This window comes from Crocodylus siamensis, chromosome 11 (assembly GCF_052110815.1).
Source record: "Crocodylus siamensis isolate JL-2025a chromosome 11, ASM5211081v1, whole genome shotgun sequence".
Taxonomy (NCBI): domain Eukaryota; kingdom Metazoa; phylum Chordata; order Crocodylia; family Crocodylidae; genus Crocodylus; species Crocodylus siamensis.
The window spans coordinates 49,558,494-49,619,767 of record NC_143405.1 but is presented as its reverse complement, the minus strand read 5'-3'; the positions used below and the strand labels follow the sequence as shown (position 1 = coordinate 49,619,767).

Here is a 61,274-nt window from a genome sequence, read left to right as displayed (position 1 = left end):
TTACAAGCATTAATCCTGTCCTGGGCTCCTAATGCCATTACTCAATCCACATTCTGCTCACCAACATTCAAGGATTATGGCCATGTTTGCAATAAGGCTAACTCTGTGCCAGCAACTGTGTACAAACATTTCACAAACATTTCTAGTAATGCTGCAGATAGATTTTCTTCTAAAAAGCATGTTATAACCCTCTAGAAAAAGCCATAGTACTTCCTACAGACCACAGTCCTTTTTACCATGTAGCTATTCTTTCTTTTTTTGTTTCCTCACAGTAAACCCCTGAAGCAGGAAGGTGCATTGGTTTATAGAGCATAGTGTCCAACATTGTTCTAAGCATGATTTTGAATTGCTCCACAACCCTGCTGAAGTCCATAATTACAGCATGGCTTAGGCATATACCTGAGACAGTTCTGTCATAACTGTGTTGCAAGATCAAACAATATTTTAGCTGTGCTAGGGGATTGCTGTATGGTAACTGGGGCCCACAGCAAGTATACACAGGAACTGATGGAAACAGTTGGACTCTGATCCTCTCTCATAGGAGCTTAATACATAGGAGCTCTTGGATAGCAGCAGGTAAAACATTAGAAGCTTACCCAAGTGTTAAGAAAAAAATCTTGCTGGTCTGTTCACCATTGTGTGTAGTTAGCTGGTATAAGAAGTCTGACATTGTTAAGAAACAGGAGCTAGGGACACAATTTACAGAGAAAACCACAATGAAACATTTGACATTTTCTATTCCCCTCTTTTATTAATTTACAGAATTTATAGGAGTCTTGCTGACCTCTGGCTGAGGGAATTTCTGGCAAAGAATAGTAGTTGAACCGAGGGCTCGCACTGTTGGGCAGAATGATATGAACTGTGTTAGTTTTCAGGGGGGAAAAGACTCATGGCTGGGTTTCAGCTGATTTGCTTTGTAGCCTTCAGTGCTGGTTTCAGCCTGGAACTCAGCACTTAGATACCTGCAAGAAAATCTTCAAGGAGGGGACAAATCTCAGGTTTTATCTCTCTCTGCATGTGATATTTGGCCCACTCTTTCGGACTCAGGATTATGAGAGCTATGTCCAGTAGTGGAGGGCCAACTGACTTGCCTCAGGTCTCAGATGGAGTTTCTTTGCACTGGGAAGTACAGCAGGCATCGTTGCTACCTGCCTAGTTAAGGATAACTGGATAAGCATTGGTCAGGGATAATCTAGGTGTAGCTATGCCTATGCTACTCTATGGGTACATCTACATATGTGCTTTACTGTGGAGTTGACTAATTAGCTCTGCAGTAAATTGTCACTGTCTACACGGGTGCTGGTATTATGGTGCAGTAAATTAACTAACTCCACCACAGGATAGTACTGTATGTCCTATGGCAGAGTAATTATATGCATTGAAATGCACGTGTAGGCAGTGACAGGGGCTGGCTGGGCACAAGGGTGCTAAAGAGCGGGGTCTATGTGCTGCTTAACCCCACACTTTAGCACCATTGTGACACCTGGAGCCTGGGGCTGACCCTCCAACCCCCATGCCGGCCCAAGGGTACTCTGCCCCAGCTCAAACTGCTGTGGGCCTGGGTGCACATGCAGATAATGCACATGCAGGAGCTGCTGACTCTGGGTCAAATTGAACCAGAGTTTATCACACTGCCTTAATAGCACATGTAGATGCACCCTAGTTATTTTCCATGTTCCTGCTTTGCTGGTTGCTTCATAGGGCCAGAAAGGGATTTTTTTCCCCTCCTTCCTCAGTAGTATTAGGTATTAACTGCAGCCAAGGCTGGGGGTTTTGAGCGGGGTGTGCCAATTGTAGGTTCCTGGCTAGAGAGTCTTGCTTCTTCTCTCAGGGTCACACAGATTGCCACTTTTGGGGTCAGGAAGGAATTTTATTATGGTCAGATTGGTATGGGCTGTGGGGATTTTTGCCTTCCTCTGTAATGGGGTATGTGGCCTTCTTCATTGGATCTCCTGAGCGTATTTTAACAACCTTTGCAGCAGTGGGACATTGGCCATTGCTGTCCTCCTGCTATACTTGTGGCAAGTTAGAGCCATAAGCCTTGGATTGGGGTTTTGCATAGAAGTTTTCAAAGCCTAAATACCTGACCCATAGTCTAGTAGATATTTAACAGCTTAGAAATACCCTCCTTTCTTACCATTTTTTCAGTATTTATTTTGGTAATAACAAGTATCAACTGTAGTTTATTAATACACAATAAAGAAGAAAAAGCAGCTAATAACACAGCATGAAAATAAAATCATGTTATGAAATGTGATCTGCAGGGCTAGAAAAGTGGCCTTGTTCTCTTGTTACCCACTGTAAAGAAATCCCCCTCTCTCTGCCCCTCACTTGGGCCAAACCAGGTGACCCCTCTATCTCCTGATTTTTTTCTTGGTTCAGGCTGGTCAATCAGGTGACCTGGCCAGCTAAATTGCTAGAGGGGAGGGATGCACTCTCTTCCTTCCGAACACAGCAAGCAAATACTCCAGGCTCCTGTCTGGAGATTCACTGCAAGTAAAAAAAACAAAACAAAACCTGGGAACTACCCAGGAGTTAGGAATTATGTGGAGCCCAGTCACAGTTTAAAAGCATCACTCGCCAAGTCCAAGATTGTATAAGATTTACGCGCTTATGTTTGCTCAAAGTGTATTCTGACTTCGTCGTCTCAACCCCCACCCCTGCCCTGGAACAATAAAGGTATTGGGTTACAGGGTGCCTTGTTGAGCTACTGTGGGTACAGAGAGAGAAAGACTTTCACTCCCAAGTTGGCCAGCAAAGTTTGTCTTTTAATTTTCCCTCAGTTACCTGATGCTATTCTAGGGATGCTTTGGGCTGACAGAAGCACTGAGAAATAGTACTGTGGGCAAAGCACCCCCAAGGCTTGCAGAGTCTATATGCCCTGGGCTGCACAGAGCCCTACCAGAGACCAGTGCCCAGGTGGTGGCACCGTTACCCCAGGCTTGTGGGTGTTCTCCAGGAAGTGGGACAGCCAGCTGTAGGCTCCCCAGGGGAGCATACATATTGTGGGGTAGAGTTTGAAGGATCTTTGCTTTCTGTTTGGGCTGCTGATAGGAGGGGCAGAGGAGGCTGAGGAGGCTGGAAGGCTGAGGTCTGCTATGGTACATCTTCTGGAAAGGAAAACAGAAGACAGGGTCACCTCAAGGTGATGAATATTAAGGTATATAATGATATGGACAAACAAGCAAGCTCCAGGGAGTTAAAAAAGGGTGGCGACTCACCCACAAGATTAGTATTTAGGGTATGGACAAATGAACAAATTATAGTGACTTAAAATGGGGCACAACAACTGCTTCATGGTAACACTCAGTGTGCCTGCTCTTCCCCCACTATGAGGGCAAGCTAAGCCATGGTAATTACTATCCCTGTATAGTGTTCACTTACCATGAATTAGAAGCAGAGAATTATCATGCATGAGACTGTATTCCCCCTTTGAACTTGCTATAATTTGTTTGTTTGTTTATATCCTAAAAGCTAATCCTGTAGCAATTCTGTTTGCCCAGGAAGGAATCTTGCGTAACACAGGCAGTCTTAGCTAAATCAGACTAATAGCTGAACATGGTTATTAAACAATAGCTTCTTCCAACACAAAAGTGTAAGCTTCTCAAATACCTCTACACATTCAAGCCAAAAAAGCAGACCCTTTGTTTTATCCAGGTTGTCATACTACTGTTTTTTTACTCATTCAAGGCAAAGATTTGGATAAGACAGCACACAAACATGACCTACCACTACACACCTTGGCAATGTTTTGGAAGGCGTCTTCTTCATTCTGGACTTCTTAACCACCTTTGCTCTATTATTCTCTGCAACACCCCTACCCAACATACCTTTCCCTCAGCCCTCCCTGCATTTCCAACCAATCAGGATGACTCATAGTTACCCTAAAAGTCTGTTCTCTCTGGAGAAGCAGGCAGTTCAAGGGGGCAGTGGTTCCTTACTTGGGTTCTGAACATCACAACTTCCTATGCGTAGCGATAGATTAAATGACCACTTCTTCCATGAGTAAAGTGGTACTACTCTTCCTTGCCTTCTGTATGACTTTTGTCTTCATAAGCATCCCCATGAAACAACTGGTAAATTGGTAAATAACTGCTCTGTACAGTGTGCAAACATTTGTCATCCTTGCTGGCAGTTGCAGCTTTCTGTGCTGGTATTTTTCATAAACCAGCAAAATACCATTTTTTCCTTCCCTGGACTTTTACCTGCAGGGATAATGCTTTATAAAGCTTTACCAAGAGAATAAGGGGATTAGACTAAGGCCAGCAGCAGAGAAGGTTTGGGAATTGGGATGCAAAATTGGTGATGGGACTAGGAGGGACAAGGGTGATTATTCAGCATGGGGTAGCAAAGACAGAAAACTTCAACTTACCCATTGCTAAGTATCAGTCTTATTGGCTACACACTTGTCTCTTGGAGTTGGCTGCTTACTTTGCCTCCTTTAAGAAGGCTGGCATCACCCTTGGTAAAAGTGGCTTTATACCCAGGTCTGAATCAGCCATGAGGCCCCAAGCTAGTCTGTAACATCATGTGGCAAATCAAATCAATCTCAAATAAAAGGTGGGGGGGTGATTATAAACCAAGGAGAAAATGAGAGTCAAGATGATGCACTTGAGTCAAGAAGCCAAAAAACAACATTGAGGTAGAAATTTCCATTCAGGGGAAGCATAACTCCTATAAGAAACTGAACCCTAATTGAAAAGTATTGGTTATGGGATTTCAGTTTCCACCAAAAAGCAGAGCTTAACAGCGTGGGGTTGATACTACTGTGGTCTGTGCTATCAGCAGAGATGACGAGAGTTCGAATGGCATGTTCAGAACCATTGCAATGGTATGTTGAGATCTGAGGCTTTCCTTCCCTATTCCTTACTGCATATCCCTTGTCATTTCTCTGGACTGATGAGAAACTTCTTTTGGTGAGACCCCCACACTTATTCAGTTCTCCCGTTTGAAAATTGGGGGCGGGGGAGATAGTCTGAGGGGTTGGGTTTTTTTGTTTTTTTTTAAAGGGGTGTTGAACGCCTGGTGTGATTCCAGACATAAGTAAACAGCAGCAGGGTGCAACAATCCTTCCCAAAGGCCTCTCCTTTCCAGAAGGACTGGATTTCAGTCCTCAGTTTGCATTTGAGTTGAGGATCCTAGAATCCCCTCCCCTGTAGCATTACTCAATATACATTGTGGCACTGTCCCTGCTTTTGCCGTGCGTGGGAGGGAGGAGAGGGGCAGGAATGGCAAGGTATAAGCACCTTCCTCCTCGGAGGATGCAAATATCACTTTTTTTTTCCACATAGGGAAGATGACACACAGGACTTATCTGTAGAGCTGCCCTGATGAACCTAAACCACCCAACAAGGGAATAAACCCTGCTTACTCGTATGTAATTGGATGCACCCACACCTGGTAATGAGGCAAGCCATATTCATGACTATTGTGTTTACTCATACACCACATGCACCTTCCCCCCACCGCCCAAAAAGAAAATCAGCTCTCCAAAATTGGGATGCATGTCTTAAGCAGTGAAGCTGTCCTACCCCGCATTGCCAGAGCAGAAGCATGAAAATGCTGTTGCAAGATGGCTGCTGGCTTCTCTGAACTAGTAGGCAGGAGAGGTAGAGTCCAGTGTTAAACCTTTCACAGTCACTCTTAGCTCACTGGCCAAGGAGCTGGCAGCTATTTTGTAGCACAGCCTAGCCCCTCCATGAAAAAGCCAGCTTGAGGCCATGTCTCTGAAAAAAAGATCTTTTTTTTTTTTTACATTTTGCTTTCCAAAAAACAGACTATATTCCTTCTCATTCCAGTAATGCTATCCCTAGGAAGGGCTCTACAAGAGAACCTAATCAAAGGGCGCTTCCTCTCCAAAAACCAGCAACAAGTTGAAGAAGCTGCAGAAGCATGTAGTCCAGAGCAATTATTCATTAGGGCTGTGCAAGATGGCACTGTTCTGTTCCGACTTCAGTTTCGAGGTCTGGACAGAACAGTGTTTTGTATAGAATTTCATTTGAATTTCAGCTGGGCTGGTCCCTCACCCAATCTAACGCTGGGGATGGGAAGTCAGCCCAGGTGGACTGACTCCCCATCCCCAGCCCGATCTAGCACTGGGATGGGACCAGCACTATGGTCGAAAAGTTTTGACTAGCCTTGTTTTGTTTTGAGGCTGTTTTGAAACCTTTTGTTTCATTTTGATTTTTCCATTTTGATCTCGAAATGAGTCGAAACAGTGTCAAAATGAAACAGCCAGTGAAATTTCGCACAGTCCTATTATTCGTCTCTTGATTAAAGTGTAATACTATTGAGTTCCAGAGGGATTCCCAGCCAACCCCTAGCATCTTGGAAAATAGCAGCAGCATTTGAGGGTGGGGAGATGGCTTAAAACAGCCACTCATAAAAAGTGAGCTGTGAATGGAGCTTCTTTGAAGGTGGGACCTACAGAAACAACTCAAGTGCTTATATGGTAGCTCAGCTTGAATTCAGCGCTCATCCCATTGGTCTTCCTGATCCAAAAAAGTCACCAAATACCAAGAAGGTGGTGCTGCTGGCATCACTGCTCCCAAGAAAACCCCAGCTATTCATTCTTCTACAAAGATCATGAGACTTCAGAAATGTCTTCTGATATTTATGTACAGCCTGGGAAGCCAAGTAAATTGTGCATGAAGGAAGACTGAGCTACAATGGAACTGGGAGGTTTTCAAGTGCACTGAATAGCCAACATTTATGCAAGCGCACTCTCTGGAGAAGTCCATGTTGTCCTCTGGGCTGCATCAGGTTATGTGGACTAACTTGGATCGGGGACTGCATGGGAGGCTTCATGCAAGCAGGAAACATGACATTCAAGAAGTTCTCAGAAAATGGTAAGTTCGGATCTAGAGACCCAAGCCACAACAGCTCACCAAAATTCCTTAAGTGGCCCTCCAACCCAAATAAATGCCACCCCCTGAACAAGATCTACTTTCAGATGCAGTTTGTAAAGGAGAATATGTTACATACAGTATCTGGAAAAGGAACAACTGATTTTAAGGATACCCAAGTATGATCAAGAGTTCAGAAAATAGGAACATAGTAGGAAAAGTTTAATTACCACTTTTTTATGTCCTTGGAAAGCTAAGTAACCAACCCTGGTTTTTAACTTACAGCTTCTTATTAGGGCTGTGCAAGTAGGCAGATATTCAATCTGGCTTCAGATTCAGCCGCTTTGGATGCCAGTGATTCAATCCGGAGCTCCGGACAGGGTTTCCACTTCGATCTGGCCAGAGTGGCTCCAAAGCTTCAGAGCTGCCTCAGAGATCCGGCCATTGGGTATAATGGGAAAATCAATGACAAAATGAAATCAAACAAAAAACTACTAAGTTATAGATATTTCGTTGATTTCCCCATTATACCCTATGGCTGGATCTCCAAAGCGGCTCCAAAGCTTTTCCAAAGCACTTTGGAAGCTCTGAAGCGCTTCAGAAAGCCTAACGAAGCCAGTGTTTCGATCCAGATATGCTGCTTTGGACGCCAAAGTGTCCGAAGCTTCTCCAGATCCGAAGCAAGGTCCGAAACCTCGCACAGCTCTACTTTTTATATCTTCTTGTGACTCCTTGATATTTCTGTTTAATCAGTTTAGACTCCTTTCAACCCACTGCCTGTCATATACCTTAAACTTACTATTTCAGTTGCTCTACTGTGTTCTTTATCAGTAAGGGATCTAATCTCGCTTCCAAGGTTAAGGGTAGACTTTCAACATCACCTCTGAATTTAGCCCACTCTTTTGGGAAAAATGACATACAATGTGTATGGGAGTATAACTTACACAATTTTGACAGCGTTCTCTTTCAGGTGAACATAGATCCCTAACTACAGTAGTTCTCCATCATTTAATACTGTTGCTTCGCCTATCCTTATTAAGGAAGCATACTGATTGATTAATCTTCTTTTATCTGACGTTTATAATGATTGAAAATGGAAATCAGTCTACTCTTTTCTTTAAAGAGCAATAAAAAATACCTGGACTTATGGATGTTGCTTTCTTCAAATGAAAGAAGTCTACTTTCTTGCCCTGAGGGAGTAGGGCTGTGTAGGGTCAGTAAGGGGAAGGATCTTACAGAATGAGACTTGCATGAGCTTTCTATCATGAAGATTTGCCTGCACTACAGCTGTTCTTGGTATTCCCAAAAAGCAGAATGCTACCATGGATGCCAACACCGATGGGAAAACTAGGTTCAGCTGGGCTCAGGTGTTTTTACTGCTGAGTCAACCCCCACCTGGCTGAAAGCACTACCCAGTGCTGGTAGTGATTAAAGACATTGCTGGTATAGGTTGCAGCCAATATCAGAGACATGGATATATGACACTTACGTATATTAAGGAAAGCTACATTAATCAACACTGAATTATATACGCTATCCTCTTGGAGCCTGTGAAATAAGCCAGGAAGAGGCCAAGCAGTTACATATGAACATAAGAAGCAAAACCAACAAGAGAATCACCATCATCAGTTACAAACCAAGCCTAAAAGGAATCCCCAAATCCAAACTCCAGCATTTCATTGAAGCTTTCATTTCCCATGTCAAAGAACTGCCATACCACCCAGCATTAATGGTTTAGCCAAAAAATCTTTGTCTACTGACAACCCATAGTTATAATTATAATCCATCTAAATGGCCTGCTAATACAGATCAGCCAATCAGTCCATAGCCTGAGAAATGGCACCAAAAGATATATAACTAAATCAGTCAGAACAAAACCTTAAGTGCCGATATATTTTTCCACTGATAACATTAAGCTTCTGATTGGTTGGCTTACATTCAACGAGCCTTTATCATAGAGACAGTTGCATTGGCTAGAAAGGACCACTCTCAGTTGGCTTTTGGCCCAAAAAGGGATATGCAGGACTTCAATATTAGTAGTAGTTATTTCATGATTAATTTGTCAGCACCTTTCATTCTTCAGAGTAATTATTCCCTTCCCTTAGCTCCCTTCAGATAGAGCTAAATGAATGATTCCTTAGGAATAATTTATTTGGCACATTTAACCTCATTTAGAGTTTGAGGATAATTTACAAGCAGATCACGATTCTCCCAAATGTTATTTCTTACTCAAACTTACCCCAGGCATTTTGTGGTGAAGTGGGGGTGTTTATTTCTGTATGAACTGATGGCAAACAATGTACTGCAAATCTGGGGTGCTCGATGTGCCACTGGACTATGGCTAGTCACAAGAGTCCCACTGCAAAGTTTCTGTTCTTTGGTTATAACACTTGTACACAGGAGGAAGTTTCAGGAAGCCTTTGCAGCAGATAAATAGGACTGGGGGGGAGGGGGTGGTTGTAAACATTACACTCTCTGGAGCAGAGAGATCTTGCCTAAGGCAATCTTCCTACAAAAAATGAGGCTATTGTAAGATTTATTGATGGATTTGGACTTTAAATGATTTTTTTCTCATCACATCTAGACCAAGTAGTTGCATGTGTGATCGTATCTGTGACGGATGGAGTCAGCTTGTGGCATGGCTCATAAAACTGCCTCTATGCCAGGAAGCTGGGTAGGAGTTTGCAGAACTCTTAACTGCTGTGTCAAACAGTGACCCAGCTGAACAGAAATGTACCACACACATTGTGTTCATTGATTTGATATCGCCCTCGGGGTTGTTTCCACAAACTATTTGCAGACATTTGCATCATCCTACTTGTGAAGAGCTCAGTTAGACCTTTATCTAGTTGAATTGTCCCTGCATCAAGGTTCTTATGGGAGATTTTGCCAGTTGTCTGCAGTGTCCAAAGTTTAAATGCACTTGTCTTGAGTATTCATGAGTAACACTGCATCATGCGTATGCTGATGGAAAGCAAAGGCAAAAGGTGCAGAGTGGAAATGAAACTGCAGAGAATTCTTTACAAAGGTTGAGCACAAAAAGCACTGTACTGTTTTGCATAACAGCCAGAAAATGAAACTGAACTATTTATACTAGAAACGGAGTGCAATGAAAATGTTAAAAAAAAAGCATAAATGGTGCACAGCAAACCTGTTTTTAAATTTTTGTCAGTTATAACCCTCCAGGTGTATCGGAGTAAAAAAGGTAAGAAACGCCAATAAATGGAGATTGATGTTGGCTCCCTCTCTTTAATTATTACATTTTGGCATCGCAAAAAGGGTGCCTTTAGGCCAAAATATCAGCAGTAATGAAAGTCTGACTGCTTTTACCTTTGAGGAATGAAAGAGTTTTTTTGCTATTATTGTTAATATATAAGCTTATTAGGGATTTATTTATTTATTTATATTTGGAAATGCAGCAGATTAGCAAATCAATTATTAAGGGAGAATTTTGCATCACTGAAAGTCTGGGCCCATGAAGCCTCACTTAAGTGGGTAGTAAGGGTATGTGAAATGGGCCCTATTCAATTTGGATTCAGACTCAGCCGGAATCAGGGACAGTGATTCAATTCATTGATTCAGATCACTGTCCCCGATTCAATTTGGCCAAATCCAAATCTGAAGATTCGATGCTGATTCAGAGAATCAGCAGTTAGGATGTAGACGTGGCTTTAAATGTTTTTTCAACATACCTCAAAGTACCAGTAAAGCCTTGTGATCACTGCGATGCTGGGGTGCATAGAGCATCCCACAGGGGTGCGGGCGGAGGAACGGGGCCTCCACGTGCTTGGTGACGAACCTGTAAATGGACTGGAAGTACTTCCGGTCCACTTCCGGGTGCACCAGGGAGTGCGCAGGCCCCCCCCACCCTGTGTCCTCCCCCTGCATCCCCTCTGGTTTGGCGATTGGCCACAGGGGGACCGTGGGTGCCCCCCCAGACCCAGGAGGCACCAGTCAGCGAGCCAGGGGGAGGGCTCAGGGGGGCCCCTGTGCACTCCCCAGCAGATCCAGAAGTGGACTGGAAGTGTTTTGGTCCACTTCTAGGTCTGCTGCCAAGTGCACTGGGGAACCCCCCACGCCCCTGTGGGACGCTCCATGCGCCCCAGCATTGCAGTGTTCACAACCCGCCTGCTACTTAGAGGTATATAGAAAAACATTTAAAGCTGTGTTTTAGGTCCGCATGAGGTGGCTAGTATTCGTTTTGGATTCAGATTCGGCCAATTCAGGGGACAGCGATTCAACTCGGTGATTCAAATCACTGTCCCAAATCAATTTGGCCGAATCTGACTCGGAGATTTGGCTGCTGCTGAATCTCCGAATTACGTAGGCCTGTGCCCTGTCCACTCTCCCAGCCCCAACAGTGGCTGCCCTGCCAGCCCCAGCTCCTGGTACTTGAGGAAAAAAAAAGCCCCACTCACAGGGTGCTGCTGGGCAAAGGGGGGGTGATCCCCGCTGCCCCCACTGCCCAAAGCTGCGTGGGAGGCTCTGCATGAGCCCCACAATCCCCCCCACACTGTCCCAGCCCCCCATGGCTGTCCTGCCTGCCCCAGCTTCAGCCCTTTAAGACAAAAAACAATAAAAACACCCCTGGACACACTGCTTCCTGTCCAGCAGGGGGGCAATCCCTACTGCCCCCTCATTGTCCCATGCTGCATGGGGGGCTCTTCCTGAAGCCCTGAGGCTGCTGCAGGAGCTGGTGAGTTTGTGGATTTTTTTTTAAAGGGCTGAAGTTGGGGTGGGCAGGGCAGCCATGGGTGGGGCTCAGGCTGTGGGGGGGTGTCTGCGGCCTTGTGCAGAGCCCCCTGTGCAGTGTGGGGCAGCAGAGATCACCCCCCACCCATCAGCACCTGGTGAATCAGGGCTTTTTTTTAAACAACTAAGAGTTGGGGTGACAGGGGCAGCCATGGGGGGCAGAGTGGGGCTGGGGGAGCAGGCAGGGGATGGGGACTGCCTGAATCATCGAAGCTCTCGGAGAGCTTCGAATCAATTTGGACCTTTTTATTGGTTTCCTGATTCGATTCAGATACTAAAAATCAGGCCGAATCTCCTGCAAATTGAATCAGCACCTGAAGCTTCACACAGCCCTGCTGTATTAATGTCTGAGTCCTGACTCTTTTTGAATCGATTCAGAGAGATTAAAGGGTCCTCTGATTCAATTCGGATTCAGAGATTTGGCCACTGAATTGGGCCAAATCTCCACTGAATCAAATCAGGGACCAAAGCTTCACTCAGCCCTAGTAGGTCACCCTTACATGAAAAGTTTTATTCATTCAAAAGAGATTACAGGCTTCCAGGATGTGGCTTTTAGATTGTAAGCTAGTTGGAGCATGGAGCTGCTTCATTTTAATTGGAAAGTACAGTACATCATGATGGCAGAAATAAAACTTAATTATAAAAGAGCCAAACTGTGGAAATAACAGATGCTCATAAAAAGAATCACGGCTGGTTTTATTTTTTTTTGGTAGTTAATCTAGGAAACTTATTCTACCAATGCATCTGCCAGTGGTCATTTGAAAAGGACTGTGACACGCAAGCAATAAAAAACTCCAAATCCAAACTTTGTACCGTAATTACAGAACTGGAGACAGACCCTCAACTCTGCCGGGACTTACTCTATTCTAAAATCAGCCCTCATACGCAACCCACATGCTGAAGGCTATCTTTAGAACAGAAGCCCTTCCCACATATACCAACTCAATGACTTTTTTGGAGGTGGCAAAAAGTTCCTTCTCATGTTGCCTTTTGGCTTTCAAACAGCAAAAAATTAGGCAAGAGAATGGAGCAGAGAGGAGAGCTAGTAAATTTAGTAATGTCATTTTGTAGATGCTCAACATTTTTTGAGCCATGGGTTCTGAAAAAAGGCAAACGCTTAAAGTAAAACGCAGTTACAGATGGGAGATCTCCCTCTTTCCGTGTCCATACCATGCAAAATTGCAAAGTTCACCTGGGTTTGAAGAGAGAACATAAATCAAAGCAGGTTTTTTCCCTCACCCCCCACACCAAGATTTGAAAATGAGAGCAACCTTTTTTTTGCATAGTCCTGGCCCGCATTTTGTGCATACAAAAGACCCAGGCAAGTTTCAGAAGGCTTTGCATTCCATTTCAGTACATTTCCATTAGCGTGACTTCCCTGCCAAAACCACAAGGGATGAGGTAAGGGGGAAAAACCCAGGGACTGTTGCTGAAACTTGTCCTGAACAAGGTGAGATGAGCCTTGAATCCAGAAGATTTCATTTAATCTTTATAGAGGCAGCAGAAAGGGTAATACCCTTCAAATGAGAGCTACCAGCTGTGTTTTCATTGGCCAACTCGTTGCTCTCTGCTCTGTCTGTCACAAGCTGTCTTCACGCGACCGACAGATTATTAAAATACAGCTGCATTCAAGAGTCCTGTCCCTGCAACATTTGGCAAAACAGAATTCATCTGTATATTTCAATATGCTGATTGAACCAAATTAAGAAGCCGAGTGGAACGATAATGCTGTATGTCTGTGATCCAGCATCTTGGGATGGTAATTGTGTGTTGTTCCCATCTCAGGGCAACTGATGCTGTTTATAGGCTCAGAGTACAGCCGTGTTTTTATTTTTAAAGCAGCATTATGAAAGGGGAATTTGTCCCTAATGCTCACTATATTGCTGCTTTAACTGGCTTGTTTCAGGATATCATACACAAAGCAGGGATTGCTACAATGAATGGCTGAATCAAGAGCAGACCTCACATAAGTACTTCATAACTTACAATTCTCCACAGCAGAAGAGAAACCACTTATTTTCCTTAGTAATGGGCCAAACTGGCAGCCTGATGAATAGCTTAATATAGTTGATAATACTAAAAAAAGAAAGAGCCTGTTTCTGTATGCAACTAAGTTACCACCCCACCCAGTGCAATGGGAAAAAATGAACTGGGTGAACTGACAGTCCAGTGGTGACTGAGAATGACTGCAGCTTTATTTCTGTGCTTGGGTGTTGTACACGATCACAAGCAGCAAGGGAGAAGAGAGGCAGTTTGATAGGAGAAGCAAAGCCCAAAGGGGGAAAAAAAAATAAATGGAAATATTTTGTTCCATGAAGAAATTTACCTTCATGTCTTTCTAGGAAAGGTTTGACATGATTTTGAACTTGAGGGGCATAGTCCAACAGCAGAGATGGATCCAAACAGGAACATTATTCAGATCTGAGATGCGCAGTGTTCAGATCTGAGTATTTTAGTGGACGCTTCTGTCAAACCAAAACCTGAATGTGAACATTACTGAGATTGGGAGGTGTGTGAAACTGCAATATAGCTTTAATAATGGGGAGGGGGGGGAGGGGGGGGGAAGGGGACAGCAATATCTCAGTTCGGCAAGAGATTCTCCAGTGAAACCATTTTCTACCACTTGACAATGCTTCTGTTTCACCTCCAGTTCTTCTACAGCAGCTTCCCCTGCTCCCTTCCCAATTAAAATGAAACTTAGGACCCAGATGCCTCTGTGCTTGGACAAAACAGGATTTCTCCTTGTTAACATTTGCATGCACATATAACTCATTATTACCCATAATGAGCCTTACAGCATGGGGAAGTGGCTGGTCGGGTGCAGTGACTGGCTTGTTTGATACCAGAGATACTGCTGGTTTTGGAACTCCATCGCTGTTCACGTTTCCTTTGCGTTATTAGCCCTTTCGTTTTCTTTCTTCCTCCATGTCTCTAACCTGAACAGAAGACAAAGCAACAGCCTGTGTTAGGCTTTATTCATCATACCACTTCTTATCTTCTCCACTCTCCCAACTCTGAAGCAAGAATTGCTGCAAGATGAAGGTTAATGGTCTTCATGATAAAGGACTAAAATTGAACCGATAGACTCCAGAAATCTCCCTACAACCACTAAGAAGGGCCATTTCTGAGTTTGTTTCTACTAACACCTCCATCACAAGAACCAGGCATTATTACTTGAGTTTTCCATTCTCTTCAGAAGATGTTCAAAGGAAAATAGTTTTTTTGTTCAAGCATCAGGACTGGATGTTAAAAGATTCAAGGTCTATTTCTATTGCTACTCCCGATTCACTGTGGGCAAGTCACTTTGAGCAACGTTTTCAAAAGAGGGTGCTGGATATTCTGAACAACACAGGTACGGCTCTTACAGACTACATCTGGGTACTAGCACCTCTGAAAGTCAAGGTACAAGTGTCTAGATTTGGGCACTTCTGAACATCTGAACCCTAAATGATCTGTCCCTCAGGAAAAATAACGCTGATCTGGCTCTCAGGGGTGCTGAGAGATGTAACTTCACAGTTGTTTGCAAAGTGCTTTTGTAGTCTTAGAAGGAAGAACGTGGAAAAAGGCAAGGTGCTTCCTTTCATCCTACCTTATTATTTTGCATTTTGACTGGCCCAATATTTTGTAAAGAATGAACTTTGCACACGCTGAAAATAGACCATGATGGTGCACATTATTTTACTCAACTTCAGTGGTGACATCAGAGCTCGATGACAGTCAGCCAAGTTCGGTCTCTCTTAGTAGTAGCTTAAAGCAGAAGATTGGAGAGGAAAGGACTGAACGTTTTCATAAGCTTGGGCAGGAACTGCCGTATTCGGAGTACTACTAACAGCAACAGCATCAGATCCTGCTCTGTGGCCTAAAACCTCAACATGTTGTACCTCACTGGCGCGCTCTCAGTCCAGGTCTTGCCATTACCATTTTCTTCTTGGTAAACTTTCCTCCTCACAGAGGTCCTAAGGATAAATAGTTATTGAGACTCATTCAACAGTTATAATCAAGGAAAAGATTTTTCAAATATGGAAAATTAGAGAGTGAGAGAACGTTTGATTTGAAAAAAGAAAAAAAGGTGGAATCCGATGTAGTATGAGAAACGCTCTTTTTAAAAAAGCTTTTGTTTTGAAGTAAAAAAAAAAAAAGCAGGATTCTCTGTCACTTGGATGTTTTTAAATCTATGTTCCATTAGGGAATATGCACCCTTTATATTAATTAAAAAAAAAATGTAATGTCTTATAAAAACTCTAAAACTCCTCACTCACATTTTTGATGCATTCATTTCCAATGTACAATGGCTGTACAATGCCACCTGAGGCAATGCTATTTTAAGCTTATGAAGCGGGCTGACAGCAGTTACAAATAAACCAGTATAAGTGATCAAAAACATGTTCAAATCTGTAACAAAACAGAAGTTCAGTGCACATAAACCACTTTCATAATGGCTGAAACCAGTCTGCAATAAATCTGGATGGATGTAGTATCAGAATTAACTGATTTAAGTTAAATCTGTTTATTGAATTTCTGTCCTAGATCTCCTCCAGATTCGAGTCAACTCTCAGCCCCCCCGGCATGCCAGGATGCTTTGCACCTTCCCCACAAAGCCCCTTGCAGGGTGGGTGGATTAGCTTTGGCCCAAGCTGTCTACTCCAGCCCAGCAGGAGGTGCACTGTAGCGCCCTCCAGCTTCTGGCCTGGGCCACTTGGCTGCATTTCCAGAATTAAAAGTGAATGTCTGTGCACTTGCTTACTGGTTCAGTCTATACAGCTTAGACGGACGTGCAAAGATTGAATCGATTCAGCCTCAGGCTTTTTAACTGTCTGTACTTAGCCTTTAACTTTCTTTACACCTCTGGCCCTCCAAACTAAGGGAAAGCATCTTTGATGTTTAACTAGGTCATAGGTTCTCAGATAAACAGTCAGAGGATTCAGTGGAGACAGCATCACTTGGCAGGTTTCAAAGAGGAAAATTCCCAATGAGAATGATTTAAAAAAAACCCTGAACATCTACCTATGTCTGCTGAGTACAGGAGGAAGAGCGGTATCTGCATGCATCTGTTCAATGGTAGAATCGGCTGATCAGAGCTGCTTGCAAGAAGGTTCAGACAAAGCTGTTCAGATGTTTTAATTTCCAGCTCCCCTGCATTCAAGGGCAGGGTGGTGCTACTCTCTGTTATTTGTCAACTCTATATACACACCATCACTGCTGTTACTGTCTGATTCACACAGGAGGAACCTGGCATGAAGAACATAAATGCTCTGCACTCTTGTCCCTAGGGAGCTGTTTGGGTTCGTAGGTCTCACACAACAAAACGGGGTGAGCAGGCTCAAGAAAGGCACGAAAAAGTAACAGGAACTAGAAATTAGGGGGTTGTGCAAAACAGGCCCCATTCGATTCGGATTCAGCCTGAATCAGGGGCAGCGATTTAATCCATTCATTCAAATCACTGTCCCCAATTCGATTTGGCCAAATCTGAATCTGATGATTTGATGCATCAGTGATTTGGACACAGACACAGCTTTAAAAGTTTTTTCTACATACCTTGAGGTAGCAGCATGGCTCAAGATCGCTGCAGTGCTGGGGTGCATGGAGCATCCCACAGCAGTGCCGGGGGGGTCTCCAGCATGCTCGGCAGCAAGCCCAGAAGTAGACCAGATGGACTTAATTTAAAAGCTGTCTCAACGTCCAAATCACTGAATCTGTCCAAGTCAATTCAGAGAGATTAAAGAGTCATCTGATTCGATTTGGATTTGGAGATTCAGCCACCGAATGTCTGCCAAATCAAATCAGAGACCGAAGCTTTGCACAGTCCTACTGGAAATACCTCACAGCAGGTTCTTTAAAGTGGGATTAGCTGTATAGAGCCCACAAGCAGGTTTTTATCCTGCTTTACCAATCACCAAATGATCAACTATGTCTTAATTGTGAGATTTATTTACAGAGATGATGGAGGCAGCAAATAAAAGCATTCTTCTCAGACCCCCAGCCTGGAGTGCTGGCAGGCTGAAAAATCACCCTTTGACTTGTAAAAGAAGCACATTTCACATGGGGAGTCACGGACAGAGAAAAAGAAAATCAATATGGAACAACATAATCTGTTATTTACACTAAGTCAGTCTACTCTTTATTGCTAAAGGCCTTACAGCTCTTAATAATGAACATTTGTCAAACAGACCATTAAATGTTTTGCCTTGTTCCTTTGACTGGTGATAGAAATGCTAGGTTTAAATAAGGGCTGTACAAGCGAAAGGGAAGTTGTAAAACTCTACCTGGATGAGGTTTAACAGGGGAAACAGCACTTCACACATAAACCAGGTACTGGCTTCTGGTTGGGAGTGAGACTCCCACATGTAGTTTGCTCTCTCTCGGAAGGGAAAAAGCAGACTCTACATGAAAAATGACCCTTCAGATATTTCTATCTATGAAGATTTTTTCCCATAGCATCATTGCATCCCGTTCTTTAAAAGGACCCACATTAAATGCAGCAAAAGAGAATAACAGTCAGACTGAATTCAGCAGTAGCATTTTAAACTGGAGGGTGACTGGCATGATAATTTAATCTTGCTCATGTGGAAAGCGAAAAGTTGTTCTAATGTTCTGAATGCTGGGCTTGGAGATTGAATCTTCACTGCATTTGATCTTTTTTTTTTAATTTGTCAGCTGAGAAAATCCAGATCTAAAGTAAAGTTGACAAATTTATCTCACGAGGTGAATTCCAATGAAAACAACTGTCTATGCTGTATCTTGGCCCTACTGTTGAGTTTGATGATTGCTGTCTCTTGCTTTCCCATCTGCTTTCTGTTTGTAGCCACTCCTTTTTTCCCTTGTCTCCAGCATCACTGGCCTGAGATTTCATCCTTGGAGTGGATGCCTTATAGTTTCCTGTACAATTCTCTCTTTTTAAATGCCAGACCTTCGGAGTAGGGATGAACAGAATCTCTCCTTTGGATCATACGCAACCCAATGAGTTCTGCAAAGTTGGTGGTAGCCACCTTCATTGGTATTGCAGTCCATAGAGATGGCAAATCTTTGTTCTTGTGCTCTGTTTGGGTGCTTTCTGTTTAAGATGGAGAATTGTGTACTGGGAAGCAAAGCCTCTGTGCACAACCCCATCTCATGACAAATGAAGACTTGTAACTGGGTCCTTTATTAACAACTCAGGTATGCTCTATGTCCTTTGTCCAAGTCAAGTTCTCCTGCTCAGGCCAAGAGCAGACTGTTTGAAAAGCTGATTCTGACACTTCAAGTAGACTAAGGAATTTCTCTGCTGCCTTACAGTAGTTACGAAGTGCAATGTTGTTCCCCAATTTCATAAGCTTTAAGGGAAGGCAGTTGCTCTGAACTATTCTTTCTTCTCAGGCGGTATCCTGAAGCTGTAAAATCAGTCTGAAAGAGTATCCTATGGTACTGCAGTCCTGTAGTTTCCCTTTCCTCTGTGTAGATTTAGTCCTTTTCGCAACACGTGCACACTTGTTTTAATCAACTCACCGTCATTGTGCCATTTAATGATCATAAGTAGAAATACAGAGCTCCTCAAGGAATATTCCTGTATTTTCTACTAGAATAATTGCTCCCAAGTTACACAGCAGAGACAGCAATACAGACATGCATGCTCATGACCAAGACAAAAATCAGAACATTTAAGCTTAAGCCTAACCGTCTTGACAGGGACGGGGCAGCAATTTATGGACTCTGATAAAGACAGGGACCTTTCCAGACATTTTCTTTTTGCTATAGCTGCTAAATATTCATGCTGCTCACACTAAATATTCATGTTGCTAATATTAGCTGCTAAATATTCATGGTGTTCATCATGCTCAGTAGTATAACAGATGCATCTCTTTCCTCAGGTCTTCTAGTGGCCATCAGTCTAGCTCTATAAAGGGTTCTACTTACTCTTCAGAGGCATTAGGGTGAGTAGGTAACAGGTTTCCAGAAAAAAGTGAGAATATGTCCCATAATGGGCCCACTTGGAACTGTCCCAAATAGGTACACTGTGGCACAAGAGTACAAGGATGATTCCCCCCATTCCTGTGTCTTCTTTGCTTGGGGCAACATCTCTACAGCTACTCCTCACTTAAGACTGTAGTTACATTCTTGAGAAATGCAACTTTAAGCAAAACGATGTTAAGCAAATCCAATTATGTCACAGGAGTTACCTACTAGCAGGCAGTGGCCAAACAACATTAAAACCAAACATTGCACGGCTTTAAACAAGTACGTTCTTTAATAGATCAGTGGTGTAATAACAAAACGTTAACTGGGATGACGTTAAGTGAGGAGTACCTGTACTTGGGACAGGGAAAATGCTACCCGGACTTACGGTTCTCAGTTGAATCCCTGGGAAGGATGGTGGAGACATGCTATCTCCTGGAGATCCCCTGTAAATGTTGTGCTTTGGCACCATCCCAACATGGGCTAGTGCCAATCTACCCTTATTTCAGCAAAGCAATGAAGTGCATGTGTTTAACTGTAAGTACATGAACAGTCCAATTAGCTTTAGTTTTTGTGAGAACACAGTGGCCGGAGGAGGACACATCCCAAGCTGTAACCCCAACATTTGCAGTTAGGATGGCATGGTCAAGAAGAGATTGGTTTTGAGCAAAAATTGAAGAACTTATTCTTGTTCCCCACCTATGATATCACTAGTGCAGTAATAGACAGTGATACATACAGAATAAGGATGTTAGCTGGAAATACTTTGAAATGCTGTCACGATGTGAATGATTTTCTTTAGAGCATAAAATCAGGCTTCAAAGTGATTTTCCATCTGCTATAACACAAAAAGAATATGAATGCAATTACAGATGGCCTTGAGTATATGGAAGAGCAAAACTGGCTTTAACCGGATTCAGTTGTTCTTCAGAGTCTCTTAAGAAATTTAAAATCCCAAAGAAATCCTGAATCTGGCTAGATGGATGTAACAGGAACAGGATTTCTGCACAGCAGAAAGAACGTGCCTTTGATTATTTGAAAATGCATGATTTAATCATTCCACTGTGCATAACTTTCCTTAGCCAGTGCCGCAGCCTGAAAGAGACAGGGAGAAACTACATTAGATAAAACTTCCAAGAGATTGGAATCAAAAGATTCAATCCTAGGAGATCCAGAAGATCCTCATGTACTTTGTGACTTCACAGAGAGCTCTGCATGTACCTTCCAGGAGTTGACCAAAATGGAGTCTTCCCTTCAAATATACTCTTGTGTTGAATGACCAAAAAAAATCTTCACCCCCACATTGAGAAGCACCTTCTGCCCCAACAATTCACAGCATGGAAAAAAAGACAAAGGTTCAAAAAGGCTCATTCAAAAATGTTCACGGTTCACTCGCAGATCGACTCCAAGAGCCTCCAAGATCTACCGCAAGAGGCTTCAAGATCTACCGGTAGTTCAAGATCCACTGGCTGGTGACCACTGCTCTAGGCTATAGGATCCTCAGGGGCTGAAACTGGATTTGAAACCTACCTGGAAAGCACCTACTCCCTCCTTTACACTACACAGATACTAATACATTACAGAGTAATTCTCCTTTCTCTAGCCACTGGCTGCTTGTGGTAATCCACAACAGTGTTTTGATTAACAATAGACAGTTCATTAGGCACAATTAGCAGAGAGAGCTACTATTTTTCTTGCTTACACTATTCGGTGTGCTCCCTTCTTTACTGCCCAATCCTTTCCTTTGCTACCTTTAATACTAGAGCTGAGAAACAACCAGGGCGCAGTTGAGCTTATACCATGGGCAAAATTTGCTATACAAGTTTCCTTTACAACTGGGAACAGAGGAACCTTATTCTGTCTATAGAAATATGCTGTCGTGCATTTGTGACGCATATATTTAAAACATGATGCTATTGGGTGTATGGGGAACCAGCCACTGTAACAGCCTGGCTTGAACACAGAAGAGTAAGCATGGATTCAAATCCCAACTTCCCAGTTCTTCTTCTCTACACCATTATGCTCTGGCAGACACTTTCACAAAATGGCTTTGGTAGCTAATGAAAAGAAATAATACACACTTAGGGAGTGCATAAATCCATTAGGGAGCATCTATATGAATAAAAGCACGTGAAAGGTGCCAAATCGAGAGGAAACACAAGTCTTTTCTGCAAATTACTTGTACCTAAGCTTTCTCATGCTATTGTACCTCAAGCAGACAGGAAGAACTATATAAGAAAGAGAGGGAATTTCAGTCTTAGTGTTCATACAGACCTGCTCAGAAAGAAAAGTCTGGAGAGAGGCTGAGAGCAATGCATAAATCAGTCTTCTAGAAAGCAAACTGAGACCACAAACTATTTCACATGGACCAAACAGAATGACTTGGACTGGATTTGTTTTGGTGACTGAAAGAGGAAAAGTCTCATGCCTGAGCTCATAGTTCGGTCCCTTGCTTTATTAAATGGTTTTAAGGGTGAAAGTATATCAGAATTTAGTACCCTGAGATACCAGCCAAGTCCACCGTACACAGATGTCATGTACTCAGGTGTTTCTGCAACGATCATGAACAGCCCTTGCACATTACATAGTCAGGTTTCTTCCTGTGCCCTTTGAGAAAAGGAACAATAACTCCCATAGCACAGAGAAGAGGAATAATCCCTACCTCTTTAAATATCAGAGAGAATAAAGCTTCACAGTAGCAGTTTTGAAAATGAATGGAACGTCATACCTTGCCAGAACCATAGCTCTATATCTTTCATGCAACAGTTGAAGAAATCAATAGCACTCAAGGCAGAACAAGGTGCTGCCTTTGTGACACTGATTTAGATTTTTAGCAATATTACTAGCTCTTCTCCTTCAAATACAAAATCCTGAACTTGGATCTGGCAGGTAGGTAAAAGCGACACTGATTCCCTTTCTTCTTTAAAAAGAGTGTACTTATCGTTTGGGAGTCTACACATGCATCCACAGTTTTGGGTTGCAAATAGTCTTTGTATTATAAGTTGAAACTCTCCAATTAGGAAGTGGAAGCCCCTCAAAAGAGCACAGTCTCTGTTATCACTTCTGCAACACTTCACAGTGGAAAACCCCCAAGGAGTTTGAGATAAGGGAGGCAGACCTTCAGCTCTGGAATTCACTTTCCCTGTTGGGTTGACAGAATCCAATCCGCTGGTGTCTTGATTTGAGCAGACTGTCTGCCAGTGTAGGAGTAGGGCTGCTCTAGTCATGGTGGTCCAGGCAATAATGTTACAGTCAAGGAGGTTTTCAGTGACATCTTTTATTGGACCAGTTGTATGGTTGGGCAAGATTTCATGAGGTTCAATAAGAACAAGTGCAAGGTCCTGCACTTTGGATAGAACAATCCCATGCACCAGTACAGGGTGTGGACCGATTGCCTAAGCATCACCCGTGCAGAAAAGGCTGTAGGAGTTAGAGTGGACAATAAACTGAATAAGAGTTAACAGCATGCCTTACTGCCAAAAAGACTAATGGCATACTGGGATGCATTAGGAGGAGCATTGTCAGCAGATTGAGGGTAGTGATTATTTCCCTCTATTTGGCACTGGTGAAGCTATATCTGGAGTACTATGTCCAGTTTCAGGCTCCCCACTACAGAAAGGATGTAGACAAATTGCAGAATGTCCAGTGGAGGGTAACAGAAATGGTTAGAGGACTGAGGCACATGACTTCTGAGGAGAGGCTGAGGAAACTGGGCTTATTTAGTCTGAAGAAGAGAAAAATGAGGTGGGATTTAATAGCAGCCTTCAACTCCTTGAAAGTGGTGCCAAGGAGGATGGAGATGGACTGTTTTCAGTGTTAGCAGATAATAGAACAAAGATCAATGGCCTCAAGGTGCAGTAAGGGAAGTTTAGGCTGGATATTAGGGAAAAAACCCCTCTTACTAGGAGGGTAGTAAAGCACTGGAACAAACTACCCAGAGAGGTTGTGGAATCTCTATCCTTGGAAGTTGTAGGCTAGAGAAAACCTTGGCTGGGATAATATAGTTGGGGCTGGTCCTGCTTTGAGCAGGCAGTTGAACTAGATGACCTCCTGGAGTCGCTTCCAACCCTCATTCTCTATGATTCTCTAAGATGTCAGAGCATAAAGCACTTTCTGCCCAAAACCTTATCTAACTTCTTTCCTAATTACACAGTTCATCTAATGAAAGATATCACCAAAAATTCCTTGCCTTTTCTAAAATATGAATAGATCTTTTGGATATTTAAATCATCCCTATTACCATAATTTGAGCACTTCACAATCTCAAATATCTTTAACATTCCAGATAATGTCATTATCCCCACTTTGAGGGATATGAGGTAGAGACACTAAGGCTAGGAACAGATATTATACCTAAACCAGCTTAAGTGATCAGAATCTGGTATAAACCTTTAACAGAACATAAGTTCAGTGCACATAAACCAGCTTCAAAATGGCTGAAACTTGTTTAAGATAAACCTAGTTGAATGTAGTATCAGACTTAACTGATTTGGGTCAGACCGGTTTATGCAATGTCTTTCCCAAACCCCTTCCTGGTTTAACATAAACCAGAGTTCCCCAGATGCTTTGCAGCCTTGGGCTGTGCTGTCTGCTCAAGAGAGCAGAGCTGGCCGCACTCCTCTTCTCCCTAGCCAGAGCTCTGGAGACTGCAGGCACAGAAGGGTCTCCCTTGCTTCCCCCTGCCCCACCCTCCAGGGATTCCTCCCTCCCTCCCAGCTCCCACAGCATGGACACCAGCCCTACAGACCCTAGGCATGTGGTATGCTAGCTAATGCTGAGAGGTGTGTGTGTGTGTGTGTGTGTGTGTGTGTGCGCATCTCCAATTTCACTGGCACAGGCAGACAGAGCAGTGCCTGCTTAGGACTTTTTGGAGATAATCAACTGGTCAGCTGGTAATGCCCCTCAGGTCCTTCCTTGGAAAAAGCTGTTTAAGAAGAGCTTGAACTAATGAAAGAGGCTTTTGTTTTGTTGATGGGCTGATAAACACTGTGTTATCAGCTCCCTTCTGGCTCCCATACCCATCAGGTTTACAGACAATATGAAGAAGCAGAGAGAAGAAGATTGAAAAGCTCAGTATTGTCAATAGATACATACACTGCACATCCCCCTTTGCCTAAGAGTGCTAGCCAGGGGCTGGCAACCCTCCCAGCCCTTGAGCAGCAAGCAGGGAATCAGAGCATCCTGCTGGGGCCTAGCCACACGCCCCCTCAGCTCAGCATTGTGGAAGGGATGGGAGGGCTGCTCTAGCACCTGCCGGCTTCTAGCCTGAGCCACTGCAGGCATGTGCCTGCATTTCTTCAGCCCAGAGGGAATGTCTGTACAGTTGCAAACCACTTCAGACTAGACAGATTAGATTAACCTAAAAAGATTGAATCAATTCAGGCTCAGGCTTTTTGAATGTCTGTCCTTAGCCTAAGTAACTTGCCAGAGGCAAGTCTGAGGTGGAACTGAGCAGGGAAGTGAGTTCAGTTCTCTTCATCCCTAACCACTAGAGATCATTTCTTCCAACTGGGCAGGTTTGTTATTTTTAGCATCTGACAGAGATTGAAATTGGATTTTGCATTGTGTGTCCTAGTTATTACACATAAAAAAGTAAGAGTGCTGTTAAACAAATTAACTATCGAACCCAAACAAGATCATCTGACTGGGAAGAGTGGCCAGTTCATATTATTCTCGACAGAGGTTGAACCATGACAGGTTATAAAGAACAGGTTATGATGGGTTATGTAGGAACTCTACTGAATTACACAGATAACCTGGCTAAGATCTGTCAGTGGGCATAAAAGTGCCAATGTCAGGAATCTTCAAAGGGGATGGGATTTTTAAATTGGAGAAGTGTAAACTTCAGTGATTAAGATACTATTAAAAAGAAAGAAAAGAAAGAACGAAAGAAAAAAAAGAAACAAAACTAAAGAAACAAATGTATCATGGAACTAAAACGAGCCCTATTTCCAAAGCATAACATTCTGGTCATGAAAGCCCTTGGAACATATTTCCAATGATAAATGCATCTTTTTCTTTCTTGTTTATCACATACCTCAGCTGCAGGAGCAGGAATCACTCTTTCTTCTGGCACAGAGAGAAAAAAACAGTACAAAAATAAGCAGGAGCCAAGACGAAGAAAGATTTTATAATCTCTAGCTGCTAATGTTACTTGCATGTATCTTCCACCAAAGACTTTGTGCCTTGTTTCACATTCCCCCGGTGATAATGCACAAACTCAGACCCTGCACTTCAGACTCAAAGCAGTGAGTGTGTTGCCTTATAAAACAAATGGCATTGTTTTCTCATGTTATCAAAAAAAAATAAAAAAATAGAGATGGGGCCTCAAGACCCTGAACTCTGCGGTGCTTAAAATCCAAATGTAGCTGTGATTTTGGCAGCTGCCCGTATCTTTATACCAAACTGAAAAGAAAAAATACCTGAATCCAAACACTCCTAAACTTTGAGGGTTTGCAAATCTGAATCCAAATTGTGCACTTTGGGACTATTTATATTGAGATCCCCAGTAATACAAAATGCATCACTGATACCATATGTAAAATGCATTGGAATCTCTCCAAACACCAGAAAGGAGCCAGCTAACAGACCCACCAGAAAAAGAAACACTTTCATGCTTTCAACTGTCCATAGTAAAATGGGAAGAGGGATAATGAGTTAGGAACCCCATGCCCTTTTGAGGTTATTATTGAACATTTTACCTTTAGGAGATAAAAGTCTTAATCCAGGGCAGATACAGGTAGACAGAATTTCTGCACTGGAACAATTCAATACAACATTAGTTCAGACAGGAGTCTATTAACAGTGTCTGATGGAAGCAATTGTATTATTTATTAAACTGACAAGATCAATTGGCTGCTTTATACTAGTATAAAGAACACTATTGTACTTTCATGTCCTTTTAAACACAGAGAATAAAGCGTTCCCTGGGGTGCTTTCATGAACTGCCTTCGATTAAGAGTTCTTAGAACATTTGATATTGCCAGAGATCAGCTTGCCAGAACCCCGACTGGATTTGCAGCTATCACAAAAGAAATGAGCATGGTAGCAGTTATAATTAAAAAATAGGCTGAGAACAAAGGCCCTTACCTGACTTAGAGAAGTACTTTTACATACTGCATTAGAAAACCTAGCTCTCAAATCTGTGGAGACTGACCTGTTTTCACATTGCTGGCAGTAATGTCAAAAGTGGTATCAAAACATCAGTGATGGATGCTATGGAGCTAATTGTCTTAAAATGTTAGTTTTGAAGGGATGTGCATGTTGCTTTCTAGAACAGCAGTGGTACAGAGGAGTTGAATAGGGTCTCATTCTAGCATGCCAGAGCTTGCATGGAAATGCAAGGGCATGTCCATACTACAAGGGCAGTGTGTTCTCTTACCCACTTTCTCCAGCTGACATAGAAATAAGTTAGTGATTGCTCTGGGGCACCCTTGCATGGCTGCTTTTAGGGCTGTGCAAAATGGTTTTGCCTTGAGTTTCGACGGTTCGAGGGAACAGTATTTCATCTCAAATTTCACTTGGAGTCGAAACAGCTGTTCTGTTCCATTGAAACAGAAAGGCTGTTTTGACGCCGTTTTGAGTTTTGTTGAGGATGGGAAGTCAAACCAACTGAGTCAAACCAGTGTGACCTAGCGGGGCACAGGAAAGCAGCCCAGCTGGGCTGCCTCCCGCCCCCTGCCAGATCTTGCACTGGGGATGAGAAGTCAAAATGTTTCAACTTTCAAAATGTTTCGACCAGCTTTGTTTTGTTTTGAGGCTATTTCAACTGCCCTTTTTTTGTTCTGATTTTGCTGTTTTGACCTCGAAATTGGTCAAAACAGTGTTGGAATGAAACGGCTGGCGAAGTTTAATACAACCCTAGCTGCTCTTGATAGCTTGATCTCTGGCTTGCTTGAGGATTGCTGATGAGAATGGCCCCAGCTCATCTTCATCTGACATACTTCTGGGTTTGGTACATACATACAGGTGTGAGGGAGTAGGGGACATGTGTGGCCATATTGACTGGGGCAAGCTATTGCCACAGTATAGACAAGCCCTAAACTATCAGAATAGGTCTGTAAATATTTCACATTGCATACTTAAAGTGCAAAAGGAAGCATCTTGGCATGATATCTTAGAGCTCTGAAACTTTATCCAATTTGGACCCTGGATACCTTAGCAACTTTCTTTCATGATTGATCTTTGCTGTTGAGATCAGCTGAGGTACATCAGCTAACAAATCCTAGGTTGTCATGTCTAGCAGCAGGTGCTACAGGGCTCTCAGTCAAAGGCCTTTGATTTTGGAGTTTGCTTGCCCCTTTGGCCTGACAGAGCCTGAGTTGGTTGCTATCTAGAGCATGCTGCTATCCATCTCTGTAAATTTAAATCTTTGCCTAAAGGGATAAGATGGGAAGTCCTCTGAGAAACAAGAATATATTTCATCATTTTATCTTTTTTGTGCCCAATCCTATCCCCATAGAAGTCAGTATTAAAAGTTCCCACTGACTTCAATAGACCTAGAATTGGCTCTTCCATGCCATCCTGGGCCCTGCTGTAGGTACTCTGTATTTCTATGCATTAGCAAGAGGTACATTTTATAAACTGCCGGGTACATAGCTCTAATTATTCGGCATAAATAAAGACTGTTGGCCCCCAAAACAGTATTCATGATGAATTGTTTGCAGGCTATATTCTGAATGTCATAGACTTGACTGCTTCTACCTGCACTTCCAGGAGCAGCGGCATAATAGAGCTCAAGTGGAGTAGTCCCTGTTCAATCATATTTCCTTTTAACCTTTTATTTCACTTAATTCTGTCTTGATCTATTGATACAATAGCTTGGCTTAGGTGAGCAAAATCACAGTCAGTGCCATTCATGGTCTATCGCTGTTAAGCCTGGTCATAGGTCCTAGCTTCATTTTTGAATAACCACAAGGTTTAGTCCTCCTTACTTTTTGTGTAGCAGCTTTTGTAACATTAATCTCCCATCTGGCTGTGCCTTGCCATTGCTGAACCTAATGCAGCTCATGATCAGAGTTCGACATCAAAGAGATTCTGGGATCAGTAATAAAGAAAGATTTGCCTTTTTATAATAAAGAACAGAGACTGTGCTCCACCTTCTGGCTTGTCACGGCTGTTACATGGTAAATATGCCTGCCAAAGACTTGGTTTGCCTGAGAAATCTCAACATGTTGCCCTAGTGTTGTTTTAGGGGAATCTTTGGCAAACAGAGTAACAGTTCATAAAAATTAATACTCTAATAATTCCACGTCCATGATATAAACCATTCATGGTTAAAACAGACTGACAAAACTACTAAAGGTCAACAATTATATTTTGACCTGACTTACAGCCTGTATATTATGCTGGAAACACTGAGTTGTGAACCAAGGTGAAAAATAAAAAGAATGAATAATATTTTAACAGATCTGTGGCCACTGATAATGTCCCTGTTGTCCCATGTCTACTTCATGGCCATCACCAGATTTTATTATGTTCCAGGAACAGCAGAGATAAGAGTACATGACTTCTCCTGCTCTGAAGGCAAAGGACTTGCCACGTAACAGAGGCCCTTCTTTAGCTGTTAGTGCTACAAAGTCTGATACCCGAGTGAGCACCTTCGCTTCCATCTAGCAAAGCACAATGCATTGCAGCACACACAGCTGTTGTAGCACGTTATTATAAAGAACATTATTAAGTTTCCTGATGTCAGGAAGCATCTGATCCTCCTCTCTCAGGTACTTGGGGAAGCACTGCTATAATGAGGACTTCACAGGACTCAGTTTCAAGGATCCCAAGGAAATATTGAGGGCACTAACCATATATACCATTTCTGGAGCCTAGTTTCTAACTTACCCATATACATATACTATGCAAATTACTCTGTAGAATATTTGCATACACCCCCAGAATTGTCTGTGTACAACCTTCAAACTATATTGTGATATTTAATAAGCCAGGCTTAAATATAAATGGCTCTAAAGGGTTAACATGAGTTAGTTGATAGCAAGTAGAAAAGGACTTGTAAATCATCTGAAAAAGATTCTTTATACCTGCCATTCAAGTGCAAATTTAACGAATAGTTGGAAAAGCCAAACTTACCTTTAGGACTAGCTAAATGAGCTTGTGAGATATTCTCAGAATCTCTAGCTTTAATGTGATCCTGACGTAAAGAAGAGAGAAAAATCAACATGTTCAAAAAAATAAAGAAGTAGGAAGACAATGCACGGGGCTGACCAAGGTTTGCACAGTTGTGGGCCATAAGTATCTCAGCATAGTAAATAATATGTATAAAACAAGACTGATCATAGCCACCCTTCTAATTACCATGGAAGAGGTACAGACTGTATCTGTATAGACTATAAATGCAAGCATGCAATAATCTTGTGATCACAGAAACCTTATACTGCTAACTTGCAAAGCACATTAGCATTTCCTACAGACTTTTTTTTTCCTCTTTCCTTCCCTGCCTGATTTTATTGATACTGAAAATTTCAAAAATCTATGGAGCATTCTGACAGGATGCTTTAAAAAAAAAATCAAATTCCCATAAAAATATTAATAAGTAGTTTAATAGATATAAACCATAGTGGGATTTAGACCCTTCTAAAATTAGCTTTCTTCTGAAGGAGCATAACAGAGAGAGTGGGCTTCTTGGTGTTATTAGCATTCGTGAGGTTTGTAAATGACTGAAATTCTTCCATGGCAAAACTGGATTGTAAATGCCACAACAGCAGTTGAAGTAGATTGGCAACATTTTCAGGAGAGCACATGGGTTTACAACCACAGGTGCCTGAATTGCTGAGGAAAATCTTTTCTGTTTTGGTGTCTGGATCTTTCCGAGACCTGTATCTTCTAGTCTGGTTAACTTTCTGGATACAAGCTTCTAAACCATAATTAAAATAATACAAGTTAGAGCACATATCCTATAATGAGTCAACACCACATGGATGGAAACACTTGGTCTAGTAGCTAGGAATATGTTGTTAGAGTATATTTTTATAGAACCTTATTAATTTACAAGGTATTTATTTTAGAGTTCCATTCAGTCCGGATTAAGCTCTGAATAGATACACTGAGGAAGCTCAACATTCAGATCTGAATTTTGACTTTTCAGCTTCAGCCCATCTGTAATCTAGTACACAAAATATTATATCAGAAGAGCATTACGCCAGAGGCTTGCATTCAAAAGTTATGACACCCCAAAATTAAAGTTGCCCATGTAACCTAAAATTAGCCTCCTTGTGCACTTGCATTGTAGTACAAGTCTTAATTCCATGATCACATGTTATTGTTCCCACAGGATACCAGTCTCATTCGATACACAGAAAGCACAGCACTCACTGAATAAGCAGATATTCAATATTTTGTTTTATCTCCATTGCTCAACGAGTAGCCCTAGGCCTATTTACGGCACACAATTCAAACAGTGCTTTTAATACAGAATGATTCTTTTTCTCATGATCTTTTCTATGGCACTCATCGCTATCATAGTCCAGCTGCCAATACTAGAATAGCTGTAGGAACTTATTAGCAATATCTTTATAAATAATAAACCCACGTGCTATACATGGTCCTACTAAACTCAACTCTAGCACAGACATACACAGCAAAATACCTTTTTCCCACTGAAGCTTTTCCCTTTCCGTTTTCAGAGCCTTCACAAGAGTGCCGACAAGAACTTGCAATACGAGTCATCTTGTGCTGACTGCCTGTGCATGCATACGCATTCATGACCAAAAGAAGAAAGCAGCTTTGAATTGAGCTCTCTCTCAGACCAAGTGACAAACATAGAAAGCTTTTCAGTTTTCAGATATGAGCTCAACCCTCATGTGAATATTCCCAGTGAGGTGAGTTCATGGTCAGTCTCTAATCAAATAATTACATATTCATATAATCTTCCACCAAATCTCTAAACACTACCATCATTAATTTATTACCCCTTATAATACATCGGTATTCTATTTGATTTTATAGCAGGAAGGCTGAGAGGCTGATAAGTTAAGTGACTTTGTTTAGGCTACAGGACAAGTCAGTTAACAACCTAGGATCAGGTGCTATCAGTGTCCATGTGAACATCATTGTCAGCTCCAGTGAGGGTAAGGTCAAGACTCAAGAATGTAGGAGAATGTAATGCAGTAAAAGTTAACAATGAAAAAAAAATGACACTCTCAAATCCCTACTTTGTCTTCACTTGTGAGGTCTGTTTCTTGTTGAAAGAGAATCTTCTCTCTTCTAGAGACTTTGTTCTCCCCAGGGCTATTTCTTCACTCACCTGTGGCTCTTGTCTGGCTGGAGTCTGCTGGAGGGGTTCTGTACCAGGAGATTTGCTCTCAGCATCAGCTAGCTGAACAAGAATAAAGCAGATGAGCTGTTGGGTGCAGATGGGGGGGGAAAGTAGCTCTTAGCCCTTAATTTTGAAACCATCAATTGGCAACATACTGAGTTTGGCAAGATTGATTATGGCTAAAATTTTCCTTTCAGATCCAGGTAACAGATCTTGCCTTCAGTTGTCTATCACCATAACACCCACTCTCAGAGTATGCAATGCAGAAGGAAAGCAGAACAAGTCAGGAAAGCTCTGTTGTTTGGATTTGAAATACATAAAACATTTGCCCTGAATCCGGGCAATTGGAGCAGTATCCCATTGTGATGACTTGAATTTCAGATGTTATAATTCTCTGGACTGTTGCTTATAAAACCTATTGCTATACTGAGAAAATTAAATGCATGGATTTATTCTGCAAAATGGATACTATTTCTGGTTTCATTCAAGTGCTGTGTAGGGGGACCCCGCATATAAATATTTTCCAAATCAGTTTATTAAATACATTCCCATTTGGATTAAGTCAGACTCACATTCCCAAAATGTATTAGTACCTGGATGAGGTTTGAACGAGGTTAAATTTCCAGACGCAGACTTTAAGCGAGGTCAGAATTCCACCAGTAGATGTCACCATAACAAGAGAAACCGACTAGAAACCGACGTGTGCTCCAAGCCTTCCAACCCGGCATTAAAAGGCAATAGTTAAATCCTTCATTTAAGAGGCGACCTCAAAATAAGGTTGCCAAACTAATTTTCAGTCATCAGTATTGCTGTTTTCCATCCTGACAAATGCTTTGTCAAGGGAAGCCACGTGTGACATTGCTGCACTTTGTGCAGGAGCATGAAGTGGTTCCACACAAACCTGTTCTTCAAGCAGCACCTCTGAATGCACCTCAGGGTGGGAAGAACATGGGGAGAGTCCAAGCTCTGGGATTTCCAAACCCACAGCACCTGCAAGCTGTGTCCCAGGCAGGTATTTCGTATCAGCTGTCACTATCATCCTTTCAGCCACTGCAGGAAAAGGATGATGACTGCATTACACACCCTATAACCACTTAGGGGTATTATTGTGGTGACGCTTTCCGAGTGCGAAGCAGGCTTTCTTGGAATGAGATGGGATCTCAGGATCTTTGAGAAGCAACATTTCCTCTTATGTCCCATTTGAAAATAGGACTTTGGGGATCAAACCACATCAGGCACTTTTGAAAATTTTATTCTGGATCTAACAAACAGGCAAATCTTCAGGAGGATGTGGTGGTGGTGGTGGGGTCCAGGTTTTCCCCAGAACCACGAGTGCTGAACACCTGCAGATGCCACTGACTGCAGTTGCAGTACTCAGAGGTATGGCTGAGACGCAAGCAGTTGGGGCTTGATCCTAGAGGGTCACAACTCAAAGGGGATTAGGAGCAGATGAGGTCCAGACTAGAGTCCTGGATCAGAAGTCTAAGGTCTGTAAGGGACCAACACAGGGACAGTCACTGAGACAGAGCCATGAGCCAGGTGGGGGAAGAGGGTCACAGACAGGAAGAAGGGATCCAGTCCCTGATCCAGGGGGCATCCGTCGCTGTAAGGGATTAGGACATGTGTGACAGCCAGACAAAAGCCACATGCCAGGAGCTGGCTGTCAGAAGGCAGGGATCTGGACTAAAATCAGTAGTAAGGGGTCAGGATCTAGCAAGTCTAGAGCAAAAGGGTTCAGGCTGGAGTCTAGAGCAAAGAGTTAAGGCAGGAACCAGGATTCAGAAGCCCAAGGCTAGAGAGAGGCCTCTGTCCTGCTAAGTAGCCTGTCAGGCACTGACGAATGGCTCCATATAAGCAGACACCCATGTCCATACTGGCAACTAGGGCCAGCTAGAAGTAGTTAGGCTTCTGGCAACCAGGTGCACCCAAGTAGGCAAGGTCAGCTAGGGCAGGTCACCTGCTCTGCTGCCTGAACTCATGACAACAGCAGGTCCCTTTGCAGAAATCTGGCCTGTAGGACCAGCAGCTCAGCTGGTGTAAGTCATTGCAACTCAACAGACTGACACAAATTTATACCAGCCAAGGAAGTTGTTTGATATTTAGGACAACAGAATGCCAGACCTTTGCTTTTATTGAGCCAGACAATACCAAGAGGGAAGAGGAGCAAAGAAGTCTTTACTTCCTGCCTTATCATCTCGCTCATCTGTAAATTTGTGTCAGTCTGTTGAATTAACTGAAATGACAATGATTTGCACCAGCTGAGCTTCTGATCCTACAGGCCAGATTTTTGCTGCTCATCTTGAGGGAAATCCCAAGACTGGGGGAATTCCTGCCAAAAGTGGGTACAGCCTGTTTGGAGCAGCTGGAGTCCCAGTTTCAGAAAAGCAACTGCTTCCAAGGAAGCAGCTGCTGGCATCCATCCATATCATCTAGCAGGCCACCATTTAAGGCTGGTTTCATCTTCCCCTCAATTCTGGAGCCTACCCAGGTGCTCTTCTCAAGGGGAAGTTCTGATGAAGGCGTGCTCCGGGGATTTTCCCCCTGGACATTGCTATTGTTCCTTTAGGTAGGGAGTGTCCAGACCAATTCCATGAGGCAGAGAGGAGCTCTGGACATTTTCTCTTTTTGCATACATGTTGACCGTCCCTCCTCTCTTAATCAGAACCTTTACAGAGTTTTCTGTAAAGGATCTTGCTGGGATCCTTTGACCCTCGCTGACTTCCTGCCTCTTGGGCAGGGGGCTGGACCCGATGATTTTCTGAGGTCCCTTCCAGTCCTAATGTCCATGAAATCTAGTCTTGGGTCCCTGGTGGAAGCAGGACATCAAATATCTTCAGTGAAGTTTCTGAGGCACTAGGAGAGCAATAAATCTCTGAAGGGGCCAATGGCAGCTTCCAGGATGGCTATTGGATGACAGAGAAGGACATAAATGTAGCAATGTTAGGTTGATGCTTTAGTAATAAAATGCTGAACAAAACACAACTTTTGCACATTCACATTGTGTCAGTTTTCCAGCCCATTTAAAGGAACACTTTCTTTTATTCTATGGATTCTAGATAAGATTAAAATACCCTTTTCAAATTGTAGAACAGATGAATACATTTTCTAACAGTGATTGGAGAGGTTCAGCGCGTTTTTACATCCAACGCCATTTTTGGATTCCAAAGAGATTTTCAGTGGAGTCTAACCTCTTCTTCCTCCTCCTCTGGCGAAACCAGCAGTTCTGTTGTGAAGTCACAGGTGAAGCAAAGTCTTTTTATAAAAAGACACCAACAGGAATGGAGAGGAACCAAGACCTTCAAGAGCCCTAAAATGCACACAAGCCACATGAGAGGCTCTTTTTGGTAGCACTCATACAGCATTTTCTAGTCTACACATCATCATGTCATTCAACGGCACTGCGCAAGGGTCATAGATGTTGGAATCTCACTGCAAAAAATATATTCTCACTGGGCAAAATTCTCACCTATGCAGAACTGAATAGGGGGCCAGAGCATGCATGAGACTGATAGATTAGCTGAGACTTAAGCAGCACACAGGCGGTGTGTGTAAAAGCTGGGATTTTTGTCCAATCATAGTAGCAGTTCTACTAAATGCATATGTCTTTTTTATTTCCTGGACTCCCATCTGGTATGTTTTATTTGCTTAAATTTGAAACTCTACACTGTTTGAAATGTTAATGAGTTTCTTTCATAGAAATGTAGAATTTTGATTGAAAGAAATGAAGTGAAAGTTTCATTATAAACTTTGCTGACATTTGGGGTTTTTTTTACCACTTTTAATGCTGAGCTATAGTATGCTAATCACAAATGTTGTACCCTGCTGCTATTATTTTATTAAAAAGAAAGTTTGGAGGAAAATTCTCATGTGCATTTTCATGTGCATATTAGTGAGGACCATTTCTAGCTAGTTTTGTAGTAACTAGTACAACAAAGGCTGTATATATTTGAGTGGCAAACTTTCCAGGAGAAAAGTTTAAAGTGGTTTAAAACAAAGAAAAACTGGTTTGAAGTGTTCAAAAAAAATAATCAGAAAACATTTCAATAAGCATTACAATGCTTTTGTCTATTTTGACTATTGTCTTTACAAAACTCAGTCCTGGGTTTAAATGAGCCAGTGTTGTTCCTTTGACTTTAACTGGAACGTGTCTATAGAAAGAAATCAGGTATTTATTCTGATTTGCAGGAACTGTGGCTAGGAACAGACAATGCATTTGTCCCTGGACAAGTCGTGCCTCTGTTTGTCTTGGAATAGAAATATTCCAGAATCGGTGTGTTTACACATCACCCTTCTAATCAGCGTTTAGCGAGTGGCTGCACTCACTGCTGCTTTTCAGTGACACAATCCCAGGATAACCATTCAATTATACTTTGTGATGTCCCTGAATAAGCTCTTAATACTTCTTTTCCTGTGAACCCTTTTAGGATTCATCCAGGGCAATGGACATAGATGTCTGAATGATTGTACTTGTCCCAGGACAAATGCAACATCTTTTGCAGCCTACACGTCTTAGTAAAAGAAAGTTCATATAGGTGAAATGTATTAATAGAGCAGCCACATTTAGATCTGAATGCAACTGATCCCCAACTTCTCATGAGTTCGCTATTATGCCTCGTGGTATGGCCCTGTTCACTGATAATATATCACAATATATTTTGCAACCACAAAAGATAATTACAGGTAGTTAAGGAAATGGAGAGGTTTACTGAGTCCTAACAAGAGAGGACTTCACACAAGTGTGATGTCATACCTGTTGCTGTGACTGCCGAAACATCTGAAACCCAGTCGTGCCATGAGGCAAGATGTAAAGGTCATTTTAGAAAGCCACCAAGACATCTCCAGTACCATTTAGGAAACAGGCAGAACTGAGTGCATTACCAAGAAGGATGTCAGCCAGCAAATTCTTGTGACTATCCCGCAGTTTTAGCACATAGCACACTGGAAGATAAAGGAATCTTGTGAAAATCTTAATGCAGATATCAGTAATTCTCTGTGGGTAAAATTCAGCCTTGTACAGAGGGCTAGGATGGGGCTCATATGACACTGAACTCTCACTATGCCATCAAAATAGGACTTAAATGGGAATTTAGTGGAGCCTAGGCCCCACATAGGTTTCTGCAGAGGTACACATTTTAACCTGTAGGCACAGTGTGAGACAGACAGACAGACACTATATTACAGGTAATGTTATCCCATTCTCACAAAAGTGGATATCTGACAAATATTAACTGCATTAAGCCTACAAAAGCAAACACATTCAGAGTAGAAGCAGCAGCAGCATTTTATCAGAGGGGCTTTCATGCAGTGAAAATTTTCCCCTAATATAGTGCTTAAGATCAAGCACATTGCAAGAATTAAGGACAAAGTAAGAATTCCTCCATTCCTGAGAACGAGATTGATTCCAGCAACAGATTTTTTAAAGGTGGATTTGCTCTAGAAGATTGAATGTCCATGCTCCACCAACATCACAGGCACCCACCGGACTTCCATCTTGGCCCCCTGGGCTTAATTCCTGCCCTGAGAAGCAGGGCAAAATGGCTTGGACAGAGGACTACGCTGTAATCTTCTTGTAACTGAGCCAGCACACTCAGCACTAATTCAGCAACTACACAGCATCTCTCTGTGCTGCAGCAATGTATGCTTTGAGAAGAAGATATGCTCCATCTCTGTATTCATTGTCGGCCTCTGATCTCTCTTCTAAAATAGCCAGCAAAAGTGCTACCCGAGTGACAAATGTTCAGCAGCTAGGCAGAGCAGGACTCACTCCCAATATTGGCGAAATTGCTTGTTATTTTATTTTCTTTAGACAACAGCAGAGCTTGTAAAGGAAATTTATGCTGCCAACATGCATGCCACATTTCAGTATAAGCATTTTTCTTGACTGCTTGGATCATCTCTGAAATCAACCTCTCACAGCATTTCCATCTTCCATGAGCTGTGCTTCCTGACACAGATATTTCCCTACCCTACTTTTTAAATCATCTTTCAGTTTCAGGGGATCATCTGAGAGATTCTTATGTTCAAAGTGACACTATGTTGTCATTGTACTCTGCGCCAAATCACATATGAAATTGCTTTTAGCCAACATTCAAACGTGCGGGCAACATTATATACCATTTGGAATTTCACTTCATTGTGAAACATACAACTGGAAGCATTAAATATTACTTTCATAAGGGAAGTGGATAGTATATCATTGGCATACAAGCACGGAAAGCACAAATCCTCCAAACATGTTTTTGTGGCATCAGACGAGTAGTACTTTCTGCATATAGAATCAACCACCTCCTCAGCACATCAGCAAGCGAGTGTTCCTCTAACTTGGAAAGTCTCCCCAAACAGCATTCTGGATACCCCAACAGTATTATCATCAGTGCAAGAAGAACAACAAATGGGCCAAAGAACAAATTATACTAAGTTAAAGGGGACTGGTACTTAGAGTATGTCAGCTGCCTCTCAGTAGCTAGTTTGTGTGACCGCTCCTATGCAATGGTAAGTGGAAGCTTAACTGTGACATCTCACCCCTGAATGAAACGGTGCAAAGTTACTAGGATGCAGCTTCCACTTACTATAGAAAACAGTTACAGCAAGTCCCTCGCATCCACCCCACTTCTGATTCAGTATACGTTTCTTCATCATTTTATAACCCAAAATTGCAATATCATTAGAGTTGTGTTCAAACTGCATTATGACTTGATGCAATCTGAATAGAAACAGTTGGGCAGATTAAGCCCTGAGATTCCATTGCTTTTGTTGGATTTAAAGTGGAGATAAATTCGGGCCATTATGTCCGTAAGTGAGATTCCTGGTCTCTTTCTTGGTAGGGTTCTAATAATGCACACTTTTACAATGATACTAATACTAATATGATGTTACCAAGCTTGATGTTATTGCCTAGAGGACACCCGCTGCACCAGATGAAAGTGTACAAAATTGAAATTATTTATCAACCAAGCGATGGTTTTATAGGTTTCACAGGCTCACTTGAGTTTCCATCCTGTACAAAGCCTGTCTGATTATTGCATAAATAAGGAGATTATATTCAATGCTTCACATACCCACAGCTTAAAAACAGAGAGACAGACTCCTGTAGGCATCCACTGCTATAATAGGCCCCTTATGATTATTTGCAATATATGATTCTTCATCTTCTCCTTAGAGGCTGACCCCTGCTCTGCTAGTAAGGGCAGCAACTCCTGCGATGGTGTCGACACGGAGTTCTGCCAGGGCCCCTGCCCGGGGGGCGCGGCCTTCCCGGGGCTTGTCTGAGGCCTCCACCCAGACAGAGCCCTCGGGGGGGCTGCCGTCCTCCAACCCCCTGGCCTGCGGGAACTGCCTGGCAAGGTCTGGGGGGGCAGGGACTGGGGACTCCTGCACCTGTCCTGTAGGTATCCGCCTTAGGACCCTGGAGGAGCGGGTGCAGGAGCTCCTGGAGGAGGTTAGCAGGCTGAGGGGAATCCGTGAGGCAGAGGAGGAAATTGATAGGTATTTTCTTTCTCTGCAGGGTGATACAACAGAGGAGAGGGCAGCCCGGGATGAGCCCTCCACTGCTGAGTGGCAGACAGTCTCCCGCGCCAGGGCTATTAACCATGTTGCGGCACCAGTTCCTCCTGTCCATCTGGAGAACAGATATGAGGTCCTGGCAGCCCTGGAGGAGGAGGGAGCAGTGGAAGATTCCAGGGAGGAGACTTTGTGCACACAATGTCCTGTGCGGGCGGCGGGAGTCAAGAGGCCTAAGAGGAGGAAGCGTCGCGTCATCGTGATTGGTGACTCCATCCTGAGAGGTACGGAGGGCCCCATCTGTCGCCAGGATCCCTCAGCACGTGAGGTCTACTGCCTGCCCGGAGCGAAGATTCAGGATGTGAAGGGGATGCTCCAGTCCATCATCCAGCCCTCCGATTATTACCCCATGGTCCTTGTCCATGTGGGTACTAACGATGCGGCCAGGAGAGCCCCTGATCGCCTGATGGAGGACTACCATGCTCTGGGAGGCGTGCTGAGGGAGATGGGCGCACAGGCGGTCTTCTCTTCCATCCTGCCAGTGAGCGGACGCGGCAGACGTCACGAGATGTGCATTGCGGAGACCAACTGGAGGCTACAGGAATGGTGCTTCGAGGCGGGCTTTGGCTTCCTCAGCCATGACCGGCACATCGTGATGAGAGACATGCTGGGATGGGATGGGCTCCACCTTTCCCCTAAAGGTAAGCGTGTGTTCTCTTCCAGGTTGGTGAACCTCCTTCGGCGGGCTTTAAACTAGGCTCGTCGGGGGAGGGGGAAGATGAGGGCGGAGGAGACGATGAGATACCAGGCCCAGCAACAGCCAGCGAGCCCAGACCAATGGTCAAAAGGGAGAAACAGGTAAGCGATGGGGGACGGGGCATTGCTGAGACTAGGGGGTCAGTGGGCACAACCGCTGAAGGCCTCAAATGCCTCTACACGAATGCTCGAAGTATGGGGAAGAAGCAGGAGGAACTCGCCCTCCTCCTAGCTGTCACCAGCCCTGACATAGTAGGGATCACAGAAACGTGGTGGGACTCATCGCATGACTGGGCGGTGAGTGTCAAGGGCTATAGGCTATACAGGAAGGACAGGATAGGAAGGAAAGGTGGAGGAGTAGCACTCTACATCAAGGAGGAATATACTTCCTCGTTAATTAGCATGGGGGTAGAGGGGGGGCACTCTGAGGTGCTCTGGGTTAGAGTAAAAGGCAGTCCAGGGGAGAGAGACTTAACGGTGGGAGTCTACTATAGACCTCCCAACCAGGGAGAAGAGCTCGACCTGGAATTCTTAGGTCAGCTTACAGAGGCAGTGAGGGCTAAGGATGTGGTCATCATGGGGGACCTGAACTTCCCAGACATCTGCTGGGAGGAGCAGTCAGCCAAGTCTGATCGCTCACGTCGGTTCTTAGCCAGACTGCAGGACCTCCATCTAACCCAGGAGGTGCACAGTCCCACCAGGGGAGACGCCTTGTTGGACCTAGTGCTGGCCACGGGTGATGACCTGGTGAGGGGGCTGCGGGTGATGGGCCACCTGGGAGACAGTGATCATCGCTTGCTGGAATTCACCATCCAGCGTAAGGTGGCAAAGGGCTGCAGCAAGGCAACAGCCCTAGACTTTAGGAGGGCTGACTTCAACAAGCTAAGGAGGATAGTTGGGGAAGCGCTGAGGACCCAGAGGGGAAGGGAATCAGATGTCGAAGGTGAGTGGTTGCTCCTTAAGGAGACGATCCTCCATGCCCAAAGGGAGGTAATCCCAACAAGGGTCAAAGGGAGCAGGAGGGCACATAAACCCCCATGGCTCACTAAGAGCATCCGGGAATGTCTCCTTGCTAAAAGGGAGGCATATACCCAATGGAGAGATGGGGTCATCGCCAAGAAGGACTATGTTATAGTCGCCCGAGGATGTAGGGGGGCAGTCAGGAGGGCCAAGGCAGAGTTGGAGATAGGACTAGCTTCCCGGATTAAGGACAATAAGAAGTCCTTCTTCAAATACATAGGGGGTAAAAAGAGGGTCCCGGGTAATGTGGGGCCCCTGCAGGACACGATGGGCAACTTAGTCATCACGCCAGATGACAAAGCTAACATATTTAACGATTTCTTTGCCTCTGTCTTCCTAAGTAGGGACCAGTTCAGCCACCTCCCTGCTGGGCCCCCCTCGGGCCCCGAGAGAGACACGCCTGGGCCAAGGGTTAGCGAGGAGTTAGTTAGGGTACTTCTGGAGAGGCTGGACGTGTTCAAGTCCGCTGGTCCGGACGATCTTCACCCTAGGGTTCTACAGGAACTGGCTGAGGTCATTGCGGGACCCCTGGCACGGCTCTATGAGCACTCGTGGTGCTCTGGCGAGGTGCCGGAGGACTGGAAGAGGGCCAATGTGGTCCCTATCTTCAAAAAGGGAAAAAAAGAGGACCCGGGAAATTACAGGCCAGTTAGTCTGACCTCAATCGCGGGTAAGCTCTTTGAAAAAATTATCCTGGCACACATCCAGGAGGGCCTTGCGGGGGAGTGCAAGCTCAGGGGCAACCAACATGGGTTTATCAGTGGCAGGTCTTGTCAGACCAACCTGGTGGCCTTTTACGATCAGGTCACCAAATCATTAGACGCAGGGGTTGCTGTGGATGTAGTCTTTTTGGACTTCCGGAAGGCTTTCGACACTGTCTCTCACCCTGTCCTCATCAAAAAGCTGGGAGACTGTGGTGTCGATGCCCACACGGTCAAATGGGTCGCCAACTGGTTGGAGGGCCGCACCCAGAGGGTGGTAGTGGATGGGTTCTTCTCGACCTGGAAGGACGTGGGCAGTGGGGTTCCGCAGGGCTCGGTCCTCGGGCCCGCACTGTTCAACATCTTCATCAGTGACTTGGATGAGGGGGTAGAAAGCACCCTGTTCAAGTTTGCTGATGATACTAAGATGTGGGGGGATGTGGGTGCACTAGAAGGGTGCAATAGGCTACAAGCTGACCTTGACAGGTTGCAACGGTGGGCGGATGAGAATAGGATGGGGTTTAACACTGATAAGTGCAAGGTGTTGCACATGGGGAGGAAGAACCGGCACCACACTTACAGGTTGGGGAACTCCCCTCTTGCCAGCACGGAGACGGAAAAGGATCTTGGAGTCGTCATTGACTCCACGATGAACATGGGCCGGCAGTGTGGGGAGGCAGTCAAGAAGGCCAATCGTACCCTGTCATGCATCCACAGATGCATCTCGAGCAGGTCCAGGGAGGTGATCCTCCCCCTCTATGCGGCACTGGTCAGGCCGCAGCTGGAGTACTGCGTCCAGTTCTGGGCGCCACACTTCAAGAGGGACGTGGACAATATGGAAAGAGTTCAGAGGAGGGCCACTCGTATGATCAGGGGTCAGCAGGGCAGGCCTTATGAGGATAGGCTACGGGACCTGAACCTGTTTAGCCTCCACAAGAGAAGGCTGAGGGGGGACCTTGTGGCCTGCTACAAACTGGTCAGGGGGGATCAGCAGGTATTGGGGGAGTCCCTGTTCCCCCGTGCGCTGCCAGGAGTGACCAGGAATAACGGTCACAAACTGGCGGAGGGTAAGTTTAGATTAGATATTAGGAGGCGCTACTTCACAGTCAGGGTGGCTAGGGCCTGGAACCAGCTTCCAGGGGAAGTGGTGCAGGCTCCTAGCCTGGGGATTTTTAAAAGGAAGTTAGATGAGCACCTTGCCGGGGTCATCTGACCCCGGGGCTCTTTCCTGCTAAGGCAGGGGGTCGGACTAGATGATCTACCTAGGTCCCTTCCGACTCTAGCTACTATGAAACTATGAAACTATGACAGAGAAAACACAAGTACAATTTGGAAGTTCTGAATACATGACATTGAATTCTTCCTTCGCTGTAACAACATATTGCATGGTACTGGACTGGCCATTTTCTCTCCATTTGCCAAAAAGTCTCAGATTTCAGCCAAGACCTTGGGTGAAAGCTAATGTCTCCATTCTGCTAATATCCATAAACCCTAATTGTAAGTAAACTTAACAGTTCCTGGGCTGATATTCATTTACAAGGCTAAACTTACTTGATCAAATTTAATTTTGCAATGAACTTATTTCCACTGAACAGATACCAGCTCCTTGTTCAGATGTGGATGTTAATACAGCTCTAGCAGTTTTCCTGACCATTGTGATCATGGAATTTTTCTTAGCAAAAATCACGGTTGGCAATTCACAGCATTAGGCTCATCTCTATAAGACTTTTGCCGAGATGTTAGCAAGGTTGTGACATGGCTGACTGCACGCATGAAAAGGCTGGCTTATGGGGTGGGGTCTTGGCCCTACACAAACCAATGACAAAACTACTGACTTCCAGGGGGGAAGGAATTCACCCATGAAGATTGCCAAGGCCAGCTGGTAGAAGCTGTAGCTAAAGCAGGGGATGCTGCCCTGTGCAAAGGAGTGTTATGGCACTCAGCTGGGGTCACCACTCCACCCACAGCCTACCCCCTGGCCCAGGACTATGCAGATAATACCCTTGCACTTTGTGCAAACAAGGACCCAAGTGCTAACTACTTCGTCAGTGTCAGATAGTGTTGGGGGAAAATCTCCAGTTTTGACACTTCTCCCAATAGGGAGAGCTGCAGCAGCTACTGCTGGGAGCTTTGGACATTTAGAGAACCTTCTACAAATACAACTGAATTCAATCTTCCCCGTGCTGCTGAATAACTCTGCTCCAAACCTCTTCAGTCTGGGCCTTGTTACATTGTGAGCTGCACCAATGCTGATCAGCTTAGTGCCGGTTTGCAGGCGCACCCTCAATTTGAGTAGCACCTCTGTGGGGAAAGGCCACACCTTAATGAAACGGGCTGGGTCATGTGGAGTAAGGGAGAATCCTGCCCTGGAGTGGCGTAACTTTGAGTCATTTGAAGGTGTTAATGTGTGGATAATCCAGGGGTGAACAGCACCAGGAGCCTCCCAAAATTAACATGCAAAGCCCTGTCTTTACTTCAGCCTCATTCCACACCTGGCCATGAATTTCACTGCCTTTTCAATTAAAGGCATGCCACCTGCCTTTCTAATTAAAAATTTGATGATAAGAGTGTGCAGTGGTCTGTGAAAAAGTTTGAGGGTTGACAGTTGTCCTGTAGTCTAGAAAGCCCGGGAATATCAATACAACTAGAATGAGACTCAAAAAACCCCCCAAACCAACAAAACCCCCCCACATTTTTAGGAAAAAAGCCCTTTTTAAACCAGTAAGGGAAACTCTAAATCTTGCTAAGCAAGGAAATGTTTTTGTTAGCATAATCTTAAATATAGCCTGTACAGAACCCAATTCTAACAGCTTTAGAGCAAATTAAAATGTGAAGAAAAGATCCAAAATTTATGATGATTCTGATATCTAATGTTGATATTTAGTAACACAAAGTGAAGACTTCTACTAATTAACATGTGTGTGGCTAGAATTTAAGAAGATAGCAGGCAATTTGTGTACAGAAATCAGATTAGGTATGGGAAAAACTCCAGTCTGCTGATCACTACGCAATAGTTACCCAACATTTTGACAGAGCCCCAGGCTCAGCCCAGCCTTTGGTAACGACAAGCCAGAATTAGTATGCAAATGTAAAATTGTATCTTTTCTTTAGTTAAACCACCTGTGTTTCCTGGCTGAGAAGAACATACATTCAGTTCAGATGAATGCACAGGGCAGGTGATTCACAGGAACCTACTGGGATCCAGAACAAGGCCCACGATGACTGGAGAAGGTGGCGTGAACTCAGTTACCATGAAAATTTGTTTTGATATCAACCCTGAGGCAAAAAAGTTACCAATCATTTACATATCTGGAGCTTTTTCAGAAACCTGCCTGTTTTTGGCATACATTTGATCTGCTTTTCATGCTGTTACCAAGCAACTGAGCCTTGAATGAAAATCTCTTCGTAAGTTGGTTCTTCCAATTGCCCCGTCATGCAGGGAAATAATGGAGATGAGGGTTCGAAGCGTGTCTGAGAACCACATATCTACATTGTTTTTAAAAGAGCATTTTACCTTTGTTTTGTTTGTTTGTTTTTTCCTCTTGCCAAAGTAAGCATCAGCACATCAGTTTTCTTTACCAAGGGATATTCCCTAGGTCTTTCACAGTGATGTTCTTGATGTTTAACAAGATCTCCAAAGTAAACGGCATTAACAAATTGGCTTCCTGCATTAAATTTCCTGGTCACATACAAATTGGATAAACATTGCTATAAAAAAAAAAAGGTAACAGTGGCAAGGCGCCCTCGTGAAAATAAATGGGTAACAAGCCTACGCGGTCCTGAGATGAGAAAAATCAAATGGAAATATCTTCATAGAGTTGGTTCCATTTTACAAAGTCTGACCCAAACATTGAGAGAGAAAATCAGGACCTACGTTTCTCTGGCACTGAATAAGGTTCAGAGCTGGGGTTCCCGGTCTTTACAAGAACGTTTCAGACTGGGGAGAATAGAGACTAAACATCAGGTTTTGTTCTGAGGAGGGAAAAGTCTGAGCTCGGTGATAGACAGTATCAGGTAGGCTAATAAATAATACTGTCTTCTCATAGCCAGTTGGCTGAACCAAGATGGGACTGAGTTTTATTTTTAATTAAAGAGCACAACAGCTATATCAGAGCTCGTTCCTCTCTCTTGAATTTGGCTTTGGGAATGAGAATGAACAAATGCACAACTGTGTTCCCTTACACCTGTGTTCAGGCTGCCCACGGGTCCCTGAAGGAGCCACCCACGCAGGAGAGCCATGCCAAGATGATGAGTAATCCAAGCAGGGAAGGGTGCGTTAGTGTCTGTAGGCAGATCAGGTGGCAGGTAGGGCTGTGCGAAGCTTCGGGTGGTGATTTGACTTGGAGGAGATTCGGCTAGATTCAGTGGCTGAATCTCCCATTCAGAATTGAATCAGGGGACCAATAAAAAGGTCCAAAGCAATTCAAAGCTCTCCGAATCTTTGGAAAAGCTTTGGTGATTCAGACAGTCCCCAGCAGCTGCAACAGGGAGCTGGAGCCGGACTCAGAGATGGAAAGTAGGGAGCGGGGGAGGGTGGGAGGGGAGGAGAACATGCAGGGGCTCCTGCCAGCCCCCTACCCCTGCCTGCTCCCCCAACCCCCAGACCCCCGTCTGCTCCCCCAGCCCCCTCATGGCTGCTGCGCCCGCCCCAGCTCCTGGCATTGAAAAAAAAGCCCCAGTGCTCACTGGATGCGGCTGGGTGGGGATTGATCTGCACTGCCCACATTGCATGCAGGGGCTCTGCCATGAGCCCCACAATGCCCCCCTTGCTGCCCCAGGTCTCCCCACCCCCCATGGCTGCCCTGTTGCCCCAGCTCTGACTCTTTAAGAAAAAAACCCCCAGGACTCACCAGCGCCTGTAGTGACCTCAGGGGGCTCATGGAAGAGCCCCCCACATTGTGCAGGGCGGTGGGGGGCAGTGGGGATCGCTTCCTGCTGGCAGGAATGGTGAGTGAGGGGGTTTTGCAGTTTTTTTTCCTTAAAGGGCTGGAACTGGGGCGGGTGGGGCAGCCATGGGGGGAGCTGGGAGAGTGGGGTGGGGGTCGGGGGACTCATGCAGAGCACCCCCTCATGGAGCATGGGGCAGTGGGGGGCAGCAGGGATCACCTTCCCGCTGGGCAGCACCCAGTGATTTGGGGCTTTTTTTCCAAAAGTGCCGGGAGCTGGGGCGGGCAGGGCAGCCATTGCCAGGCTGAGAGAGCAGGCAGAGACTGGGCCTGGGCGATTCAGAGATACGTTAGCAGCCGAATCTCCAAATCAGATTTGGCCAAATCTATTTGGGAGAGTAATTTGAATCACCAAATCAAATCACTGTCTCCCAAATCGGTCGAATCCAAAACAAATACTAGCCGCTTTGCACAGGCCTGGTGGCAGGGTCTGCAGTAACATATAGAAACCACACCTTCAGGCCTCTCGCCCAAGACTGCTTGTTTGGGGAAACCAAGATTAGCATGGCATTGATGTGCTCCAGCTGGCTTTCCTGGCGTGCATCTGTATACCTCAATATCAAGAACTGGAGCTACTGTGTCATGGTTAAAAATACCTTGTCCCCTGGATTGTTGCTTGCAAAGAAAAAGGGGTAAAAAGAGGAAAGCACTAACAGGTACTTATTAAGAGTGGTGGGTGGCACAGAATACAATACCTTCCCCTCAAACTGAAATATAGACCAGTCTGTATTTCCACACACCTCCACTCCTCCATAGGAGTTGTACACCACTTGTGACAAGGACACAGATGGAGTTAGGGAAGTTATTCATAGCAAAAAATAAATAAAACTACTTTCGCCCTTTTTCCTTCCATGACTTATTCATGCCCAAGCATCGATTTAGACAAATTTGGTATTTAAAATGACTCAATGAATGTTTTATGCAAACATGCTTCCACACCTCAGGAAACTAGCTATTCACGGAGATGTATTTATTTATTTATTTGCTTTGGCTATTTACAATTTAAGCTGTGTGATTGGTCACCTGGCTCATGTGTTATTTTTTCTGCTCCATTACTGGATGACTAAATTCGTGAAAACAGGAAGAGGGTCCAAATAAATCACTGCTCAGTCAATGGCAGAACAACCACCCATACTCATTTCTGGCACAAGCTTTCCTGTGAACACAGTTGCATATGTATTAGCTAAACTTTGCCTTCTGCAAATATTCTTGTGAAAAAAAAAAAGAACAGATCATTAGTTTGAATGCTATAGGAATGCATTAAAAAAAAAGACTGCTGAAATGAAAAAAAGGGCTTTATTCCAGTGAATGTTTAAGAAGGTCTTTTCAGGACTGGATCTGTTCAAAGGGTTAATGTTGTGGCGTGCTTGAAGTCCAAATTTCTAAGAAAGATGTCTAAATAGGACCCTCAGATTTTGGCCTGACTTTTGAAAGGGGAAAAGAGCAAAATCCCAGTTCTACTGCTTTCTGTCAGATGCAAAATATTGTAATCAAATGGGAAGAAAAATCATTAGGGAATAAATACTGCATGAACTACACAAACTGAACACCTCCACTTTTATTGTGCTCTTCTTCATGACTTTAGTTGAAAAGCCTTATAAACTTACTCAAATTATTCTCTGACCTTAATTAGGCAAACAGTACTGTGCAACAGCTGCATAAGAACCACACAATTTGACCTTTGACTTTTTAAAGCATTTCATAATAGCTCTGCTATCATTCCTATTATGAACAGCAGCATCAGACATTGTAACAGGATTATATAATCCCATTAGCAATAAAACTGCTGCCCACCACTTCTGACCTACAAAGATAGAATGTAATTATTATTTTGTGCATTAATTACTCTTACCTTGCTTTTTTTTATCTTTATCCACTGATGCAACTGGACCTCTTTCACTTGGGATGTCAGAGATGTTTACAGCTCTGGCCTCACAGCCCAGAAACAGTGAACTGTCCTGAAACCCTCCAAATTTGAAATATGCTGGCATTTAGAGGCAGCCTCATCTTTCTGTTCTATGCCCCACTAAAGTGCTTATTTTTAACTTCTTTGCCAAACACATAATTGAAGATGCATATTTTTTTCCTCAAGAAGTGAGATGGTCCAAGTCAATTCTGGCCTCTTTCCACTCTAGAGGCCTAAAAAAAGCCAATGCCCATTATGCATAAGTTGTACTTCATACTTGCTGTGCTTCAAAATTCTTACCTGACAAGTAATGACCCTTCAAGTCTTTCTTGGAGGCTTTTTTTGCTCTGATTTCCATGCAAGTGTTAATACAATTAATTATAAGACACCAATTTATTTTATGCATCATAAAGACATGCACGTACAAACCTTGGAGAAACTGAAGGATTTTACTCTTGTAATATAGCTTCTCTTCCTCTCCCTGCTGCTTTTCTACAGTTATTTAACCACACTGACCCTGTCATCTACATTTAGGTTGTAACAGTATGGGACATTGCATCTTTCTATTACTTTTGAGATGTACTTAAGACAAATGTTTGTGCCTTATAGATATAACCAGGGTATTGTTAGAGTGAAAAAGATGAGACTTGCTCTAATCTAATAGGCAGTCGTGAACCGTGGCCAGAAGAAGCCTCAGAAACTCTGGAGGAGGCAGTAAAATAAATAAGAATAAGAAAATCTCTATGAACAACTATCCCACCCTTAATGCATTTATACCCTGTGTTATTCCACAGTAGTTTGTTACTTACCAGCTTACAAAATGCCATAGCTCCACTGGAGATTGATTGATCTGGTGCAGCAAATGCAGGACAGGTAAACTCCTGCTCTGTATCACTTTAATTCAATTCCTGGCACAACATTTATCAGTTGATGGTGATCTACATCGTGTTTTTTGTCAATTGCCTAAAGTAATTATTGTTTGTCTTTAGTAAGGGGCGTTTCATAGAAGATACATACCGTATTTACTCAAATCCAAGATTAAGTGTCGCTCCCCCCCACCCTGCCAAGTCACCATGGAGGGGGGTGCAGGGGGGGGGGCGTGGAGCCTCGTACTATATTGGAGTACTGGCCCAAGGCAAGGAGTGGCTCAGTTCTGGTTTCAGCCCTGAGCTCAGGGCCAAAGCCATAGCTAAACCACCATCTGCTCTGAGCTGGGGTGGCTTGTGAAGTGGGGTGAGGGCACACGGTGGGGGGGAGCACAGAGGAAACTGCATGGTGATGAGGCATGCAGGGGGTCTACGCAGGCTGCCCCTCCTCCCCTTTCATCTCACAGCTGCTTACCTTGCTCCAGACCCAACCTCAACCTGGACAGGCCTGGAGCTGACACTTCTATTACTACCTGGCTGGGCTGAGCTGGGGCTGGAGCCACTACCACCATCTCCTGCAGAGCTGGAACTAGAGTGGCTCCAAAGGTAAGAGGTGGAGGGGCAGGCACTGAGGACACATAACAAGGAGTAAGCTGTAGTGGGGACAGGAACAGAGGGGAGAAGGTGGAGTAAGGGGCAGGAGTCTTGCCCCTTTGCTTCCCTTGCCACAAATGTTTGTGGGGGTGGGGCGGAGAAAATTTAAAGATGACCCTCCAATAATTTGATTATTTACATGGAACAGTATAACACATTTATAAATGCTGCATGTCTAGTATTTGATTTTTTGGGGGGGGGGCGGGGGGGCATCTTAATTCAGGGCCATCTTGGATGTGGAGTAAATATGGTACTTGATACAAATCAACTAACAGATAAGTCCACACTATGTTGCCCTGTAATGTAACATAATGCTAATTCAATTGAGGATGTACTACCACACTAATATTTCAGTATGCTAAAATTATCTTTACTATTGTCAGTAATATAGTAAACATTAGCATGTGTTTGTTCATCTTGATCAAGTAGCTATGATGCAGTGGCTGGATATTGCAACAAGGCTGGATTCCACAGGCAGGGAGGGAATTTTTACCTTAATTTACTGAAGCTAGAAGATAGATTCTGGTTTTTTTTCCCCCGTAACATCTGTTATATCTGTATATAACACACTTTTTCATCTTAGCGTAGTAGGAGTTCAACATTTAATCAGTAGGGTTTTTCCGCCACTCATCTGCAAGTGAGTGATACGATGAATATTGGAACTTGATTCCGATCTTGCATCCATTCTAATGTAATTGCAGTAACTTCAGCAGAATCGCTCTTGACTTGTATCAGTGTAAGCGAGATCAGAAAAAGAACCAATTGCTGCTTGGTTTTCCAGCTGGGATATAAATTACATACAGGCAAAACTACTGGTTTTCCTGACAGCACAGTAGTGGAAGCTTCATTTCTTGTATCAATTAAACTAGACTGCTAGGAATTTTGAGACACTTCTTATATTGGAAAGAAGATGAAGAAAATGATCTGAAACCTCTGAATTCTCTACCCTTCTTCTTTTTCATGTCCCACAAATCTTTTATCTATACTTTATCTTCTATTCGCCTGCATGCTATAAAGAGTTGAATGGATGAAGTGAGAATTTAAATGAAAATGTTTCTTGTTCCCTTACAGTAGTGACTTGCAGAAAGCCAGACTCATGTACGTAAAAACATCACTCACAGCTTCATAGTGATAATTGAGTGCAGCAGAGTAGAAAAATCAAATGAATGACAATCTCTAAACTTGTCAACAAACTTTCATTTACCAAGGACAGGTCCAAGAAGAGACCAAACATGTTTGTGTTAATTGTAAAGCATGGCGATTTATTCCAGTACTTGTGATTGTAGAAGTTTCTTCTAAGAAGCACTGGATGTGAAATATATCTTCGCTTGGAAACCTTGAATTAAAGTTAATTACTATCCTCTCTGGGCTGTGTGGAAAAATACTGCTTTTCTGTCTCCCAGGCTCACAATGCTCCTCTCCCCCGCTGCTCTTACACACCCAGGTAGCCACTAATTCCTGCTGTTTTTACCTCCACAAAAATCCCCAAACTCCAACTCCTTATCTATGCTCTTGTGGCTAAAAAATTTGGGTATCCTTTGGATATTTCCATTATTGATAGCTGTAACTGCCTTTTCTCTGACTCCCCAGTTCCACAATAGCTTCACCACAAGCTACCCAAAAGACTAGCACTAAATTCCCTTTCTGCCCACGCTGCCTGGCATATTTCATTCTCTCCCCCACCCCCAACTCAATGCCTGGGGCCCGTGTCCTCGTCACCCCCCTTAACTATGCTACTGCTATATACTAGGGCTGTGCGATGCTTTAGTCCCCGATTTGATTTGGGGGAGATTCAGCCCGATTTGGTGGCTGATTTGGAGAGATTCGGAGATAGACAGCTTTAATTTTTTTTTTTTTTACACATATCTCTAGGTAGCAGGGGCTTACAAATGCTGCGACACTAGGGTACATGGAGCATCCCACAGGAGCATGAGGGGCTCCCCAGTGCGCTCAGCAGCAGACCTGGAAGTGGAACAGAAGCACTTCCAGGTCTGCCGGGGAGTGCGCTGGGCCCCCCGGCTTGGTGGCTGGTACCTCCTTGGTCTAGAGGGGGGCACCTGAGGTCCCTCTGTGGCCGATTGCCAAGCCAGAGGGTATGTTGGGGTGGGGGGGAGGCCCGCACACCTGCTACCTCAAGGTATGTAGAAAAAACTTTTAAAGTTGTGCCTATGGCCAAATCGCCAATTTGCCGAATCAACATCAAATCTTCATATTTGGATTCAGCCGAATGGAATCAGAGACAGCGATCCGAATCAACAAGTTGAATCACTGTCCCCGATTCGGGCCGAATCTGAATCGAATGGGGCCCGCTTCGCACACCCCTACTATATACCTTACCTCATCGTTCCCTTCCTATCTTTCATTTTCATGTTCATGCTTGCCAGTCTTGTAATTCTTTTCTTTCGACATGCAACAGAGCCACTATTTCTTTTTCTTTCTTTCTTTTTTTAATTGCTTCTTAAATTGCATATTTTCCTCAAAGGTGGCAAACAATAACTCTCTGCCATAAAACGGCCCATTCATTTTATAACACAATACCCATTCACAGTAAACTCCACAGGGTAAGTATTTTTCTCCTTGCCTTGAAGTGAATCATTTCAAATGCTGGCACTGTCACCCAGGTTAAGTTCAGGTATTTACAGCACTTCTCAGGAATAATTATCTATGAAACAAGTACAGATCCTTTTCCCCATTTGCATAAACACTTCTTGACTTCTTTTGAAAGCAAAGCCACTCTGACTTATGCAACCTGGAAATGATAGACCAAGTTTCACACAGTGGGACTTCATAGGGCTAGTAGGATTAGAAACTAGCTAAGGTAGTCCCAATTTTCAAGAAAGAGAGGAAGGAGGACCCAAGTAACTATAGGCCTGTAAGCCTCACCTCGGTGCTCAGGAAGATCATGGAGAAAATCACCAAGGAGCACATCTGTGGGGGGCCAGCAAGGGAGAGCATGCTATGGGGTGATCAGCATGGGTTCAAAGACAGGTCCTGCCTGACCAACCTGATTGCCTTTTATGACCCAGTAACTAAATCCATGGATGATGGTGTCGCTGTGGACGTAGTCTTTCTAGACTTCAGGAAGGCCTTTGACACTGCCTCTCATGTCATTCTCATCAATAAATTAGGCAACTGTGGCATTGATGCCTACACAGTTGGATGGGTAAAAAATTGGCTGGTGGGGTGCACCCAGAGAGTAGTGGTGGATGGGTCGTACTCAATCTGGTGAGATGTGTGCAGTGGGGTCCCCCAGGGCTCGGTCCTAAGGCCTGCACTGTTTAACATCTTCATCAGCGACTTGGATGAAAGGGTGGAAAGCACGTTGTCCAAGTTCGTTGATGACACTAAGATGTGGGGCGAGGTGGACACACTTGAAGGGGGAGAGAGAGGCTGCAACTAGATTTAGACAGACTACATAAGTGGGCAGATGAGAATAGGATGGGGTTCAATGTAGACAAATGCAGGGTGCTGCACCTTGGGAGAAGGAATCTACAGCATACATACAGGCTGGGGAGTTCCCCCCTTGAAAGCACAGTGGCAGAAAGGGATCTTGGAGTCATTATTATTATTATTATTATCCAAGGGTGCATCTCAAGCCGGTCCAGAGAGGTGATACTGCCCCTCTATGCGACTTTGGTCAGGCTGCAGTTGGAGTACTGCATCCAGTACTGGGCGCCGCACTTCAAGAGGGATGTGGCCAGCCTGGAGCAGGTCCAGAGGAGGGCCACCCACTTGGTGAGAGGGCAGCAGGACAGGCCCTATGAGGAGAGACTGAGGGACCTGAACCTGTTCAGCCTCAGCAAGAGGAGGCTGAGGGGGGATTTGGTGGCCTACAGACTCATCAGGAGAGATCAACAGCAATAGGTAGAGCCCTTTTCTCCCCACCTCCACCTGGGGTGATGAGGTTCAATGGTAATACGCTGATGGAGAATAAGTTTAAGTTAAAGATCAGAAGATAATATTTTACAGTTAGGGTGGCCAGAATCTGGAACCAACTTCCTAGGGAAGTGTTCCTCACCCCTACCTTGGGCAAATTCAAGAGGAGGTTGGATGATCACCTGCCTGGGGGCTTGTGAACCCAGCATTCATTCCTGCCTGTGGCAGGGGGTCTGGCCAGATGATCTGATCAGGTCCCTCCTGACCCTAGCTACTATGAAACGATGAAACTATAATGAAACTTCCTTGCAGTTATACTGGTATTTCTGAGTCTATTGCATATGGAGAAAAACACAGATTTATACTGCATCTATGTGTGTATAAGAAAGGTGAGATTTTGGAAGGAAGATCTCAGATTGTTCAGTACATTATAGGGATAAGCAGAGCACAAACATGGAGATGGGTGGATGGATGAATATGTACATGGATAAGATTAAATGTGTGCATTAAAAACAAACAAAAAAAAGACACATGAGATTATTGAAATAGTTTCATAACAGCAACAACAAAGGAAAGGCTTTAAAAGCATTATACACTTACAGGATCTTTAGAGGTCTTCATCTCATAATACATCAGATTCTGTATTGTTATATTCAGGAACAGAATTTGTCCATCCTAGTTAAAAGAAATATCATTATGTTCTGACAGGAGGAAAAAAAACCCAGGCCCCACTATCAAAACGACATATTGCACATCTACAACTGAATAAGCAGAGGATCATACTGACAAGCTTAACGCAACACTGTTCAAAGGTAAAGAGAAAAATATTCCTTTGTATGCGCTCATTTCCTCATTACAACTAATGTAACATAAGCCTAGTATTTACTGTGAAACCTTTCTTGTATGGCAGTCACACCTTTCCCATCAGTACTATCATTTCTGCATTCCTTTACTTAAGAATAAGCTATAAGACCTAAATAATAAAGTATGTCATAAGTTGCTTACATTTTACCTTTTTCATTGTCCACTCCTGCCCAATTTGCTTAATGACTGTGTAAGGAACACAGTGCCACCTATAAAACTGTTCATCCTTTTGAAAGCACAGTTCACAAGTTTTTCTCCTTTGAAAATTCCAGTAGGCGGCTCTTTGCCACTTTAGGGGCTGATCATCCATTTGTAGGATGTGTGTTCAGTACTGAGGGGCCAAAATGTCGAAGACTGCCCAGCTGTCTAAATATAGACAACACTATTTAAACACCTCAGCCAAGAGTTAGGTTTTTAGATCACCTGCAGATTTAGCCGATTCCAAAGTCTTTTACTGAGCGTATTGTTCTGCATTCGCCACTGCCTTCTAGCTGCTTTGGCAACCACCCCATATTCATATAAGCACACACTTCTAAATAGACCAGATTGCTCCAAGCACTTCCCATAAGCAAGAAGACAGGTAGACAGGAAAACCTTGCAGAAGAAAGCCTGGGACAGTAGTCCAATTTTCTAGTGAACATTTTGAAATAAGTTAGTCTATATGGCACACCTGGCCCAAATAATATAAATGTTTTAATTTATTGTTTCCATCAATGCTTAAGTTTCAAAGTAAGCTTTATATAATAAAGGTCTTTCAGAAGAGTTGACACCAGACAACTAGCATACCTCACTGTATCTTCAAGAAGCATCAGGTCCAAGAAATATTAATATTTGCGTCTCTCAGGGTCAATCTGAAATGAAACCCCTTTGTGCTTTTTACCTGCACACCAAAGACAAGAAATTTCTGAGTATCTGCATAGACTAGCCCTTCAGCTATCCAGTAGCATATTGAAGAGGACAAGCTGCAGAAGCCTTCACATTTTACTGCGTCTCTTGTACTCTCCTTTCAAGCTTGTTGAACACACTCGTTCTTCTCTACACGACTAGGAAAATACCTTGTGTTAACACGAGGAGAGTTTGTGCAGGATGTTTGCAGACAGTCAGATGCACATCAGTCTTTTATATTTACCACAGCACTAGTAATCAGCATTTTTAAATAAAATTGAAACGTGGGGCTAAATCACAAGAGTAACACACACACAGGATACTTTGAGAAATCTTACCGATAGAGATGCTCTTGCAACTGCAGACTCAGCTGCTGCATTCTGGTCTTTTATGCTGCCATTTAGGCATGTTTCAACAAAAGCCTAGTGCCCACTAAGCTACTTCCCTTCTCCAGGTACCCTGTGGGCATTGCCATGTTCCTCATGCTGATATTTAGTGCAAGCAATCTCAAATCCCTTTGCTTTTGAGAATAAACCCCTAACTTTCCAAGAGCAGCTTTAATGGGTGTAGTGCTCTCTGAAGTGTCCCGAGAGGAATCAACCCCAATTTGAGAATCCCTACATTCATATAAAATAAGAGAAAATTTTATTTTTAAAAATGCCGTTAAAAAGGAGAGAGCTGGATAAATAATTAAAAAAGAAAAAGAAGCTAATATAAAATTTGGCTGGTAGTTATTCATACTCAACACTTTAAGTGTAGTGCCAGGCTGGTGGTAGTTGTTTGAGTAGTGCAGAGCACAGCTCAGTTCGGTGCAGCAGAAAGCTAGCAAGGCAGGCAATTCCTAGCAGCTCATCAGAAGAGCATGTGGACAAAGCAGATATTTGCCCCTTGACATCATTTCTCTGCACACCCTGCAATAAAATCTGAGTGAATAATCCATTTAAATATACACTTTTTTCCCCTTTAGAGGGAGAGGCGAAATCTGTCCACCCCAGCACACCATTATCAGGTTCCATCAATGGTGAAATAACAATACAGTTCATTTTTTCCCCTGTTACACTGCCCATTTGATTAGGTTTGCTTTCAGGGTTAAGGAAACAAGCTAATTTTCTTCTTTATATTAGCTGACTCCAAAGCTAATTTCCTTCCCTCTTTAAGTAAAGTCTTAGTGTATATTTCATTTAAAAGATTTCCCATTATACTGAATATTTTGATTTAAAGTCTCAGTGCTCTACATGGTCTCATTATATCTATATCATTGATTGCATTCAACGCCTTCAGAGAACAAGTGTTTTTAGACAGTATAAAGGGGTATATTTGCAGATAGACTGCAACCTACCAACATTACAGAACCCTTCATTATTAGTCATCAATATTTATATAACAAATGTAATTCATATCATACTGATGCGACATTGTCCATGACTAGCACCTAATCCATGTAAAAAAGACAAACAACCAAAAAAAAAACAACAAACCTGAACATTTCTGAGCAGACATTTTTTTTACCCTGAAACTATACTTAAAGATTTAGGTCTTACTTAAACATACTTCATGATTTATGTCAGATGGTATAACTAGAAATATGGGAAAGTGCATTAATGAATTAAAACTTGCAAATAAATTATATAAAGATAATTGACATCAATAATTCAGAAGTCCTATTGCATGACACTGATCTGTTTATTAGATGTACCAGAATTCTTGATTTCTGAACTGCCTAGGTCGGATTCCTTCTATAGTATTACATTTTATTGCATTCGGTATTGTAAAGAGAACTGATTGTAATTTTCTGTCACTGAAAGTCCCTACATTTTGACATTTGTTTTCATTGCGAATCAGAACAAAATGAAAATGGCCAAAAAAAAATCATTTTGGAAACAATTTATTTTCATGACATAGAAAGATTTATGTTAATGTAAACATAGCACAATAGCTTAAATGAAAGGAAACGAAATAAAGTTAAAACAAAGTATTTCAACATTATCAAAATGAAAAAAGTCAAAATGGCTCATCTTGATGTCTGCAGCCAAATACAATCTAAATTAACATAAAATATTTTGACTTTGATGAAACTGCATTTCCTAAGGGAAAATTGTACCATCAAAAATTTAACCAACTTGCATTTTCAAAACCTTTCAAAATAATGATGCAAGAAATCACCTTAGCTATTTGACTCTTGAGAGTACTTCTGGAGCATTCGTACTTCAGAAAAGGAACATGATACTTTTCTAGTGCCTAATCACTATGTTTTTATGGACTTCCATGAAAGGCAATCCTCAAATAATCATTAATATGAACAAAGCACCTGAATGTAAGTTCTAATTCTTCTTCCTCTTAAATATGCACGTCATATTTATTTTCCTTATTAGACCAACTGCTAAAAAAGTTGTTTCTTTCATGCCCTAAATGAAAGAAACATTGTCTAGGCCTCCTGTTCCTCATTAGCTACAACTCACCCAAATGTCTCTATCAAGCTTAACTTCCTCTCCCATCATCCTGGCCCCTTTACCCCTTCCTTGTTTTTCCCCCCCATCGGCTACCCATTTCTTACCACTTCAGCTTTGTCGGCTTCACTTCTAAGGCCATAGGTAGCAACTTTTTCCCTTCTTTTTCTCTTCTCATTCTCTCCCTATTTGATCCACTATCATGCTCATCCCAATCCTTTCACCTTACTCCTCCTTTTAAGATATTTTCTGCACTTCTTCTTGTGCTTTCTTATGAACTACCCTATTTATTTTCCTTTTTTTCATGTGTACCAGGCACTTTTCTTACTCTCACAAATAATCCCCTGAACCAGGACTCATCTAATTTTAAACTCTTTAGGGCACGGGGAAAATATTTTCTGTTTTTGTAAATCAGTGGTGTTCTATGAATGTAATAAACTCGATAATAGCCTGAAAATAGAGGATGAAGCAAATGAAATCCTTTTCTTCTGCTAGGGTAACAGAAACCACAGAGCAGATTAAGGAAACTCATGAGGCAAAGGGATGCTATCAGTTCAAGTGCTGTTCTATTTCTTCTGTTGTTCATGCTGCTGCCCTGCATGCAGGATCCGTTTTGAAATTTAAGTAGTTAGGAAAATTATAATTGGAAAAACTCCTCTAGGAGGATATGGAGGCTCCTGTGAGACAGATTGCAATGGTGGCATTTTACTATTCCAACAAAGAGATGAAAAGTTTATCTAATATAACACAGATTATTCTGGGGCTGTATATAAGCAATAAAGAAGATAAATGTGAAACACTAGTCTACCACAAAACACTTATTTTCCATAAAACTTTGGATATACCTTGCATGCCAAAAAGCAGGGCTGGGAGCAGAATCAAACCTATTCCTACACCCCTGCAGTCCTGACTCAGTTTGTAACAGAGGTAAAAGTCTTGTTGAAACCAAAGGGAGCTTTACCGAGGCATGACAACTAATGTGAAAAGGTCTCAAAAGTTTAAATGTTAATGAAAAGTGAATGGCACTCTCCATTTTTCTATCAGGTCTTCTGAGGAAGGGCAGAGGATCTGACTCCAAAAGCAAGGCTTCAGGACCAGTGCAGGAATAAGGTGAGCTAATTTATCTCCAACCACACCTGCCCCAGTATTTATCTTTATTATAACTGCTGTAGTACCCTGCCCAAATATATCCACACCTTAGAAAGTTCTATTACAAGGAAGTTTTCCCATTTACTTCTAGTTGCCCTGCCTTTGATCCGCCCTAAATCATTCCTCTTCCTCCTTGGTATTTAGATTATAATTGTTCACACCTATCAATGCCAGTTCTTGAGGCAGTCTCGACTTGCCTGGTACCATGTGGATAGCATTTACCCTGTGCATTGCTTTACATTTCCAAAGCATTGAACATTCATTGCTTGTTTAGCAGCCACCCTAGGATCCTGGTGTCACACGCCATCAGGAGATAGGAACATTACCAAATGATTATTCCTGGAACCCTGGAAGCACCTGGGCTATAACTGTGGCAAAACTGTTTTCAGCTCTCATTATTTATTGTGTAATATGTATACCAAAGTCATACCTAACCCCTAAGCAGGATCAGATTCAGATCTTTTTAATCAGGTTCAGAGTCTCTGCTGTGCTCACTGATGTACAAATGCATGGGAATGCAGTCCTTTTATGCAGACAATAGGAGTATAAACTGCCATGATTAAATCTGGTCTGCAATGAGATTTCTAGCCAGGTTCTGCCACAGCCTAGTAAAAGGAATAACCAGGGTGAGAATCCCAATTGTTTTTAGGGAGTTTGATTGGTTTGTCAAAGTGGCCTGAATTCGACAACTTTTCCAGTCCTACCAAGCGAGTGCATATTAGGATACAGGGGCAGAACAACTCTATTTTGTGTGCAATGCTTCTAGCCCCTAAATAAACCATAATGCCTGGTACAGTAGTTTTCATTCTCTCAGAATCACTGCAGTGCCGTAAGACTTTGTCTGAAGACAAGAACCGAGTGAGAAACTACCCACCCTGCAAAACTTTTCAAGATGCAGTGTCCCATAGTAGGACAAGCCCCAAGATCAAGTTTTTCCCATAAGTGAGTCGGAGAGATCATGCTCCAGAATTACCAATAACCCAGTGGTGAGGATACTTACCTGGGATAGAGGAGATGCATTTAAATCTCTCGTCTCAATGAGATAAAGCTGGAATTTTAACAGGCAAAAATCCTGAATATGGGCTATTTATTTTCCTTCTTGTCCACACACACACAAGAAATTTCATTCAGGGCAGAGAAATCTTTCCTGATCAAAGTTTTCCTGGAACTGACATGCTCCCACAAAAAAGGATCGGTTTTGACAAATCAGCACTGTTCCAATGAGAAAAATTTCTAGCCAGCCCTTGTTAAGGAGCCACAACCAAAGCCCAGTAGTAAGTCTGACACAGACTTAATATGCGACACTGGGAAAGTCACTTCTTTGCACATAGTACATACTGTCTCTCTCTCTCACACGGTGGTGATAAATTTCCTGTCTCCTTTTCCCCCCACTCCTCTGTCAAGGTTATTCACTAGAATTGCCATATCATTTGGAAGTGTTGATATGGCTTTTGAGGGGAGTTTCCAACTAGTACAACGTGCACTAATGTCACTGACGGTTCAAGATGCTGCTTTGATGAGAATAATTAGTGGAATAAATAATGAACAAACAAACAATAATGGATAATAAGCATCTTGTGCTGAATACTAACAAAAAAACAAAACAAAACAAAACAAAACAGGATGCCTAGTCCCATTCTGCACATGTAGTTCTTGGTTTCAATATTATGGAAATAGAGTTCTTGAAATGCAAATGGCCTTTGGATTGCACAGCAGAGCACCATGCCGTCATGATCAGCAGTGTACCACACCTAGTCACTGAGCTGTGTGAAGCACCTGCCCCTCTAATCAAAAAGTTACAGAAAGAAGCAGGAAGTAATTTTGGTAAAGTGTTTGAGAACCACATTCATGAGCAAAGGCACATCTGTGAGGAAGAAACAATGACTACGATTTGTGTATCTGCCCCTTCT

At 43.3% G+C, this 61,274-nt stretch overlaps 1 long non-coding RNA gene across 2 annotated transcripts; it reads right to left on the bottom strand.

Moving 5' to 3' along the window:
* Nucleotides 1-2,283: 2,283 nt before the first annotated feature.
* Nucleotides 2,284-25,691, bottom strand: LOC149855843 (uncharacterized). Of its 2 annotated transcripts, none has more exons than XR_016438568.1 (3): nucleotides 25,564-25,691; nucleotides 14,377-14,533; nucleotides 2,284-3,110 (listed from the first exon to the last, which is right to left on the bottom strand). It is a non-coding gene; the product is annotated as an uncharacterized LOC149855843 (long non-coding RNA). The 2 variants fall into 2 exon arrangements; XR_016438569.1 differs by having other exon boundaries at nucleotides 14,393-14,533.
* Between the last annotated feature and the right edge of the window lie 35,583 nt (nucleotides 25,692-61,274).